The sequence below is a fragment of the Podarcis liolepis genome (assembly GCF_965112155.1).
Source record: "Podarcis liolepis genome assembly, chromosome: 7".
In the NCBI taxonomy this organism is placed as follows: Eukaryota; Metazoa; Chordata; class Lepidosauria; order Squamata; family Lacertidae; genus Podarcis; species Podarcis liolepis.
Window position 1 is genome coordinate 81,311,273 of NC_139561.1, and position 72,089 is coordinate 81,383,361.

Here is a 72,089-nt window from a genome sequence, read left to right on the forward strand (position 1 = left end):
TGTACTTGAAGAAAATAAACTTGTTCATAAACAGCATAGTCAAAGAGTATACACAGAGTGCTCATAGCAGCTATCTGACTCTTCACAGAGGCACAGTCTTAGTGATTTACTAGAATCCTGCAACCACTCTGTCTGCCTTAGCTTTATATAGCAATATCAACAGCATTATTCCACAGACTACTCCATACATAATCCATACAGCTCTCTGACTGAGGCCCATAGAGAGGCTGGCTACTTTTTATAGGGAGAATGAGTCATCACCTAAGATGAGTCATGAGTCACAGTGACTTAGCAGTTTGCTGTTAGCAGTTAACCAGTTAGCAGTCTTAGGCTTGAATAAGGCCTTGTAGGCCTTACTGCTTCTTCTGCTCTCAAGAACCTTTGTCTCATGACACAATCTAGATATTAATTCGAAATGTGGATTTTATGTTAAACTGTATAAGTGTATTGGGTAATCGGGCTGGAGGGAAAAGGGTTAGGAGGGTGGAAAAGTACAAGAAATTCTGTTTACTGGAAAGTGTTACTTGGTGCCATTGACAAACTGATAAGGTATTGCTGGAAAACTGGCTGTTTTGAGAACAAGGGAAAGGGAAGAATATGGCAATTTAAAAGCAGTCAACCTCAAGTTTGGATAGAAGGGTCTCTGAACAGGACCCAGGAGGCAAGTCCCATTTTGAATTGGTGGAGCTTTTCTTTGAATTGAAAAGACAGCTGATAAAAGAGATGAAGGAAAATTTAGAAAAGTTAACAGACAAGTTACTAGCCAAAATGGATAAAAACACTGAGGTGGTGACAGAACTGAGTATTAAGATAGAACCATTGACAAAGAAAACAGAAGGAGGGGATTTTTTTAATGCAAGGATTTGACATGAAGGAAGATCAGGAGATACCCATGGTAGAGGTGGATGGTATGGGTGACAGGCAAGAATCATTTGGGGATGCCTTGGTGGCAGACAGTACAAGCTCTGAGACTGAGAAAAACCTGTGTGGAAGGTGAGCAGGATCTTAAATCTGATCCAATTGCCTTCCGGTGAAATTTAAGTACCATATTTTTCCATGTATTGGACGCCCCCATGTATAGGACACCCCCTATTTTTGGGGACCCCAAATTAAGAACTTGGGTCTTGGGAAATTGACCTGACTTGTTGAATTTTTTGGGGGGGAGGATTGCCCAGATGCTAACAGCCCCATGTGTCTAACAGGCCTCCTATCAGCTGTTTCCTCGCCAGCAATCGCTGAGCTTTTGGGGGGGTCAGAGTTGAGCTTTAGGGGGGGGAGAGTGGTGAAGCTTTTTTTCCCAATTACTTTTAGCACTTTTTGCTTTTCCTGTGGAGCATCCATACAGTATTCTGCTTGCCTCCTCCCACTCTGCCCGCCATACAGGTGGGAGGGAGGCTGGGAGCGAGGCTTTTGCTGTGCGGTGTCTTCGCACGGCTCCATTTGTGCACAGGCAGCATAAAGTTACACAGGAGGAGTGCGGTGATTGAAGTAATATCCCCCTCTGTGCCTTTAACATCAGCGAAACATCGCACCTTGCACTCCTCCTGTGTAACGTTGTGCCACCCGCACATAAATGGAGCCGCGCAGAGACGCCACGAAGAAAAAACAGATCACACCCGCAGCCTCTGCCTGTAGGGTGGACAGAGTGGGAAGAGGCAAGCAGACTGAGAATGCCCCACGGGAAAGGCACTGCCTCTCCATTTGGCCGCGGCGATCAAAGATATCTCTCCCCTCCATGTCTTTCCTGTGGGGCATTATTTTCAAAATACAGTGCATGATTACCAAAATCAACAGCTTCTTGTTGGGGGACGAGGATTTCCACAGGGTTATCTTGCTGCAATCCTACAGGTAAGTAAGAAATGAAATGAAATGAAACTTCACTTATTTCAAATTGAAAGAGCTTTTGTTGACCCCCTTTTTTCATTTGTCTTTTCTTCTCATTTCTTCTCTTTTATGGTCTCCTGATCTGTGATACAATTTGGATGGGTGATTTATAAATTATTTGGGGGTTTTATATATCTGCATAAAGGGAGAGAGGAAAACAAGACACAAAAAAATTATATACTAATAATTTAGTAGAAGAAGAAGTTGCGGCAGCAGTGGTAGTAGGCTAGTAGTAGCGGGGGCACATTGGCCATGAGTTCTAGTGTTATGAGTGTCAGGAGCATCCTACGCACGAGTAGGCATCTGGCAGAGACACATTGTGATGGCCTGGGAATCTGATTCAGAGGCTGAACTGGAGGATTCCCAGCCTGCACAGGAGTCCCCGCCTCCAGGGCCGGCTGAGCTGGGGCAGGGCCTTGAATCTGAAGGGCCCGCACCTACGCCGGATCCTCAGGAGCAGACACCAGATGAATCCACTCTGGCTCCGGGGGTGATTGAGGACCCATTGCCTACAGGTGCTCCTCTCCCAGCCTGGTCAGGGGAAGGTGAGGCTGCCTCTGGGTCCAGTAACCCTCCAGCCTCTCCTGAGCTGCAGAGGCTCAGGGCAGAGAGGCGGAAGGAGTTCTATCATGAGGAGTGCTTGCCTTAAGGCCAGGAGAGGCGGGTCACCTGTGGGCCGGGACCGCCCCTGGCCTCAGAGGAGATAAAGGCCAGTCAGCCCAGTCCCTGGTTGCGGGAGCAACATCGTTGGAAACCTGTTTCTGCCAGCACCCAGACCTGTTCTTCCAGAGTTCCCAACCATGCCTGGCTTCTTGCTTTGGACCCTGCTTCACCCTTTGTGGACAGACTCCAGACCCTTGACCCAGGACCGAACTCTGACCATGCCTCATGGTAACCTCCCCCCGGGACCAGCACACACATGCCTGACTGGCATGTTCTCTCCCTCCTGGTCAGTCATTCGGGAACTTCAAAAGCTTTCTCCAGCCCGAACATCACAGTGACTGATAACAAGAGGCACCAGCACACTTTAGGATCAGCAGAGTGTGCGCAGTTCACGTGACGGACTCAGTAGCGCAACATTTTGGCTAAACTACTTTATTTACATATAATACACTTGGAACATTCTAACGCAGCTCCTTCCTCATCAGCATCAAACAGCAAAGAGAAAGAACAAAAAACTAATCCTACATCACGGAACACAATAATACAAACACGCTGTCTCCGTCACTTCCCACTATGTGGAATGAAAACAAACACTGTCATGTGATAAAAAACAATCCCATGACTGCAAGCATGAGAAAAGAATCCTAACAATGAGAGAGGAATAAAAAGTTTTCTTTATCCATTTTTCCACACTATCAATAAATTTGTATACCTCTTCATGCCCCTTACTTGCCTTCTTTTTAAACTGAAAAGCCCCAAATTTTGCCACCTCATTAGCGACTTGCTCTTGATCGATTACTCCTCCTTTTCTGAAACGTTTCAACTCTACAATAGCCTTTGAGGTGGGAAGATGGTACATCATATTCCTAATATTTGCATAATGGCATCATGATATTGGAAGATTCGTTCAAAGGTAGCCAAGATATCTACAAATAAGAATAAAAATTCACACCAATGCAGTGATAGACGTTTTAATGCTGTGAACCCCTCTGTCATAGGCTCAGGTTGAATAGATGTGAAAATAGGCCATCTCTCATTAAGACACTACAATGTCTACTGTGCCTCATTCCCAAAGGAAACACAAACCCGGCTTAAACACCTGGAACCCCTAAACTGTCACACTGCTCAGAGACTGGGGTGGTGTGCAACAATAATAATGATAATAATACAGCAGAGTGTACCTGTGCAAGAGACAATGGCATGATGATGGTTGAACTTTTTTATTTTTTGTCAGGAAACTGACATCAGAGCAACAGGCGAAGGAGAGGCTCTCCGATTCTGCAGGGGAAGGTACAAGCACTAGGGGGAGACGCAGCTTGATAGAGGGGGAAGGAAATCAGCGTAACACCAAGGATCCAGGAGAGCAAATGGGAGAAGAGGTGGAAGGGCTCCGGGATTCTTCCTTGGAAGCCTCCACTACCCACGCCCTCCCTGCGCAGGAGACTCCCGCGCAATGAGAGGCGGAGACGATTGGGAGTCAAACAACTCTTATGCTGGCAACGGTTTAAGAAACGCCCACAGACAGACTCTGTGAGCGACTGAGGCAGCCACGTTGAGATGGGCTGTGCAGTCAGGACGGTTTAACCCAGGCAGCCAAGCTCCAAAAGGGGACAGTTTATGCACGAGTAACTCCAAACCACTACATTTTTATTTTTGAATGTCAGAGAGAGGGCCCCCTGAGCGAAGAGGATGATGATGTTGGGGACAGAGAGTCCGAGTTTGCCTGAGACAGGGCTCTCCAGAGAGACAGAGGAAGAAGGAGTAGTTCTCTTTCCTTCTCAGCCATTTGAAGACAGTCCCCCGCAACCACCTTTCTCCTCAGCCGGAGGAGATGAATTCTCATGGAAGCAAGAGAGAGCTGGAGAGAGGCCAAGGCACTGATAAGTGGTCTCTAGTAACAACACAGAGGAGGGGTGAATCGTTAGAGGAAGAGGTAGTTCACCAGCCAGAATCCCCCCCATGCTCGTAGGTTAACGAGGGTCAAGGAAAGACGTCAATCAAAGAAACAAAAGGGGGGGGGTTATGGAAGACATCCTGTTGGCGCTGGAATTGGAGTCCAGTCCAGGAGTCTTGTAAGGAGTTGGTAGCCGTGTGAACTGCTCTGGGTGTAATTACAGTGTATAATAAATCTGCTTGAAAACTGACGAAGTCTTCTTGCTGCCTGATTAAGCCAAGGAGCCAACTAGATTGTGACAGCTGGGGACACTCATCTCTATTTCTCCTTTACATCTGCAGGTGAGGCGGTGAAAGTGCTGTTCTGGTGCCTTGCCTCATTAATGGACTGAATCAGAGCAAAGAAACTGAAACTCAATCCAGATAAGACTGAGGCACTGTGGCCTAGACCAGATGGGTGGAAGATTGCCTCTTGATGGGGTTGCACTTCCTTTGAAGGAACAGCTTCATAGCTTGAGTGTACTCCTGAATCCTTTGCTCTCACTTGAGGCTCAGCTGGCCTCAGTGACATGAAGTCCCTTCCATCAGCCTTGGCTGGTAGCCCAGCTACACCCCTATCTGGAGAGGGATAGCCTTACTACTGTTGTGTATGCTCTGTTAACCTCAAGGTTAGATTACTGAAATGCGTTATATGTAGGCCTGCCTCTGAAGACAGTTCGGAAGCTTCAGATAGTGCAGAATTCAGCAGGCAGGTTGCTCAACGGAGCAAGACGGTTTGAGCATATTACACTGATATAAGAATTAGAAATCCCAGGTCTTTATTTTATTATTCTAATAATGTTTCAATGTTTCACTTCAATTGCATTTATTTATTTATTTTTAAAAATAATTTTTATTGGGTTTTACATTTTTATCACAATCACATCATAACCAGTAATAACAAATTACATTCCCCGCTCTCTCCCCCTCCATGACTACCCTCATCTTCCCCTTCTGGGTTTTTTTACAAATGAACTTGTCCTGCTTGCTATACTATGCTTCGATATTATATTCTTTACATTAAATGTTGTTATATTCTTATCATTTTAACATCATCTTTATAACTTCTATATTAATTTTGTTAATTGTAAGTGTTTACTCAAAACCTACTAGTGAGTCCATTTCTTTACACTGATTCTGTAAACACAACATAAATGGTTCCGTCTTTTTGGCTAACCTGATCCTAAAACACCCACTCACCCCACCCACACATGAAAGAAAGTTCACCACAGCCAATCACAAACAACCATACCCTAGGCCACCCCAATCTCTCTCACTACCAAAGGAACACAAGCAAATAGCAAACAGAATCTGCACAAGCGACGCTGACACAAAACTCCACACATACATTATTAAAATAGAAACATTGCCACCCAACCCTGCACCCACCCCCCCATGGCCCCCTCCACCTCTACCCCCATTTTCTTCCTAATGTAACACTAATGTCTCAACAAATGAAACTGGTCTGTAGAAAATGTAACTTGAAAAAAGAGAGATTGTACATACTTTTGTAAAGCAAGAAATCTTTAATAAAAAATACATGGAAAATACATGGAAAAAAAGAATCCATTAGGCTTGATTTTCATGTGTTCTGCATTTGTAAGTCTCTCCCTCCTACACTGCATTCCATGTCTCCTTATCTAACCCTGAAAGTGGTACTAATGGCAGGATGTTTTAGCACAAGAGTTTTAGCACCAGAGTATATATCAGCTATCTTAGAAGTTTTCTGAGACCCAGGAAGAGGATTTTATGATGCTCTTCCCTCACTGAATCCTAGGTTGCCAGGGTAATGCTGGACATCCAAAACATAAAATGGTCAAATGGTCTGGGCACATCGGGGCCACTCTAAGGTCATTGGAGGGGTGAAGATATCAGTATGGAGCCATAAATATGTTATTTCTCCAGACATCTAACCTTTCCTGATGTATGCGAAGATGTTTTATGACCCTTTGTTGGCTGTTTGAGAACTACTATCTAAGCTTTTGTTCTGAGGTGCCTCGGGGCAGACCTTCTCAACTGGCACGTTGAGTTGAGTGAGCTCTGTCTTTTTGCTATAGCTATAATAAATGCTGGGTCCTTAAATCTGGATGCTAGACTTGAAAATTGTTACCTTGGTTCTGTGGTCTATTCAAAAGTTGGTTGTTCCTCACCTGGGTAATGAACAAGGTGGTGTAGAGGTGAATTCTTACTACAACACCAATCCTAGGCTGAATGCAATGGCTACCAATTAGTTTCCAGGCCCAAATAAAAGTGGTGGTTTTGACCTATAAAGCCTTAAACAGCTCAGGACCGGGACTTCCGGGGTGGCGCCATCGGTAATGGCGGATTCCCTCTGATCCGGAGGGACTGGCTCCACGGAAAACGGGTCTGTTCCGCTACGGCGAAGCAGGAACCCTTTAAAAAATCACAGGTGGATGAAGCCTGTGACCATGGGACTCGGCGGGCACCTTTTGCGCCCCCCCCAATTCGTAAAGGAACCCAATTACGGGCTCCAGAGTGAAGAGGGGCTAGTGGCGCGGTGCTGAGAGTCAACTGCTTCTTCCGTGGAGCGAAGCCGCACAGCCATTGCCGGAGAGCGCTACCTTTTTCCTGGGACAATTTGGCTACAAAAACAACTACCCGTGAGCAGATCAAATTTGGACAATTGGACTTTAAACAACGATCTGTGAGTAGAACGGAAAATTGGATTAAGAAATTCCTCTTAATTTGGCACTGAAGTGGGAAGGTCTAAACACGAAGTCAGCCTTCCGTTTCTTGTAGATAGATTAAAGCAAAGACATGGCAAACTAGAGTTTAGAAAATCGTTTCTAAAGAATCAACTTTCATCATCTAAAACTACTGAACCCCCTTCGGAAGCAGGAGAAGAGGGGGGATTTTTTCCGGACTGTTTAAACCTGCAGAAGATAGTGTAAAGAAAAGTAATTTTCCACCATCTTGAACCTGGGAGTGGGGTGTCAGGACAGATGTTTTTGGGAAGTTCATTGACTATAGACAAATGTTTTTGACAGACAGTTAAAAGAAGAGAAACATAGTGATTCCATTGTTCTCTTTCGCATTTTAAAGGAACAAATATTGACAAAATATCTGGAAAAGGAAACTTTGTTGTTAGATCTGCTGTTAAAAAAAAGAAAAAGAAAAGAGATTGATACAAATAGAAGTTCTTCCCCTAGAGGGAGCTTGTGAAACTGTTATTAAATTTGAACTGGGGAGCTTCGCAGCTGCAAACAGATTAAGATCGTGGGAACAGACTTCTGACCTTGCATAACAATGTATTCAGAGGCTCTGGTGCGTGCTTTCTGCAAGACAAGTTCTTTATTGGAACAGTTACATGAGAAGACGGATTTGATGACTGTTGCGATTAGAAATTTTGGACAGGTAGTGGGTATCTATATAGAGCCCACCCAGGAATCAACTCAGGAGTGTGCTCTGACAGATCAGATGAGGGAGGAGGTTGTTGCTGGACCTCGGGTGGCAGAGATGGAGGGAGCTGTGGCCCAGCAGGAACATGAGTTGTTGGATCTGACAAATCAACTTGGAAAAAGCCAGATTTGGAGAGATAGAGTTTTGTTTGGCTTGGAGATGGGGGGGCTGGATAGACCCCCTATGCAGAGATGTCTTGACTTTTCAAGTCTGGCAATGGGCCGTGAGGAGTTTGGGGTTGTGGGGGTCCTCAACTCTGGAGGGACCTTGAAACATGCTTTTAAATACCACATGGAGTTCAGTGTGGACTATGGAAAAGGGGCTGATCTGTCGAGAAGGGACAAAAATACTGTCAAGTTGGAGTTTCCACGAGTGAAAGGACCAGGAGACAAAGTAAAGTACAGGTATAAATATGAAGAAGATCTGCGGAAGGGACATGGAAGAGACTTAAGGGCCTTGGACATAAGATTACCAGGTTAATGAACTAGATGGATGGGATAGAAAGGACTGGCAAAACCCGGGACCAGGAGGAAGAGACGTTGGGGGAAGATTGGAAGAAAGAAAATTTATTATTTAGGATTGTTTTGTAAAATTAATGAGTATTAGAAAAATGTTGGAACGACACATGGATTTGTCTTTAGCAGAAATGTTAAAAAGAACTATGCAAGAATATGTTATGATTATGAGAAATCGGTTTTTTATAGTAAAATAAGGTTAAAATGGGCCTTAGAAAGCACTGCAAATAACAAGGCCAGTGGAAGTGATGGTATTCCAGCTGAACTGTTTAAAATTTTAAAAGATGATGCTGTTAAGGTGCTACACTCAATATGCCAGCAAGTTTGGAAAACTCAGCAGTGGCCAGAGGATTGGAGAAGATCAGTCTACATCCCAATCCCAAAGAAAGGCAGTGCCAAAGAATGCTCCAACTACCGCACAATTTCACTCATTTCACATGCTAGCAAGGTTATGCTTAAAATTCTACAAGGAAGGCTCAAGCAGTATGTGGACCGAGAACTCCCAGAAGTGCAAGCTGGATTTAGAAGAGGCAGAGGAACCAGAGACCAAATTGCAAACATGCGCTGGATCATGGAGAAAGCTAGAGAGTTCCAGAAAGACATCTACTTCTGCTTCATTGACTATGCAAAAGCCTTTGACTGTGTTGACCACAGCAAACTATGGCAAGTTCTTAAAGAAATGGGAGTGCCTGATCACCTCATCTGTCTCCTGCGAAATCTCTATGTGGGACAAGAAGCTACAGTTAGAACTGGATATGGAACAACTGATTGGTTCCAAATTGGGAAAGGAGTACGGCAAGGCTGTATATTGTCTCCCTGCTTATTTAACTTATATGCAGAATTCATCATGCGAAAGGCTGGGCTGGATGAATCCCAAGCCGGAATTAAGATTGCCGGAAGAAATATCAACAACCTCAGATATGCAGATGACACAACCTTGATGGCAGAAAGTGAAGAGGAATTAAAGAACCTTTTAATGAGGGTGAAAGAGGAGAGCGCAAAATATGGTCTGAAGCTCAACATCAAAAAAACGAAGATCATGGCCACTGGGCCCATCACCTCCTGGCAAATAGATGGGGAAGAAATGGAGGCAGTGAGAGATTTTACTTTCTTGGGCTCCATGATCAGTGCAGATGGTGACAGCAGTCACGAAATTAAAAGACGCCTGCTCCTTGGGAGAAAGGCAATGGCAAACCTAGACAACATCTTAAAAAGCAGAGACATCACCTTGCCAACAAAGGTCCGTATAGTAAAAGCCATGGTTTTCCCTGTAGTGATGTATGGAAGTGAGAGCTGGACCATCAAGAAGGCTGATCGCCGAAGAATTGATGCTTTTGAATTATGGTGCTGGAGGAGACTCTTGAGAGTCCCATGGACTGCAAGAAGATCAAACCTCTCCATTCTGAAGGAAATCAGCCCTGAGCGCTCACTGGAAGGACAGATCGTGAAGCTGAGGCTCCAATACTTTGGCCACCTCATGAGAAGAGAAGACTCCCTGGAAAAGACCCTGATGTTGGGAAAGATGGAGGGCACAAGGAGAAGGGGACGACAGAGAATGAGATGGTTGGATGGTGTTCTTGAAGCTACTAGCATGAGTTTGATCAAACTGCGGGAGGCAGTGGAGGACAGAAGTGCCTGGCGTGCTCTGGTCCATGGGGTCACGAAGAGTCGGACACGACTAAACGACTAAACAACAACAAGGTTAAAATAGATTAAGGTAATTTAATGACAGAATATTATGAAAAATGGGAAGGATTTGCTGTGATAATTAATAACTAGAATACAAAAAAGGTAGGTGTGAGGAGGTCGATGAAATAAGGTAATGACAGTTAAGGATTTGAGAATATTGGATCTGTTTTTAAATTTTTGTGGTTTACTTTTGTTTTTTGATTTTGATGTGTTATGTGTTTTGGTTTTGCTTTTTGCTTTTGATTTTTATCGATTTGTATTGTTTAATTGCTGTTTGTTTTTCCCTTGTTTTTTTTCTTCTTTGTCTTTTTGTTTTTTCTGTAATTTTAAAATGCTTAATAAATATCATTTAAAAATAAATAAATAAACGGCTCAGGGTCGTAATATCTCAAGGACTGCAACTTTCCATATGAACCCACCCAGATCCTGAGATCATCTTCAGAGGCCCTTCTTCACGTGTCTCATCCTCAAGAGGTCCAGAGGCTGGAAACACAGAAACGGGCCTTTTCTGTAGTAGTTCTCCATTTTATAATGAAATGATTTTAGAATCATTTTAGAATATTGTACTATTTTATTGTTGTTAGCCGCCCTGAGCCCGGCTTCAGCTGTGGAGGGCGGGATATAAATAAATTTTATTATTATTATTATTATTATTATTATTATTATTATTATTATTAGTGGTAGTAGTAGTAGTAGTAGAATGCTTCATTATACACCTTTATGCACCAGGTAAAAACATTCCTCTTTAACCAAGCCTTTGTTTGATTGGCATCCTATGCCCTTTTAAAATGTGTTGGGGGAGTTATTGGGTTTTTTTTACTTTGTTTGTGTATTTTGTGGTTTTATATTCTGTGAACCGCCCTGAGACCTCTGGATATAGGGTGGTATATAAATTTTAACAACAACAATTACTTAGAGACTTCAGGTACCAAGCAACTAACATGTCTAAATAAGAAGATGATGGTGATCGCACGGTGAGGGAGATGTGGGGAAGTCCGGTAGAAGATTGAAAAAAGCTTGGAAATGATATATCTTTTTTTTTCTTCTTTTCTTGTTGTTGTTCTTGTTTCTTTGTATATCTGACTGTGTATTTATATCTGGAAAAAATGCAATAAAAATATTTTTTAAAAAAATAAATAAATAAGAAGATGATGGTGATGAAGAAGAAGATGATGGTGATGGAGGAGGGACACTATCACTATCACAATCACTATCACAAGAAATCTTGTGATACAGTGAAACTGTAATTCGTTGAGGGACAATTTGTAGCACATCCCATGTCATCCTTGCCATGTATTTTAGACCCACCTGTGATGGAGAAGAATTAAATAACTACATCTGCAAAACTTCTCATCAGTTCTCTCCTTTCTGAAATCTAGATGATGTTTACTAATTTAGTTTTTGGCCAATTGGGTGATGGAGGAGGGACACTATCAGAATGGCACTCTCCCTGCCCCCTCTATCATGATTCCCAGCATCTGGGAGTCCCAATGTTTCTCATTTTTAAAAGAAAGTATCTAAGCTTCAAGAGTCAATTAGATAACAACATTATACCATTATCCTCCTCATGAGGAGGAAGTGAGGAAATCTACATTGTTCATTTTATTACTGTTTCGCAAAGGAAACTAATAAAGGACAGATACCTCTATCCCCTCTCATTGAATTTTATGCTGCTGATTCTCAGGGAAATCTGGAAAATTGGCCTGGGCTTCCAGAAACATAATGTGATTAGTTATTAGTAACTTTATTAACTAATAGTCAAAATAAAACTTAGTTTATTAACTAATAATTATCCATTTGTTCCTTCTAAAGACTCTGTCCTTCACCACCACCACTGCTAAATATTGTTAATTTGATAAATGCAGAAACACAACAAAATTTTATTTGCCACACTAGTTTATTATGTTTATTATGAAGGAAGGAAAAATTACCCCATAAACCATATCATGAGACATAGCTCCCAAGCCCCACATTTCTCTATGCCCTGCATCCCATTCAGCCTCCACCAAATGCCAGATAAAAGACACAGGATCCTGTGAATTCCAGAAACTCTGCAAAGCCACCATCAAAGAGACAATCTCCACCTCTACCGAGGCTGCAAGTGGTGGGTTCCAAAATGATGGAGACATTCTTCTCTCCTAACTACCCTTCATTGTTGAGCTTCTTTCCAGAAGGCAGAGTATCACCGCATCGTGCTTCTGTTATAGTGCCTGAAAGGTAGTCATAATACGGTGATGTCCTAGCCAACTCACAAAAAGTTGGAGTGGCACAGCCGTTATAAACCTTATCAGGAACCGAACTGTCATCTGGTAAAGAGAAAGAGGCATGGTCACATGTGTATTTTTATTGTTATTATGCAAGAGAGGCTTAATCCACATTCTGGGATGGAGAGAGAGAGAGAGAGAGAGAGGCTCAATATTGCATGCTGGATCACCGCTTCATAGGCTCAACTATATACTGCATAATACTGTAATATGTTCAGGGGGAAAACCCCTGTCCTTCCCCACAAAACTTGAAATCTTTTTTCTGGCAGGAAGTTGCAAACAGAATAAGAGAGCCACCAACCCACCCTGGCAAGCTGTGTTTCTAATCTCCCTCACATTTGTTGCCAGTGATACTTACCGTGAACAAGGACAAACTCAAAGCATCGAGTCTCATCACCATTACAGCTGAGATTTTCCCATTTCGGATAATCTTCTGGGCCAGAAGCATGACACATTAGCCCATTGTTTTCATATGATGGATCTGCCAAAAGCAATCCATACAGTAAACACATGGATCCAGCCATATATCTCCATAAAAAATCCTAGGCCTCAGTTCTATAATCCTACAAGAGGATTGCATTAATCAAGCAGACAATGCAGATCTGGTTATTACCTTGAATACTTAGACTGAGATGCCAGCTGTCGGATTGCAGGACTTCACCTGCCTGGATGGTGTGTTTTGGAATGGGGAGAGAGAAGCCAGACAGGCTTCAGGTGGTAGGCCACCCACTTGTGAGCCAGGCTCAGCCCTAGTAGGCATATGTTCCAACATTTCTTGAGAGGACATTGGGACACCTCCCGCCCCCGCCCTCCCACAAACACATGGATATGGCCGGGGAAACCCAGATGTTTGGCAGCCCTACATTATGCTGTTTACTTTGTTACTATGTTGTAAACTATGCTGTCACCTATTGCTGAAGGGTATACACATATATATCTAGATATAGATATATACATTTTTAAAATAGTAAATACAGCTGCTGCTGCTTCTTCTTCTTCTTCTTTGTATCCAATATACTTATATATGTTTTAAACTTTTATATACCACAATACAGTCTCAAAGTGGTTTGCCAATTAAAAATGTGCGTGTGCGTGTGCGTGTATGAAACTGTGAAACTACAAAAAACCCCAAACAATTTTACACATAGCTACAATGCAATGCAATAAAGCAATCAAATCTCAAAAGAAATAAAACTAAGTTATATTTAGATTCAGGGATCCTTTCCCTCTCTTCAGAGACCCTTTTGCCAAGACATCTCCCAACTCACTACACATTACACTGAATTTATGCCCTACATTTACACAAATAATAAAATACCTGCTACTCAGTCAGTAGCACAGATCCCATTCTGTTTCACAAATGCACACAAGCACATCATCTGCCCTGTCACTCCAGCATTTCTTACTCAAGTCACCATCCTCTATCGCTAGTCACTCCTTCCACACAACAAAAATGTACTTCAAAAACTGAAGAAAGAAAGAAATGGTTCACTTACTGCACCGTATATAATAATAATACAAATTGCCACCCATTAGTCACACATATATTCCTGACAACAATTTCGCTACTTCCCAGGTCACAGTCTCCCTTTCCAGACTCTCACCTGAGGAGGGGTGGAAGTGCACACTGTGGAGTTTATTGATTAGGGCATGACCTGCTAATTGGTTTACGATCCAACTTAGCTCTTTACAGCGGTCCGGCGCGCTTCCAATCAGCTGCGCATTCTGCTCCGTTCAGTCACGCCTAGCAGAGTAAACACAGCGGCAAAGCTGTCACTTAGCTTCAGACAAATACACAGAGTACCGGATTGTCCATTTACAGTTGTTTATTGCGCCATTTCTCAGAAAACTCCTGGACTTCTCGCAGCCATGACAAACTGCGTCCTTCTCCCTCAAAGACCGAGAGGAACAGAGAAAAACTCCTCCCAGCTTCCAAAGCTGACGTCAGAATGTTGAGGCATCATGGGAACAACTTAACCTCTTAAGTTCCGACTCTAACACCCCCTCTTGCATCACATTCTGACAAGACCTGTGGAACATCCACATAACTCTCAGATTCACACTGCGCGAAACTTACCCACGCACCTGTGGCCTGATACCTTTCAGGTGGAATACCCTTCGTTGTGCGACTTGACCGTCTGGGCACAAACTCAGATGTTTCCCCTGACACACCATCACCAGCAGGTGTGTCCTCAGCATCGCGGGATTCCCCCTCTGACTTAAAACGACTTCGAATCCTCTCCATCACACTCACCGGAGAACTAGGCTCACTCTTGGTCTCTCTTTTAACAACTTGTGGAGATGCCCCACCCTGCTCCAGACTTTGGTCAGTGACCTGATCGTCATCTGCAGACTCAGCCTCTCCTTCCTCCTCCTCAGAACCTTCCTGCTCTGAATCAGAAAGACATTCTGATAGAACATCACGCTTGACAGGAGTCTTTGACCTTTCATCCTGTTCGTAGAACTCAGCGTGTTTGCTGATCAGCAACTTACTCTGATCACCTGATGGGAACGCAAACCTCCATGCACGCGCTGCTGGCTCATACCCACAGAAGATCATTTTCCGGAACTTGGATCCATCTGGCCCTTGCAAAGCCTTAGGCACCGGCACAGATGCATTCGAACCAAACGTACGCAGAAAATGAATCTGGGGTTTCCTGCCATGCAACAAACCAAAGGGTGTGTCACCTATTAGTGAATTGTAGGTACGATTCCAGGTGAAGCCCACATACCTGATTGCCTCCAGCCAAAACTTTGGTGGCAACCCAGAATCTGCCAGCAACACCTTTGCAGCCTTGACCAGAGCCTCACATCTAAGCTCTGCCACCCCCCTCTGATTGGGTGAAGTCACTGTGTGACGTATCCCTTTCTTGCGAAAGAACTTCTGCAAAGCAGATCCTGTAAACTGAGCACCTCTGTCACTGGTGACTGCTTGCACTTTGGTGGAGAACCTTAGTTCCACCTCCTCAATCCAACCTTTGATCAGCTGTGCTGCATCTTCCTTGGATTTGAGACCATGAGTCCAGGTGTTCTGCGTAAAGCTATCCTGCATCGTCAGCAGAAACCTGGCCCCTCCCAGACTTGGTTCCTTTACGGGACCCAATAGATCTATGTGAACCAGTTCAAAGGGTTTGGTGTTTACCCTCTCCACTTTTGGGTAACTGCACCCTTTTACCTTTGCCTGTCTGCATGCTTCACAATTTATGGCACATCCACATTCTATAATGTTACAACCTCTGGCGACCTCAGGCAGCGCCTGTAGTTCTTCTAAAGAACCATGAGCTGTCCTAGTATGCCAAACATGGGCACATGACACATGAGTGGGAACTGTAGCACGCAGGGCTTGTGCTTTCTCAACCTTCCCTTCACCCTCCAGAGGCGTTTTAAGAATGAAGAGATCATTCTGCCCCTTTTTAACCTTGGCAAGTATCCTCTCTCCTTTGGAGATTGTGCAGACATCATCCTCGAAGCAAACCTTAAACCCCTTCTTTAACAAATAAGGCACAGACAAAAGACAGTGGTGTATCCCTGGGACGGTACAACACTCCAACTGCTCCTGCAAAACAGAAACATAAACATTTGCAACATTAGTTACATTTCGTTTCTGTCCATTTGCAAAAAGTACAGTTTTTCTGGCCGGAACTGCCCTGCAATTCCACATCTCGACAGCAGGGGTCTCTGGAATCAAATTGCAATTAGCTGCAGAGTCTATTTCAAAACAAAGCTCAAAGTCTTTCTCACAGCTGTCCTCAAACAATGCCAGACTGGCTGTGAGTTGATACGTCTCCTCATGGTGTTTGTCACGTCCACCTGACTCAGTCCCACGCCTGGCTGTTCTTCCAGGCTGGTTGCCATGGAAACCCGACTGGTTCCCATGGGAGTTGACCTTGACAACATCCTGCCTTGCCTCCTTGCTCCGGTGGGGGCAATTGCGACGCAGATGTTCCGTCGAATTACAAACGTAACAATGACGAACGGAAAAAGCCTGGACCATGCATTCTGCTGGCTTGGCTCCGCCCTTACACCCAGAGCTCCCGGTGCCAGCCCTGCCCTCTTTCTGGCGTCGTTCTTCTTCGTCCTGTAAGCGACCCGCCACGTAATTCAGCGTCAAATTCTGGGGATCCATCGATTCCAGAGTTAGACACAGATTGTCATAACTCTTGTCCAGAGAGCCAAGCAAAATGTACACTTTCAGCTCCTCTGAAAAGTTGACTTGTAACAGTCTCAGCTGGTTAAACACGGCCAGCATATCAGTTACATGCTTCCTGATGCTATCCCCAGGACGTAACTTCATCTCAAACAAGCGTCTGGTGGTGTGGATCTTTGCCCCAGCCATGGTTCTGTGGTGCACCCGTTCCAACGCTTGATAGGCCTCACATGCATTCTCCAGCCCCTCAACCAAAGGCAGCTGCGAGCCATCCAGGCTAAGCACGATTGCTCCCAGGGCCCTTTGATTTCTCCTCTGAGAATTACGGGCATCTGCTATCTCAGCTGTTGTAGCTCCAGCCCCTGGTGTGGGAAGTGGGGGTCCCTGGACAGCCTCCCACAGCCCCTTTGCCACCAGCCATGCCTTCAGCCTCCTGCTGTATTCTTGCCAATTCTTGCCGTCCAATTTTTCGAAAGGGACGGAATATGAATCGTGGCCTTCTGCCATGGTCTCCCGTTCTCCCAAGGCGCCCCCAAGCTGTACTCACTGATCACCAGCTCTTCCGGCTCCTGTCCGTGGAGAAAAGATTCCTTGATGCCCTCAGCACTGCTGCAACTCAGCACAGGCAAACCTTTGCGTCTTTCAGCCAGCTGCTTGCCTCAGAGTCAGACCTCCGCCTCCGGCAGCGCCACTGCCTCAGAACGCAGACTTCAAAGCATTCCGGCAGCCTCCAGCGACAGCTTTACAAGCGGTAAATAAGGCCTCCATAACCTGTGGGATTTATTGATTAGGGCGTGACCTGCTAATTGGTTTACGATCCAACTTAGCTCTTTACAGCGGTCCGGCGCACTTCCAATCAGCTGTGCATTCTGCTCCGTTCAGTCACGCCTAGCAGAGTAAACACAGCGGCAAAGCTGTCCCTTAGCTTCAGACAAATACACAGAGTACCGGATTGTCCATTTACAGTTGTTTATTGTGCCATTTCTCAGAAAACTCCTGGACTTCTCGCAGCCATGACAAACTGTGTCCTTCTCCCTCAAAGACCGAGAGGAACAGAGAAAAACTCCTCCCAGCTTCCAAAGCTGACGTCAGAATGTTGAGGCATCATGGGAACAACTTAACCTCTTAAGTTCCGACTCTAACACACACAACCCTCCTGGTACCCCTTCCTTCCACCAAGGAGGGTCCTGAGACAATTCAACCTGCACAAGAGGCCATTTTTAAACCTTGGCTGAGGGCACCCTCCTCACAGTCCCAATGCCCTTTGGCGCAGCAGTGCTGTTTTGTCATTCTCTGGCTGGAGAGCCATCAGCAGCAACTACAGGTCAATTGACTTCCTCGACAGTTCTCCCGTGCAGGAGAACTCCTAAGATCTAGTTGGGCTAGTAGAGAGCAAGGAAGAAATGTATTGTGTGTCCAGGCAGAGACCCCCCCTCTCCCCTGGGAGACAGGCCCAGAGCAATGAATCATACACGTCAACATTTATTATGATTAAAATGGCCACAACATTATTCACAGTTTCACATGTAGGAAACTTTGGATTAGGCATTGGGCGTGTATCCCTCTCAGCCCCCCAGCCAGGGAACTGAGGCACAGCAGAGTTACTCGGATCAGAGGGGGCATTGTAAAATGCATCTTTACATAGCCAGCCCCCACTTCTCCAAACAATTTTGGGAAGTTCACCAACAACCTACCAGTGTATGGCCAGTGACCCCCTTCACACAAGCCCTGAACCCTGAAAAAGCCATTGCAAGGAGGGGTGAGTCACCACTGCAGTCCCCCCCCCCTTTAGAATGACGACTAAAGTTGTGACAATTCCTACGGGGAAGGTGAAACCTGCAGAGCAGGGACAATTCCTTCCTGGCTCTTCAACAGCAACCATCATAAGACAATCCTGAAAGGAAAATGGTTAAACTAAAATAAAAGGAAAATATTAAAGAGAGGGTTGGGTGGGTGTAGCTCAGAAAACGACTGTGCGTCCCACGCTGGCTCCGCCCCACTTATAAAAGCCCAGAGTGGACCAAAATGAAATTTTCTCACTCGCGGTCCGCTCACTTGGCCTGGCGCTTAGTGACAACACAGACTGGCTGGTTTAAATAGGGGTTTGGCAGGAACCCCAATGGTCCGTGACTATTGGAAGGCAGGCCAGCTCAGGCCGACTGGCTTCTCTCTAGGGAGATCGGGAGTACTGCGTGCTGGTCCGCAAATGGCACCCACTGTCAGATGTTTTAGTGGTTATTCATCTCTCTATCGCTCCCCAATCCCCCAATAAATGAAGAATCACCCAGGGGTCATTTGAAGCTCTTTGTCAATAAGTGCTTCAGACAGGATACTTGCTTCCCCCGTGAGACACAGATGGTGATGTTGATTCTAATCATCTCCCATGTAAACTAGGAAGATGGCTATTGCATTGGAACAGCAGCATTTGTCTATGAGCAACCAATGGGGAAATGGGAAACCTCAATGATATTCATGCTCAGGGATACATAGAGATATATAATTCTACAAGAATGCAGCTACTTACCACGAATATATCTTTCGTTGCAAAAGTCATCTTGGCAGCAAACAATGACACTCCTTAAGTAACCTTCAAATGTAGAGAAGGTGTAATTCGTTGAGGGACAATTTGTAGCACATCCCTTTTTTAACATGGTGGGTATTGGAGACCCATCTGTGAGAGAAAATTGAAAAGACTAAATGTGCAAAAATTCAAATCACATCTCTCCTTACTGAAATCTAGATGATGTTTTTAAACATTTTTTTTGTCAAATGGGTGACTGAAGAAAAATTTTATTTTATGTCAAGCGCTGAATTTGCAAGCTAGTAATTCAAGTCATTTCATTAGTAATCAACCAATCAGTACAACCTAATTTTTTCTCCAAAACCGTGTAAATATTCTAGGATATTTCCTTAAAAAATTGCACATAAATGGGTCAAGGCAGACTTATTTTTGCTAAGGGCTCGAAACAGGCTAATCTACCATCCATCTCTACCTAATGATCAGTTAGTTGTTTCAGAGGCCCACTCAAGAATATGCCATATACTATATTTATAAGAGGCAGAAGAAGAATATATTTCTATGCTATACATTTTTGTGTTTTTATACTGTAAACCGCCCTGTGATCCTCGGATGAAGGGTGGTATAGAAATTTAATAAATAAATAAGATGGTAAGAAAAACTGTCAACCCTGGACAAAGAAAAGGCTAGTATGGAGGTGGTGAATGTTCACTTCACAGGCCAAGTTTGTAGGAGAAAATAAAATACAATGAAAGAATTAAAGGCAATAAGAAAAGTACAATTAAAAATCACACAGCTTTTAGCACATCAGTTGATAACTGCTGCAACAAACAAATGTCTTGGGGGGGGGATTGGGGACTGCGTCTGCAGAGCTCCCAAACTCAACATCCCTACTGCCTCTTTGCCTCAATTTGCAAACTATATCAGGTTGGTTAATTCACTTAACTCATGATGCTCCAGCAACTTTACGTTCCTGTTTATCATTATGGCCTGTCACTCAGGTACAAGTCACTATAGTGTTGAAAATCACCCACTGAAGACAACCAGAATGACTACAAAGCACTACCACCCACCCACAGCTCAGATAGCTTTTCCAGGAGGATCCAGTGGTTGATGCATGTAACCTTCTAAGAGGAAATGTATATATGTCTGTTCATATTGGCTTTGTTTTTTAAGAGAGATATTTGTGTGAAATGTCAGAGTGTGCCTGTCAGGGATTGAGGAAGTATGGTATTATAATATTGCAGACCTACTTGCTGCAGCATTGCATGAGCCCATGGTGCTCAGCATGTGTATCTGTGGGCACCGGAGGGCAGGGCAGACTGGGAGAGGGACGTGGAAGATGAAGGAGCCCACCACAGCACCCCAGTAGCCCCACGTACTGAGGGAGAAAAGAGCTCCCACAGCCATGCAAGGCACAGTGGCAGATGGAGTTCGTTCCTCCCTCGGCTGCAATATCAACACCTCTCCAACGCTTCTGCTCCCAAGGAATGGACCGGCTGCTGCTGCCACCCACACTCCAGCCCCAAAGGCCAGCCCGGTTGTGGGTTCCCTCAGTGAGGGAGCTATAGTGGCAGAACATGGTGGCACCCACTTGAAAAAATGTGCCCAGGGCAATGCCCCCCCCCCCACTACATCACTGCCTACTTGACAGCAGCTGCTTTGGAGACAGAGAGAAGATGACTTTGAATCTTGCTTCAAAGGGCTGGGTTCAGGTCATTTAATTCTGGTTGGTCAAGGAAACAGCAGACCCCGATAGGCTTATGTTTCTTATCAGTTGGTATTTAATTGTCAGTGAGGAATTAACATACAGGGCAGTTGGGAAAATCAGTTGAGGGAGGTGTGAGGCAAAGGCCAGAGAATATTCACAGAAAGCATGTTAACAGTAATCGGCTGCCCTGTCTAAAGTCCATAGCTGACAAATTACGCACTCTATTAAGTTACAGAGGAAGGGCCCTAACTCACTAGTAGATCATTTGCATTGGATGCCTAAGGTCCCAGATTCAATGACTAACATCTCCAGGTATGGATGGGGGAAATTACCAATAGACAGTAGACACCTCATGCCAATTGGTTTAGACAATATAAAGATGGACCAAGGGTTTGAGTCTGCAGGAGGTAGCTTCCGCTTCCTGTCTTCATGTGAGCAGGTATTATATCACCGAAACAATGTAATGTATAAACCCTCTTTCATTTCAATGAAGAACATATGTGAGGCTTGAATTAAATACATTACTATTTGCATAGATTAGTGCTATCGCACTCCCAGTTATGTCACTTTCTTGGCACTCTCTAAATGTTATAGAATGTGACTCTAAACAACAAAACTCTTGCACACATGCACAAAGAAAATACAGAGGTGTGTTACAGCACTATGTTGTATGCAAGCAAATAACAAGGTGTGTTGTCGTGGTGTGTGGCAGTGGAGGGGTTCCCAAGAAAGGCTCTAATACGTTTTGTGTTGGCCAACAGCAACACAACAACCCTGCAGCACAGCCAGTAGATCCTTAATCTCCAGTGGTTGCTGTCACCACACTCTCACTTACTCTTGCAGTCCCAGTTGGGAGAAAACTTGGAGTACACTAAAGCAATCACTTTTTCAAAGGTTTGAAGCCAGCACCACAACACTCCTCTGATTGCCCTTCATCTTTGTGGTTTGTCTCAAAGGGCAGTGGCATCCCATACCCTTTCTGGGTCTCTCCCAGGACTCAGAAGAGTGTGCTGGTCACCTACATCTCTAATCCTAAACTCACAGTAGGTTCTAGTCATGTGTGGATTCTAAAACCCCGACATTGGAAGACATGTACACTTAAGCAGTCAAATTAAGAAACCTACTAGGAATTAAGGTAACAGGGAAACATGAAGAAAGTCAAAGCAGAATACAAAATAAACCCAAGCACTGTGGTTCTAAACTAAACTAATCTTAACCAAAGCACATCACTTGTTATTCAGGTTTACTCACAAAGAATCATCAATTTTTAGAAGATTCCATCTTGGAACCACAGTGCTGGAAAGGCAACTGGATCCCCTCCTGTTGGAAGGGGAACAAACTGCAAGAAGCAGCTCAGTTTTTTAAAGACCCACTCCTCTCTTATGGGAACGGAGAGGCCTTGGCTATTTCTGATCAAGTTTCTCTGGTCCCTCAAATAGGCCCTTTAAGTATCCTCTTTGCTAAGAAGAGGCTTGACTCAGAATTGATGTGCAGCTCAGGCTCTTTCTTCACAGCATGTTTCCTGGCTGAATTTCTTGGGCCCCAGAAAGAGAAATCTTCCAGATGTACCCAAATCCCTTGAAAAAAGCAAGCCTATTATATGTCAACAGACTCTACAGGGTCTTCTGGGGAGAATCACAGGCCTGGTTCACGTATACACTCACCTCAATTCATCTCCAGTTCTTTGGTTGTCCAGCACTTAATGACTCACCTGAATGCATGACAGGTCATCCTTAGATACTTCAGGGACCAAATGGTGGACCCACACACCCAATTTTAATTAAACAGAAAAGACATACTCACCTAAAAAGCCCTCGAAATAATGTTTAAAGCAAAAGCCGTTGTCAATTTCGCAAAAAAGCTTGAAATGTTTGCCACAGAATAGATTTGCCACTTCTGTGAGGAGAAATGAGGAAACATTCAGTGGCACCACAAAGTTGCTCCATGAGAAACAGCATCTACATTCACGGTTAGAAATATGACCATGAGCTCAACCTTTGTTGGATATAATCCAACAAACGAAATAGGAGCAGCTTTCTTTCTTTTTTAATATAATATTTATTAAAGATTTTAAACAGTGTATAAAAAATCATCATACATAAAGACAGAAGAAAAATAAACCAAAAAAGAAAAAAGAAAACATTCAAAAAACAGCAAAGTTAACACACAAACGAAAACATAAAAAAAAATATTCACTTTCATAAACCAGATTTCCATAACCCTCTTTCTTCGACTCCCTCACATCTCCCTTTTCTGTGATCCCCTTTAAAAAATCTCATTCAGCAGTGCTTCACCTTCTTTCAAAGCTTATTTAAAATTGTGCATCTCAGTTTTTATGCCTCATATTTTGCCCTTTGTTATCATGTATTCAAATATTTAAGCCTTGACATAAAATTGTTCAGATTTCACCTTTGTTCTTATAATTCAGTTATTTTCATAATCATTTCCACTGGTTCACTAATGCCATGTTACCTTTATGTCCTGCATCATTCTAACATTCATACAAGTTACAATGCTTTTGTAAATAGTCCTTAAATTTTTTCCAGTCCTCTTCCACCATCTCTTCTCCCAGGTCTCGGATTCTACCAGTCATTTCTGCCAGTTCCATATAGTCTATCAGTTGCGTCTGCCATTCTTCCAGAGTGGGCAAATCTTGTGTCTTCCAATATTTTGCGATGAGTATTCTTGCTGCTGTTACTGCGTACATAAAAAAGGTCCTATCCTTCTTTAAAACCATTTGGCCAACAATGCCCAACAAAAAGGCCTCTGGTTTCTTAGGGAAGGTATATTTAAATACCTTTTTGAGTTCATTATATATCATTTCCCAGAAAGCCTTAATCTTGGGGCACGTCCACCAAAGATGAAAGAATGTTCCCTCATTTTCTTTACACTTCCAACACTTATTGTCTGACAGATGGTATATTTTTGCAAGCTTGACTGGGGTCATGTACCACCTGTATATCATTTTCATAATATTTTCTTTCAAGGCATTACATGCCGTAAACTTCACACCAGTGGTCCATAACTTCTCCAAGTCAGCAAACATAATAGAAATAGGAGCAGCTTTCATCAACTCAGGATCCACTTGTAATAGTGGATCATGTGGGATGAAAGCATCCAAAATGCTAAATAATGCTCACAAGGTCTGCAGAACTCTGTAATGTAATATGTTTGAGACAGTTATGTCAGGTGGTACAGCAGCGGCCCTTATTAACCATCTTCTGTATGAGAGCAGCAGAAGTGGTGTACTGCTATCAGCCTCAGTTTGTCTCTAACAGTATTTATGTTAGAAACAATCATCTATATAAGATGTATTAACAACATTTTCCTACATTGTGCATATTAATCTGAACGTGCAAGCACACAAAGTAAAAGTTATTTCTTATTTAAAGTGTCTTGTTCAGCTTATAGAGGAGGGAAGAGGAACTCATTAAAGGGTCAGATGACCCTTTATCATACAGCAATCTTATTGGTTTTCAGGATCCACAAGCAGTGGTGGGTTGGAAGATGCATGTACACATATACACACCTTCCCCCCATTTCTCACACACAAACATACCCACTCACTGTGACAGACAGAGAAATAGCTTTATGGTGATTCATGCATCCCCACACCAAAGCAATGGCATCTCCTTCCCCCATTGCAGCACATTCTACCTTACCCTTCCCTGTTGCCCAGATAATTGACTGTGTGATTCCCCCTTCATCCCTGCACCAGTCAAATGGGCATTAAGTTGTACAGTGCAATTTCAGAAGTCAGAGTATGAGGGCAATGGGGAGAAAGGTACACCAGAAAAGGCTTCCCCATCCACCTTCATCACAATCGAATGTGTGCTCATCTGCCCTGCCAAACACCTGCTTGGCCAACTGAGCGAAGCACAGTTACCGAAACAGGACAAGGGGTCAATCCGCAGGTATGTGACATAGACAACCGATTGCAGCTGACATGAGGTCCATAAGCCATGAAATGCTCACTTATGCTGGAAGTAATGGGGAGGTGGCCCAGTCTCATGAGAAGTGTAACAAGCCCAAACAGAGCAACCACATCAGCACAGGAAGCACTATAAAACCAAGCACTAACAGGCAGTGCCGTTGCTGGGAGGGAAGACTAGCCAAGTTCTTTGCCCTTGGTGAAGCCTCCAGAGGCTCCATTGCGGCTCTCAGACTCTGTGTGTATGTGTGTGCAAATGCATGTGGGGTGTGTGTGCAAAACTGGGTGTTTGACCTGGGTGAAATAAAGCCTAGTTTCGCCCCTGCTACCAGAGATTCCTTTCTATTTTGATTCCCAGATGCTCTTGGTCTTATCCAATCTTTTCAGCATATTTTTTTCCCCCTTCAATGATCCTATCTCAGTCTCTCTAGCTTAGTCCACCCCACATCCCCTCCCAGGTAGTGAAAAGAAGAATCCAGGATTTCAGCTTCTGACTCACCTGGGAGAAACAGGGCCAGGAGAAGGCAGGTACTGAGGAAAGCCTTCATAGCGCTGAAGATATCAAAAGCTTAGGAAGACTCAGAACAAGCCAGCAGGTGACTTGTGGAGGAAGAGGCTGATGTGGGGGAATTTGTAGTACAAAGCGGGGAGGCCTGGGAGTAGAGGTGGGAAGAACTGCTCCAGTGAGGGGCGGGAAATGATGAAATTAGAAATTGCATAGAATGTTTTCTTGGTACACAAATTTCAGTGCTGAAATTAATAAAATGTGTTTTTTAGAATGGCATGATCTTCTGCCAACTGCCTCTTCAATTCCATGTCATTAGCAGGGTTAAGAAACAACAATCGATCTCCTTTGTATGTAATTTTACCAAATGACCTTCCAGTCCTTCTCCACCCCAATTTCCCCACAATGTCTGAGGAAAGTCTCTAGAGTCAGCCAACTTGGCACGTTCAATTTTGTAATATACAATCATTTTATAGAATGTATCCTGCAAAACAAAACAGCTGAATTTTTTAACCCCACAAATTAAAAGCTGCTTGAGAATGTTTTAAACAAATTAGAAACTTGGAGCAGGGAAACAATAGCAGAACCGCCCCTTCCCCCGGCCGCTGCCACCAAGCCCTGCCCAAAGAGTTCATTCACATGAGTCTGGTTCCACCTCATAGGTCAGCTGGTAATGGCCTTACAAAGGGAACAGACCCTGCAGTCCTCACCACAGTCAAAGGTCCAGTCCTCACTGGAGCAGGAGTCTTTATAGCTGGAGTGCAAGGGCCTGGGCCCTGCCCTGTAGGCCAGATGGTGAAGGCCTTGCAAGGGTCAGCTCCTTCAGTCCTCACCACAGCCGATGGTAAGTGACCAGTCAGGTGACAGTCAAGTGAGATGCAGAAGGCTTTACACAGTCAACCATTTTGTTTCAGACATAACATGAAGAGAACAAACAATATGGTTTTGTAGTAAATTCCCTCCATTTTGGTCTGGAACTGAACCGGTGGTACACAGCTTGAATTGTTCCAAGAGTGGCTACTGCTTCAGGCATGCATTCAGCAGCATCATTTGCACATCACTTGAGTGTTTGACAACCGCAAGCTGAAGCACTGTTTATGTATTTTTGCTTGCGCGCTGCTGTATTTTCCAGCCATATTTGCCCATTATCATAGGCTTGAGTTCTATTCCTCACAGAAAGGAATAGTATCTTTCAGCAGGACTTCATTGCTGCCTCTCTGGATTGGCTGGGAGAAGTAGGCAGGAGCGTATTGGCAGAAGAGGAAGCAGACGGAAGAAGAAGTGCCATGGTATTTTATGTAGTATTACACAAAAATGTAAATTCTAATCTTCACACAATATATGCAAGCATTTTCTATATAATAATAATAATAATTTATTATTTATACCCAGCCACTCTAATCTTCACACAATATATGCAAACATTTTCCGATGTCCAGGTAAATTTCTGGCTCCACTCCTTTGGCTCCCAGGTTCTTGTTTGACCCCAAGCACAGATATGATGTACCACCTGCAATCCCGTCCCCTGGGCCCTTTGGAGAGGCATGCAGGGGCTGCTTTGGCCCCCATGCCAAATGTTCTCCAGTCCTGAAATAGATTACAAAAGGGCTCCATATCTTCTCTGTCTTTTGGCTTCCCTTTTTCAGCCAAAAGAGCAGACTTGTGATTTTAGACCGAATTGTCAAACCACATTTCTTCAACAAGTACATTATAAATCCACTCCTCTTCAGAAGGTAAATTGGCTGAGCAGCATTTTGAAGCAATTAAGATTTTGGCTGATGTTAGATTTCCCATGAACTTCAACTGACAGAGCTTAAATGAACCTGCTGAACGAGGCCCTGCTCTCACAATGGCCAAACAGATGCCTATGCAAAGCCTGAAAGCAAGACTTGACAGCAACACCACTTTCCCCACTTCTGATTGTTTGTATATTGTTTAATTCGATCAATGTTTAATTTTATCAATATTTAATTGTTGTTCATGCTTTTTATCTTTGATTTTTATGGTTAATATTTTTGTTTGTAAACCGTCTTGAGGCCCATCAGGGGGAAAGACAATAAAGAAACATATTGTTATGAGGTTTTTTTAGGGTGTGTGAGGGGGTTCTAAGATGTATTCCCTGGATCCAGTAAGTGTTAAAGGTTAGTCAACCCTTCTAATTTGTGGAAACCATCTTCGTGAAGAGCTGATGGGGTATTAAGGGGCTCTGTGCAAGACAGAAAATGGGTGGGGACCCCTCCATCAAGAAACAAAGCCAGAGGTGAGAGCAGAGTTTTGCGGTGATGCGAGCCAGATGTTAAAGCAGCAAGGTGGGAGAAGACAGAGAGATAAAGCAATTTTGATGTCTGTCACGGTGTCCCATTGTGTCAGAAGGGGAAAGCTGTCTGCAGACAAATGCCAGCTTCCTTGTCCTGAAGCGAAATGAGCGCTGCACCCCATAGTCACCTTTGACTAAACGTAACCATCCAGGGGTCCTTTCCCTCTTACCTTTTACCTGTGTCAGAGACAAAGGCATGATGATTATGGACTGCATGTTTTCCTAGGACTCCTAGGACTTTAAGGCACATGGTTGAAATCCATTGCTGGAACACCTGTCGCCCCCTCACAATAAGTTTAATACCACTGACAGTGAAATCTGGCAAAATTGCTTGAGGTTCCAGAAACCTAATCCAATTTTTGTGCTCAGCTTTGAAATCTTGCGTAACCTGTGGGGACTCATTTCCCCAGGGTGGTGAAACTGAGGCTGGCACAGATTAGGAGGGACATGTCCTTGGAGTTCTTGGGAGTGGAAAGAGATTCAATTTGCTTTCAGCACTGTGCTTCAAATTCTGGTATAGTGCAATTAGAATTCTAGCAGTTCACTGTGCTGAACCTGTTGTTCCTGGGTGCTCCCAAAGTGCTCCTTGTCGTGGCCTATACTTTCCTCCAACTAAGCCTCTTCATGCTTCCTTGTTTGGCCCACTGCTGTTCCTGACTCTTCAGCTATTACAGGGTTTTAAATAAAAATTACAGGGTTTTACAAGTTACACTCAACCAGCTCTTAAAACGGTAAAGTATGGAAGGCCTAGTGGGGGGCTGGCGGTGCTGGTGTCAACCTCTCTTAATGTATCAATTCAACAGTGTCCTTCGTTGACCACCCCTAATTTTTTAGTGTTGTCCCTTTCTGATAGTCTCCTGAGAAATACTTATTGCATCTGTGTGTATATACCTCCAGTAAAGTCTTGTGGGGAACTGAGATCATATTGGGATAAACTTGACCAACTACTCGAAAGTATAGACTCTCTGTCACCTAACCCTCGGTTTGTCTTGGGAGGTGACTTCAATGCCCGGATCGGCCTTGTTTCCCCACAAAATACAATATTATCTGGTCTAAACTTGGAGGACGAACCTGAAATCTGTCAGAGGGCAGCAATGGACACCACCTTCAATCGCGCTGGGAAACATCTTTGTGAACTTATAATAAAGCATAACCTTTTGTTATGCAATGGGCACGGTCAAGGGGATCAAGAGGGTTATTTTACTTTTATCTCCCCCAGAGGATTTACTAGCACCATAGATTATATCCTAACATCTAATAATGTGCCAGTTAACCGAGATACCTTCAGGATAATTCCCAGAGCTGAAAGTGACCACTTTCCACTTGAGTTATCTATGACATCATTCTTTTCTCCTGCCTTTCCTAAATTATTGAATGAAACAGAATATCTGATACTTGGAAATAGAAGGTTAAAATGGAATGCACAGGTCCAAGAAAAAATGATTCAGATCCTGGATTCCCATGAATCTGCTTTATTAAAGGGGGAGATGTTGTTAGAAACAGGAAACGTAATTGGACTTTATGAGAACATAATTAACCGAATGCGCCCACTGATGACCACAGCTAGAGTGATAAAAAACAAAAAGTTTAAGAGACAGACTTGGTTTGATAAGGAATGTCAGAATAGCAAAAAAATGCCTAGCTAGGGTACTTAGAAAACTGAAGTTAAAACAGGATAAGCACAATCTTGCTCTATAAGCTGAGGTAGCCCAGTTACGAAACAACTATAAATTATTACTTAAAAGCAAGAAACAAATATATTATTGTCAGGGGCTCAGGAGCAGAGGCACAGGGGAGAGAGGAAATGGAGAGTGAAGGGGAAGAATCTGAGGGCAGCGGAGGGGAGAATGACAGTGACCCAAGAGATTCCATGAGCCTCTCCAGCGAATCAGAAGATTCCCAGAAGGGGGCGCCGATGGTCAGGGCAAGGGGGGTCCCGGGGGGACGCACCAGAAGCAAGGGGCCAGCGGGGACTCCCAAAGCAGCAGCGGGAGATCAGGACCAGCTTCCCCACCAGAGCGTAGCGGGGGGGAAGAGCCCCATGTGTCAGGGCCAACGTCTCCTCCAGCAGGGAGAGAAGATGAGTCAGGGCTGACCACGCCTCTATCGGAGAGCGGGGGAACGGAGGGGAGGTCAGATCCAGCTAGCCTCCCCGAAGGGGGAAGCAGTGACAGGAGCAGTGTAACGGTCAGGAGGAAAGTGACCGGCTGGGCGCACGCGCCAAGTTCGAATGTACAGGCGCGCGGGACAGCAGAAAACCCGGATTGGGAACCAGGTCCTAAAGCCCGCCGGAAGCAGGGGGAAGACTCAGGGGACTCAGCGTCAGAAGAGTCTAGGAAGGGGAAGACCCCAGCGGACAGGCGGACCCAGAGGAGGAAAGAGCAAAGGAAGAGGTGGAGCAAGGCTAGAGTCTTAAACTGGTGTCTGGGGGGAGGAGACTCAGACGGAGCTTCGGCGGTCTAGAGTTTGAGACGTAGAGCTGCGCGCCGTGGCTGTGAAAGCGAAACTGAGCTTCAATAAAGACTGTTTTATATAACAACGAACTGGCGTTGGTCCTTTGTGAGCTGGGACCTAAGGCAGCTCTGACAATTATGAACAACAGTGGAAAGAATTGGGAGATGCAGCACTTCAAATGGACTCACGGAAATTTTGGCCTCTGGTTGCCCAAGGCACCAATGGCTGGGCTACTCATTAGAAGCATTTGTCCAAGGAAAGGAATGGGTGACATATTTTACAGAAATATATGGCCCCTGTCCTGACCTACCCCCACATGTTTACTATACTCAGTTATCAGAACTGCCAGAATGGCCAGACGTCACGCCCAATCAGATTAAGAGGCTAATCGCAAGCCAACTAGCTAATAAAGCTCCAGGAGAAGACATGATCCCAATGGAGATCTATAAGATAAGACCTGATTTCTGGTCACCCATTTTTGCAAAATTGTTTTCATAGATTAACAGCTCAGCTCATATATCTGAAGGGTGGCAGTTGAGTATAATTGCCCCAATATATAAAAAGGGCGATAAGAAAAACCCTGCCAATAAGAGACCCATTAGTTTGTTAGATGTAGCCTCCAAACTATGTCAGGCTCCTTCTTGGGAGACTAGAAGAATGGGCAGATACAAATAAGATGATATCTGAAGTCCAGGCAGGTTTCCAAAGAGGGAAATCCACATTGGACCAGTGCTTTGTGCTGAACTTTCTGCTATGTAAATACATCCATAATTTGAAGCAAAAATTATATGTTGCTTTCATCGATCTAAAGTCAACTTTTGATATGGTCCCAAGACACGCATTGTGGCAAAAATTGGAAAGACTCTTCAGCTTTCTAGAATGATTAAGACACTCATATCACCTGCCTCCTCTTGGTCCAGCTTCCTCCAGGAAAGAGCCTCGGAAGAATAGACATATTATGGGTATCAAAGTCAACAGTATCTGTTCTAAGAACACTGAAATGCAACTGAGAACTTTATCAGATCATAATCTAATATTTACTATTATGAAAGGCCAACCAAATACCACTTTTAGATGGAAGCTGAATGACAGCTTGTTAGAAAGCTGTCTTCAGTCCAGAGAGACCGGTAATAAGCAACCCCTCCATCCTGAGAAGAGCACACTAATCTTCTGGCATCCCATCACAGAAGAAAGAGACAGTCCGTAGTCTACTCACTACTTTATTAAGACTATACACACAGCTCTTACAAGCATGACTGCTTTCCTCAGCAGCAAACACAAGAGTCTATGACTCGACTCACACTTCAACTCAGAAGTTAAAGTAACTCTCCGGTTACAGGAGAACTAGCAGAGACTTCCTGTCTCACGCTCAGAGACATCACATGATGTCAGCAATGTAGCTGCTCTTCGCAGCTGGTGAGATATAAAAATCCCAACAACCTCTTCCCCCCTTTTCTTCCTAATGTAACACTAATGTCTCAACAAATGAAACGGATCTGTAGAAAATGTAACTTGAAAAAAGAGACATTGTACATACTTTTGTAAACCAAGAAATGTTTAATAAAAAATACATGAAAAAAAGAATGTATTAGGCTTGATTTTTGTGTGTTCTGCATTTGTGAGTCTCTCCCTCCTACATTGCATTCCATGTCTCCTTATCTACCCCTGAAAGTGGTACAAATGGCAGAATGTTTTAGCACAAGACTATATATCAGCGACCCTAGAAGTTTTCTGAGACCCAGGAAGAGGATTTTATGATGTTCTTCCCTCACTGAATGCTAAGTTGCCAGGGTAATGCTGGACATCCAAAACCTAAAATGGTCAAATGGTCTGGGAGCAGTGAGGCCACTCCAAGGTGATTGGAGGGGTGAAGATACCAGTATGGAGCCATAAATGTGTTATTTCTCCAGACCTCTAACCTTTCCTGATGTATGTGAAGATGTTTTATGACTCTTTGTTGGCTGTTTGAGAACTACTATATAAGCTTTTGTTCTGAGGTGCCTTGGGGCAGACCTTCTCAACTGGCACCTTGAGTTGAGTGAGCTCTGTCCTGTTGCAATAGCTATACTAAATGCTGGGTCCTTAAATCTGGATGCCAGACTTGAAAATAGTTCCCTTGGTTCTGTGGTCTATTCAAAAGGTGGTTGTTCCTCACCTGGGTAATGAACAAGGTGGTGTAGAGGTGAATAGCTATAATAAATGCTGGATCCTTAAATATTGATGCTGGACTTGAGAATTGTTTCCTTGGTTCTGTGGTTTATTCAAAAGGTGGTGGTTCCTCACCTGGGTAACGGACAAGGTAGTGTAGGGGTGCATCATTACCACAACACTGATCCTGGCCTGACTGCACTGGCTACCAATTAGTTTCTGGGCTCAATTCAAAGTGATGGTTTTGACCTCTAAAGCCTTAAAAAAGGACTGCAACTTTCCATATGAACCCACTCAGATCTTGAGATGATCTTCTGAGGCCCTTCTTCACTTGTCTCATCCTCAAGAGGTCTGGAGCCTGGCAATACAAAAAAGGGCCTTTTCTGCAGTAATTCTCCACTTGTGGAATGCTTGCAAGGGAGGTTTGCTTGTGGTCTTCATTATATGCCTTTAGGCACCAGGTAAAAATGTTCCTCTTTAACCAAGCCTTTGTTTGATTGGCATCCTATGCCCTTTTAAAATGTGTTGGGGGAGTTATTGGGTTGTTTTTGTGAACCGCCCTGAGACCTCTGGATATAGGGTGGTAAATAAATTTTAACAACAATTACTTAGAGACCTTCAAGTACCAAGCAACTAACATGTCTAAATAAGAAGGTGATGGTGATGAAGAAGACGAAGATGGTGACGGAGGAGGGACACTATCACAATCACTATCACAAGAAATCTTGTGATACAGTGAAACTGTAATTCGTTAAGGAACAATTTGTAGCACATCCCATGTCATACTTGCCATGTGTTTTAGACCCATCTGTGATAGAGAAGAAATAAATAACTACATCTGCAAAAATTCTCATCAGTTCTCTCCTTTCTGAAATCTAGATGATGTTTACTAACTTATTTTTTGGCCAAATGGGTGATGGAGGAGGGACACTATCAGAATGGCACTCTCCCTGCCCCCTCCATCATGATTCCCAGCATCTGGAAGTCCCAATTTAGATTCTCATTTTTAAAAGAAACAAAGAGAATTATCTAAGCTTCAAGAGGCAATTAGATAACAACATTATACCATTATCCTCCTCATGATGAGGAAGTGAGGAAATCTACAAATTGAGTCATTGTTCATGTTATTACTGTTTCGCAAAGGAAACTGTGAACAGATACCTCAATCCCCTTCCATTGAATTTTATGCTGCTGATTCTCAGGGAAATCTGTAAAATTGGCCTGGGCTTCCAGAAACATAATGCAATTAGTTATTAGTAATTTTATTAACTAATAATTATCCATTTGTTCCTTCTAAAGACTCTGTCCTTCACTGCCACCACTGCCAAATATTGTAAATTTGATAAATTCAGAAACACAGCACAATTTTATTTGCCACACCAGTTTATTTTGATTATGAAGGAAGGAAAAAATAACCCATAAACCATATCATGAGACATAGCTCCCAAGCCCCACATTTCTCTATGCCCTGCATCCCATTCAGCCTCCACCAAATGCCAGATAAAAGACACAGGAGTCCTCTGAAATCCAGAAACTCTGCAAAGCCACCATCAAAGAGGCAATCTCCACCTCTACCGATGCTGCAAGTGGTGGGATCCAAAATGATGAAGACATTCTTCTCTCCTAACTATCCTTCATTGTTGAGCTTCTTTCCAGAAGGCAGAGTATCACCGCATCGTGCTTTGGTTATAGTACCTGAAAGGTAGTCATTGTACGGTGATGTCCTAGCCAACTCACAAAAAGTTGGGGTGGCACAGCCGCTATAAAGCTTATCAGGAACCGAACTGTCATCTGGTAAAGAGAAAGAGGCATGGTCACATGTGTATTTTTTTGTTATTATGCAAGAAAGGCTTAATCCACATTCTGGGATGGGGAGACAGAGAGAGAGAGAGAGGCTCAATATTGCATTCTGGATCACCGCTCCATAGGCTCAACTATATACTGCATAATACTGTAATATGTTCAGGGGGGAAAACCCTGCCCTTCCCCACAAAACATGAAATCTTTTTTCTGGCAGGAAGTTGCAAACAGAATAAGAGAGCAACCAACCCACCCTGGCAAGCTGTGTTTCTAATCTCCCTCACATTTGTGGGCAGTGATACTTACTGTGAACAAGGACAAACTCAAAGCATCGAGTCTCATCACCACGACATCTAAGATATCTCAACTTTAGACAATCTTCTGGGCCAGAAGCATGATAGGACGGACACCTTAGCCCATTGAGAAGATATCCTGGCCCTGCCAAAAGCAATCCATACAATAAATACATGGATTCAGCTCATATATCTCCATAAAAAATTCCAAGGCCTTGGTTCTACAATGCTGCCAGAGGGTTGCATTAATCAAGCAGACAATGCAGATCTGGTTATTACCTTGGGTTGAGGAGAGAGAAGCCAGACAGGGTTCAGGTGGTAGGCCACCCACTTGTGAGCCAGGCTCAGCCCTGGTAGGCATATGTTCCAACATTTATTGAGAGGATATTGGGACATCTCCTGCCCCCACCCTCTCACAAACACATGGATATGGCCGGGAAAACCCAGACGTTTGGCAGCCCTACATTATGTTGTTTGTTACTTTGTTACTATGTTGTAAACTATGCTGTCACCTATTGCTGAAGGGTATACACATATATATCTAGATATAGATATATACATTTTTAAAATAGTAAATACAGCTTGTTATTATTATTATTATTATTATTATTATTATTATTATTATTATTATTTGTATTCAATACATTTATATATGTTTTATATACCACAATACAGTCTCAAAGTGGTTTGCCAATTAAAAATGTGTGTGTGTGTGTGTGTATGAAACTGTGAAACTACAATAAAATAAAAAGCAATTTTACACATAACTACAATGCAATGCAATAAAGCAATCAAATCTCAAAAGAAATAAAAATAAGATATATTTAGATTCAGGGATCCTTTCCCTCTCTTCAGAGACCCTTTTGCCAAGACATCTCCCAACTCACTACACATTACACTGAAATTATGGCCCTACATTCACACAAATAATAAAATACCTGCTACTCAGTCACTATCACTGATCCCATTCTGTTTCACAAATGCACACAATCTGCCCAGTCACTCCAGCATCTCTTACTCAAGTCACCATCCCCTATCACCTGTCACTCCTTCCACACAACAAAAATGTACTTCAAAAACCGAAGAAAGAAAGAAATGGTTCACTTACTGAACCGTATAAAACAATAATACAAATTGCCACCCATTAGTCACACATATATTCTTGACAACAATTTCGCTACTTCCCAGGTCACAGTCTCCCTTTCCAGACTCTAGTTGGGCTAGTAGGGAGCAAGGAAGAAATGTATTGTGTGTCCAGGCGGAGACCCCCCCTCTCCCCTAGGAGACAGGCCCAGAGCAATGAATCATACACGTCAACATTTATTATGATCAAAATGGCCACAACTTTATCCACAGTTTCACATGTAGGAAACTTTGGCTTAGGCATTGGGCATGTATCCCTCTCAGCCCCCCAGCCAGGGAACTGAGGCACAGCAGAGTTAATTGGATCAGAGGGGGCATTGTAAAATGCATCTTTACATAGCCAGCCCCCACTTCTCCACACAATTTTGGGAAGTTCACCGACAACCTACCAGTGTATGGCCAGTGATCCCCTTCACACAAGTCCTGAACCCTGAAAACGCCATCGCAAGGAGGGGTGAGTCACCACCCCCCACCCCTAGAATGATGACTAAAGGTTTCTGTCCAAGGCCTAAAACTGCCAATGTTGTGATAATTCCTACGGGGAAGGTGAAACCTGCGGAGCAGGGACAATTCCTTCCTGGCTCTTCAACAGCAACCATCATAAGACAATAGCAACACCCATAAACCTGGAAGGAAAATGGTTAAACTGCCACAGAAGGAAGAGATCTAAACACTGGTTAAGAAAGTGAAATATTTAGGGGTTAACATGACTGCTAAGAACATGAATTTATTTAAGGATAACTATGAAAAATGTTGGACCGAAGTGAAAAAGGACTTAGAAATATGGTCAAATTTGAAGTTATCACTGTTAGGCCGAATTGCTGCAATAAAAATGAACGTATTGCCAAGGGTGCTGTTTCTGTTTCAAACATTGCAAATTTTGGACAAAATGGACTGTTTCAAGAATTGGCAGAGAGACATCTCTAGATTTGTCTGGCAGGGCAAGAAGCCTCGAATAAAATTTAATATATTAACAGATGCTAAAGAAAGAGGTGGATTTGCCCTGCCAGACCTTAAACTTTATTATGAATCAGCCGCTTTTTGTTGGCTGAGAGAATGGATGCTTCTTGAAAACACTGATGTGTTGGATTTGGAAGGCTTTAACAATGTATTTGGTTGGCATGCATATTTGTGGTATGATAAGGTTAAAGCACACAAAGCGTTTAAAAACCATATTGTCAGAAAAGCACTGTTTAATGTCTGGATAAGATATAAGGACTTGCTAGAAAATAAAACTCCAAGATGGCTGTCACCAATGGAAGCAAAGGCTCAGAAAAAACTCAATATGGAGGCCAAATGGCCGAAGTATTGGGAAATTCTGGAACAAGAGGGAGACAGATTAAAACTGCAGAGTTTTGAAAAATTAAAAAACAGAGTGCGAGACTGGCTCCATTATTATCAAATAAGGGAGGCATATAATTTGGACAAAAAGCTAGGCTTCCAGGTGGAAAAATCAAAATTGGAAACAGAATTGTTAGACCCCAAAGTTAAGAATCTGTCAAGAATGTATAACTTGCTGTTGAAATGGAATACTCAGGATGAAACGGTGAAATCTGCCATGATTAAATGGGCACAAGATGTTGGACATAACATTATGATGGCTGACTGGGAACAGTTATGGACCACAGGTATGAAGTTTACGGCATGTAATGCCTTAAAAGAGAATTTAATGAAAATGATTTACAGGTGGTACATGACACCAGTCAAGCTTGCAAAAATTTACCATTTGCCCGATAATAAATGCTGGAAATGTAATGAGACTGAAGGTACATTTTTTCACCTTTGGTGGACATGCCCAAGGATTAAGAATTTCTGGGAGATGATTTATAATGAAATGAAAAAGGTATTTAAATATACCTTCCTGAAGAAACCAGAGGCCTTTCTCCTGGGCATGGTTGGCCAATTGGTGCCAAAGAAGGATAGAACTTTTTTTTATGTATGCCACAACAGCAGCAAGAATACTTACCGCAAAGCATTGGAAGACACAAGAACTACCCACCCGGGAAGAATGGCAGATGAAGCTGATGGACTACATGGAATTGGCGGAAATGACTGGCAGAATCCGAGACCAGGGAGAAGAGTGGGTGGAAGAAGATTGGAAAAAATGTAAAGTATATTTACAGAAATATTGCAAAATTAATGAATGTTAGAAGGATGCTGGAATGAAGTTATATGGCTTTAGCAGAAATGTTATAAAGAATTAAGCAAAAACAGATTGTTAATGAGCCAAAGTGGAAAATTTAAGGTTAGATTGTGTTAAGATAAATTATAGAACAAAAATTGAGAAAGATGGAAAGGACTTGCTGAAATAGCTAATTGAGCAAGAATACAAAAAAGGGAGGTGTGAGGAGGTCGATGAAACAAGTAAATGAAAGGTAAAGATATGGAAATATTGGATGTGTTTTTAAATGTTTTTGTTTTTCTTGTTGTTTTGCTGTATTGTTTTTTGTTTTTATTTTTATTTTTGATGTATTGTAAGGTATTGTTTTGTTCTGTTTAATTATTTATTGTTACTTTTTTCTTTTTTCTGTAACTATTAAAACTTTAATAAATATTATTTTTTTAAAAACAAAAACAAAAGGAAGAGATCTAAGAGAGGGTTGGGTGGGTGAAGCTCCGGAACGGACTGTGCGTCCCACGCTGGCTCCGCCCCACTTATAAAACCCCAGAGCAGACCGGAATTAAATTTTCTCACTGGCGGTCCGTTCACTTGGCCCGGCCCTAAGTGACACCACAGATTGGCTGGTTTAAATAGGGGTTTGGCAGGAAGCCTGACGGTCCGTGACTATTGGAAGGCAGGCCAGCTCAGGCCAACTGGCTTCTCTCTAGGGAGATCGGGAGTGCTGCGCACTGGTCCGCAAATGGCACCCACTGTCAGATGTTTTAGTGGTTATGCATCTCTCTATCGTTCCCCAATCCCCCAATGAATGAAGAATCACCCAGGGGTCATTTGAAGCTCTTTGTCAATAAGTGCTTCAGACAGGACACTTGCTTCCCCCTTGAGACACAGATGGTGATGCTGATTCTAATCATTTACCATGTAAACTAGGAAGATGGTTATTGCACTGGAACAGTATCATTTGTCTATGAGCAACCAATGGGGAAATGGGAAACCTCAATGCTATTCATGCTCAGGGATACATAGAGATATATAAATCTAAAAGAATGCAGCTACTTACAGTCAATCTGTCTTGCGTTGCAAAAGTCATCTTGGCAGCAGTCGATGTTACTCTTTAAGTAACCTTTAAATATGGAGAAGCTGTAATTCGTTGAGGGACAATTTGTAGCACATCCGATTTTAAAATTGGATACTACTGGAGACCCATCTGTAAGTGAGAATTGGAAAGACTAAATCTGCAAAAATTCAAATCACATCTCTCCTTACTGAAATCTAGATGATTTTTTTAACCTTTTTTTTTTTTTTTTGTCAAATGGGTGACTGGGTCATTTCATTAGGAATCAACCAATGAGTACAACATATTTTCTTCTCCAAAACCATGTAAATATTCTAGGATATTTCCTTTAAAAATTGCACATAAATGGGTCAAGGCAGACTTGTTTTTGCTAAGGGCTCCAAACAGGCTAATCTACCATCCATCTCTCCCTAATAATCAGTTAGTTGTTTCAGAGGCCCACTCAAGAATATGCCATATACTATATTTTTAAGAGGCAGAAAAAGAATATATTACTATGCTATGCATTTTTGTGTTTTTATACTGTAAACCGCCCTGTGATCCTCGGATGAAGGGTGGTATAGAAATTAAATAAATAAATAAGATGGTAAGAAAAACTGGCAACCCTGGAAAAAGAGAAGGCTAGTATGGAGGTGGTGAATGTTCACTTCACAGGCCAAGTTTGTAGGAGAAAATAAAATACAATGAAAGGATTAAAGGCAATAAGAAAAGTACAATTAAAAATCACACAGCATTTAGCACATCAGTTGATAACTGTTGCAACAAGAAAATGTCTTGGGGGGTGGGAATTGGGGACTGCAGAGCTCCCAAACTCAACATACCTACTGCTTCTTTGCCTCAATTTGCAAACTATATCAGGTTGGTTAATTCACTTAACTCATGATGCTCCAGCAACTTTACGTTCCTGTTTATCATTATGGCCTGTCACTCAAGTACAAGTCTCTATAGAGTTGAAAATCACCCACTGAAAACAGCCAGAATGATTACAAAGCACTACCACCCACCCACAGCTCAGATAGCTTTTCCAGAAGGATCTAGTGGTTGATGCATGTAACCTTCTAAGAGGAAATGTTCTGTTCATGTTGGCTTTTTTTTAAAGAGAGAGATTTGTGTGAAATGTCAGAGTGTGCCTGTCAGGGTTTGAGGAAGTATGGTATTATAATATTGCAGACCTACTTGCCATGACATTGCTTGAGCCCATGGTGCCCAGCGTGTGTATCTGTGAGCACCGGAGGGCAGGGCAGACTGGGAGAGGGATGCGGAAGATGAAGGAGCCCACCACAGCACCCCAGTAGCCCCACATACTGAGGGAGAAATGAGCTCCAACAGCCATACAAGGCACAGTGGCAGATGGAGTTCGTTCCTCCCTCGGCTGCAATATCACCACCTCTCCAACGCTTCTGCTCCCAAGTAATGGACCGGCTGCTGCTGCCACCCACACTCCAGCCCCAAAGGTGAGCCCGGTGGTGGGTTCCCTCAATGCGGGAGTTATAGTGGCAGTACATGGTGGCACCCACTTGAAAAAATGTGCCCAGGGCAATGTCCCCCCCCCCCACGCTACATCACTGCCTACTTGGCAGCAGCTGCTTTGGAGACAGAGAGAAGATGACTTTGAATCTTGCTTCAAAGGGCTGGGTTCAGGTCATTTAATTCTGGTTGGTCAAGGAAACAGCAGACCCCGATAGGCTTATGTTTCTTATCAGTTGGTATTTAACTGTCAGTGAGGAATTATCATACATGGCAGTTGGGAATATCAGTTGAGGAGGGAGGCGTGAGGCAAAGGCCAGAGAATATTCACAGAAAGCATGTTAACAGTAATCGGCTGCCCTGTCTAAAGTCCATAGCTGACAAATTACGCACTCTATTAAGTTACAGAGGAAGGGCCCTAACTCACTAGTAGATCATTTGCATTGGATGCCTAAGGTCCCAGATTCAATGACTAACATCTCCAGGTATGGAAGGGGGAAATTACCAATAGACAGTAGACACCTCATTCCTATTGGTTTAGACAATATAAAGATGGACCAAGGGTTTGAGTCTGCAGGAGGTAGCTTCCGCTTTCTGTCTTCGTGTGAGCAGGTATTATATCACCGAAACAATGCAATTACTATTTGCATAGATTAGTGCTATCACACTCCCAGTTATGCCACTTTCTTGGCACTCTCTAAATGTTATATAATGTGACTCTAAGCAACAAAACTCTTGCACACATGCACAAAGAAAATACAGAGGTGTGTTACAGCACTATGTTGCATGCAAGTAAATAACAATGTGTGTTGTCGTGGTGTGTGGCAGTGGAGGGGTTCCAAAGAAAGGCTCTAATACGTTTTGTGTTGGCCAACAGCAACACAACAGCCCTGCAGCACAGCCAGTAGATCCTTAATCTCCAGTAGTTGCTGTCACCACACTCTCACTTACTCTTGCAGTCCCAGTTGGGAGAAAACTTGGAGTACACTAAAGCAATCACTTTTTCAAAGGTTTGAAGCCAGCACCACAACACTCCTCTGATTGCCCTGCATCTTTGTGGTTTGTCTCAAAGTGTAGTGGCACCCCATACTCTTTCTGAGTCTCCAAGGACTCAGAAGAGTGTGCTGGTCACCTACATCTCTTATCCTAAACTCACAGTAGGTTCTAGTCATGTGTGGATTCTAAAACCCCGAAATTGAAAGACATGTACACTTCAGCAGTCAATTTAAGAAACCTACTAGGAATTAAGGTAAAAGGGAAACATGCAGAAAGTCAAGGCAGAATACAAAATAAACCCAAGCACTGTGGCTCTAAACTAAACCAATCTTAACCAAAGCACATCACTTGTTGTTCAGGTTTACTCACAAAGAATCATCAATTTTTAGAAGATTCCATCTTGGAACCACAGTGCTGGAAAGGCAACTGGATCCCCTGCTGTTGGAAGGGGAACAAACTGCAAGAAGCAGCCCAGTTTTTTAAAGACCCACTCCTCTCTTATGGGAATGAAGAAGCCTTGGCTATTTCTGATCAAGTTTCTCTGGTCCCTCAAATAGGCCCTTTAAGTATCCTCTTTGCTAAGAAGAGGCTTGACTCAGAATTGATGTGCAGCTCAGGCTCTTTCTTCACAGCATGTTTCCTGGCAGAATTTCTTGGGCCCAAGAAAGAGAAATCTTCCAGATGTACTCAAATCCCTTGAAGAAAGCAAGACCATTATACGTCAACACACTCCACAGGGTCTTCTGGGGAGAATCACAGGCCTGATTCATGTGTACACTCACCTCAATTCATCTCCAGTTCTTTGGTTGTCCAGCACTTAATTACTCACCTGAATGCATGACAGGTCATCCCTAGATACTCCAGGGACCAAATGGTGGACCCACACACCCAATTTTAATTAAACAGAAAAGACATACTCACTTAAAAAGCCATCAAAATGATGTTGAAAGCAAAAGCCGTCGTCAATGTTGCAAAAATCAAGGTCATCTTCGGCACAGAATAGATTTGCCACTTCTGTGAGGAGAGATGAAGAAACATTCAGTGGCACCACAAAGTTGCTCATTCCATGAGAAACGGCATCTACATTCACGGTTAGAAATATGACCATGAGCTAAACTTTTGCTGGATATAATCCAACAAACGAAATAGGAGCAGCTTTCATCAACTCAGGATCCACTTGCAATAGTGGGTCATGTGGGATGAAAGCAACCAAAATGCTAACTAATGCTCAAAAGGTCTGTAGAACTCTGTAATGTCATATGTTTGAGACAGTTATGTCAGGTGGTACAGCAGCGGCCCTTATTAACCATCTTCTGTATGAGAGCAGCCTCAGTTTGTCTCTAACAGTATTTATGTTAGAAACAAATCTATATAAAATGTATTATCAACATTTTCCTGCATTGTACATATTAATCTGAAAGTGCAAGCACACAAAATAAAAGTTATTTCTTATTTAAAGTGTCTTGTTCAGCTTTTAGAGGAGGGAAAAGGGAACTCCTTAAAGGGTCAAATGACCCTTTATCATACAGCAATCTTATTGGTTTTCAGGATCCACAAGCAGTGGTGGGTTGGAAGATGCATGTACACATATACACACCTTCCCCCCATTTCTCACACCCAAACATACCCACTCACAGTGATAGACTAAGAAATAGCTTTATGGTGATTCATGCATCCCCACACCAAAGCAATGGCATCTCCTTCCCCCATTGCAGCACATTCCACCTTACCTCTCCCTGTTGCCCAGATAATTGACTGGGTGGTTCCCCCTTCTTCCCTGCACCAGTCAGATGGGCATTAAGTTGTACAGTGCAATTTCAAAAGTCCCATCACACACTGCTGCACACAGCCCACATTATTGGTGCTGGGAAGTGTGCTACCACCAGCCCAGAGCATGAGCAGAGCATGAGGACAATGGGGAGAAAGGTGCACCAGGAAAGGCTTCCCCATCCACCTTCATCACAATCAAATGTGTGCTCATCTGCCCTGCTAAATACCTGCTTGGCCAACTGAGCGAAGCACAGTTACTGAAACAGGACAAGGGGTCAATCCGCAGGTATGTGACATAGACAACCGATTGCAGCTGACATGAGGTCCATAAGCCATGAATTGCTCACTTGTGCTGGAAGTAATGGGGAGGTGGCCCAGTCTCATGAGAAGTGTAACAAGCCCAAACAGAGCAACCACATCAGCACAGGAAGCACTATAAAATCAAGCACTAACAGGCAGTGCCGTTGCTGGGAGGGAAGACTAGCCAAGTTCTTTGCCCTTGGTGAAGCCTCCAGAGGCTCCATTGCGGCTCTCAGCCTCTGTGTGTATGTGTGTGCAAATGCATGTGGGGTGTGTGTGCAAAACTGGGGGTTTGACCTGGGTGAAATAAAGCCTAGTTTCGCCCCTGCTACCAGAGATTCCTTTCTATTTTGATTCCCAGATGCTCTTGGTCTTATCCAATCTTTTCAGCATATTTTTTCCCCCTTCAATGAACCTATCTCAGTCTCTCTAGCTTAGTCCACCCCACATCCCCTCCCAGGTAGTGAAAAGAAGAATCCAGGATTTCAGCTTCTGACTCACCTGGGAGAAACAGGGCCAGGAGAAGGCAGGTACTGAGGAAAGCCTTCATAGCGCTGAAGAGATCAAAAGCTTAGAAAGACTCAGAACAAGCCAGCAGGTGATTTGTGGAGGAAGAGGCTGATGTGGGGGAATTTATAGGCCAAAGCAGGGAGGCCTGGGAGTAGAGGTGGGAAGAACTGGTCCAGTGAGGGGCGGGAAATGATGAAATTAGAAATTGCATAGAGTGTTTTCTTGGAACACAAATTTCAGTGCTGAAATTAATAAAATGTGGGTTTTTTTAGAATGACATGATCTTCTGCCAACTGCCTCTTCAATTAAGAAACAACTCTTCAATTAAGAAACAATGATAGATCTCCTTTGGATGTAATATCACCAAATGACCTTCCAGTCCTTCTCCACCCCAATTTCCCCACAAAGTATGAGGAAAGTCTCTAGAGTCAGCCAACTTGGCACGTTCAGTTTTGTAATATACAATCCTTTTACAGAATGTATCCTGCAAAACAAAACAGCTGAATTTTTAAACCCCACAAATTAAAAGCTGCTTGAGAATGTTTTAAACAATTAGAAACTTGGAGCAGGGAAACAATAGCAGAACCGCCCCCTCCCCCGGCCGCCGCCGCCAAGCCCTGCCCAAAGAGTTCATTCACATGAGTCTGGTCCCACCTCATAGGTCAGCTGGCAATGGCCTTACAAAGGGAACAGACCCTGCAGTCCTCTCCACAGTCAAATGTCCAGTCCTCACTGCAGCAGGAGTTTTTATAGCTGGAGTGCAAGGGCCTGGGCCCTGCCCTGTAGGCCAGATGGTGAAGGCCTTGCGAGGGGCAGGCCCTTCAGTCCTCACCACAGCTGATGGTAAGTGACCAGTCAAGTGACAGTCAAGTGAGATGCAGAAGGCTTTACACAGTCAACCATTTTGTTTCAGACATAACATGAAGAGAACAACCAATATGGTTTTGTAGTAAATTCGCTGCATTTTGGCCTGGAACTGAACCAGTGGTACACAGCTTGAATTGTTCCAAGAAAGGCTAGTGCTTCAGGCATGCATTCAGCGGCATCATTTGCACATCAGTTGAGTGTTTGACAACCGCAAGCTGAAGCACTGTTTCTGTATTTTCGCTTGTGCGCTGCTGTATTTTCCAGCCATATTTGCCCATTATCATAGGCTTGAGTTCTATTCCTCACAGAAAGCAATAGTATCTTTCAGTGGGACTTCATTGCTGCCTCTCTGGATTGGCTGGGAGAAGTAGGCAGGAGCATATTGGCAGAAGAGGAAGCAGACGGAGGAAGAAGTGCCATGGTATTTTATGTAGTATTACACAAAAATGTAAATTCTAATCTTCACACAATATATGCAAACATTTTCCGATGTCCAGGTAAATTTCTGGCTCCACTCCTTTGGCTCCCAGGTTCTTGTTTGATCCCAAGCACAGATATGATGTACCACCTGCAATCCCGTCCCCTGGGCCCTTTGGAGAGGCATGCAGGGGCTGATTTGGCCCCCATGCCAAATGTTCTTCAACCCTGAAATAGATTACAAAAGGGCTCCATATCTTCTCTCTTTTGGCTTCCTTTTTTCAACCAAAAGAGCAGACTTCTGATTTTAGACCAAATTGTCAAACCACATTTCTTCAAGAAGTACATTATAAATCCACTCCTCTTCAGAAGGTACACCGGGTGAGCAGCATTTTGAAGCAATTAAGATTTTGGCTGATGTTAGATTTCCCATGAACTTCAACTGACAGAGCTTAAATGAACCTGCTGAACGAGGCCCTGCTCTCACAATGGCCAAACAGATTCCTATGCAGAGCCTAAAAGCAGGACTTGACAACAACACTACTTTCCCAACTTCTGATTGTTTTGTATATTGTTTATTCTATCAATGTTTAATTTTATCAATATTTAATTGTTGTCCATGCTTTTCTTCTTTGTTTTTTATGGTTAATATTTTTGTCTGTAAACCATCTTGAGACCCATCAGGGGACAAGACAATAAATAAATATATTGTTATGAGATTTTTTGGGGGGGGGGGGTGGGAGGAAGGGTGTTCTAAGATGTATGCCAGAGCCATCTATTCCCTGGATCCAGTAAGTGTTAAAGGTTAATCAGCCCTCCTAATTCGTGGAATAGTCAAACCATGTTCCTGGTGAGCTGATGGGGTATTAAGGAGCTCTGTGCAAGACAGAAAATGTGTGGAGCTCCCTCCCTCAAGAAACAAAGCCAGAGGTGAGAGCAGAGTTTTGCGGTGATGCAAGCAAGATGTTAAAGCAGCAAGGTAAGAGAAGACAGAGAGATAAAGCAATTTTGATGTCTTTCACAGTGTCCCATTGTGCCAGAAGGGGAAAGCTGTCTGCAGACAAATGCCAGCTTCCTTGTCCTGAAGTGAAATGAGTGCTGCATCCCATAGTCACCTTTGACTAAACTTAACCATCCGGGGGTCCTTTCCCTCTTACCTTTTACCTGTGTCAGAGACAAAGGCATGATGATTATGGACTGCATGTTTTCCTAGGACTCCTAGGATTTAAGGCACATAGTTGAAATCCGTTGCTGGAACACCTGTCTCCCCCTCACAATAAATTTCATACCACTAACTCTTAGTGAAATATGGCAAAATTGCTTGAGGTTCCAGAAACCTAATCCAATTTTTGTGCTCAGCTTTGAATTCTTGTGTAACCTGTGGGGACTCATTTCCCCAGGGTGGTGAAACTGAGGCTGGCACAGATTAGGAGGGACGTGTCCTTGGAGTTCTTGGGAGGGGAAAGAAATTTAATTTGCTTTCAGCACTGTGCTTTAAATTCTGGTATAGTGCAGTTAGAATTCTAGCAGTTCACTGTGCTGAACCTGTTGTCCCTGGGTGCTGGCAAAGTGCTCCTTGTCGTGGCCTATACTTTCCTCCAACTAAGCCTTTTCGTGCTTCCCTGTTTGGCCCACTGCTCTTCCTGACTCGTCAGCTTTCCAGAATGTTTAAGATACTCCTGATCACCTGCCTCCTCTTGGTCCAGCTTCCTCCAGGAAAGAGCCTTGGAAGAATAGACATGTTATGGGTATCAAAGTCCACAGTATCTGGTTTTAAGAACACTGAAATACAACTGAGAACTTTATCAGATCAAAATTTGATATTTAGTATTATTAAAGGCCAACAAAATACCACTTTTAGATGGAAGCTGAATGACAGCTTGTTAGAAAGACTGGGATAATGCAAAGGGGATTTTAATGTTTGACTGACTTCTTTGAGTTAAATATAGAGAAACGTACAGATTTAAATACAGTATGGGATGCTAGGAATATGATTATTAGAGGCTCCTTCATGCAGCAAAGTGCGTGTCAAAAAAGGTGAAAGATCAAAAGACATATTAAAAGAAATAGCAAACTGTGAAAAGTCTTTAATTGACAAGCATGATGGTAATAAAATATTACAAACTATTAAACTATCATTGTTATTAAGCCAAGAGATGGAACAAGGGGGTTCTAAGATGTATGCCAGACCCATATATTCCCTGGATCCAGTAAGTGTTAAAAGTTAGTCAATTGCGTGTTGAGTCCCACAATGCCACCCACCAAAAATTCACACTTCACACATCAATTTTTGTTTAAGGTTTTTGGCATAATTTTGGCCACAACTTTATTCAAATTACAAAAAATGTGAGTGGTTGCTTAGGCATTGGTTATGACTATTTGTCCTTGCCCTCAAGGACAGAGCTGGCCCTTCCGGACACCAGCGGAAGCCAGCGTGGGAAACAAGTATTGGGTGAGGAAATGAAGCTGGGCAACAGTCCCTCACTTCTCACCCTCATGTTCCTGTGGGGCTTGCACGGCCCAAGTCTGACGCCGGGGACAAGGATGAAAAGAATGGCAAGCCCCTGGATTCCTTTAACGGAATTCCCTTTTCGCATCATTTGGAGGGATAGGCACTTACCCCTCCAAGCACCAATTTAACCAATGCCTAACCGCCAACCTTACAAGTTGTGACGATTTGCTATGCAGTAGGCAAAAACCAAATGGCATCAGCCAAATGGCAAAATTCCTACCAGGCCCCCGCTCCAAGGCGGATGACCCCATGACAGGCATAGCAAGGTCAAGCGAGCAAGAAAAACCACCCTAATAAAAGGGAGGGGGGCGGGTGATCCAGTGCAAAACGGCCAAGAGAACGCCCAGCGTCTGGCCCCTATACTTAAAGCCTCTGACCCCTCCTCCAAAATTGGCAACAATCAAAAATCCCCAGCAACCCAATTTTAACCCTTAAGGCTTGGGTTCCTTGCCAAATCTGCCTAGTCACTTCAGGGTGGCTTGTTCCCCCAACCGCAACACGTGCTCTCTGTTAGGGAGAACATGCTTTGGCAGAATAGTCAAACCATGTTCCTGGTGAGCTGATGGGGTATTAAGGGGCTCTGGGATGACACCCTGGGATGCCCTGGGATGACACCCATAATTGGCCAAAAATGGACTCATTCCTGTGGATACATGTTCAGCGTTATTGTACGCAAATTCTGCTAACGCTAGTTTCTCTACCCAATCATTCTGCCTCTCGCTCACGTAGCAGCGTAAGTATTGCTGGAGTACGCTGTTTGCCCTTTCCGCTTGCCCATTGGTTTCTGGGTGTCTCGCGGTCGAGAAGCTGACCTCAACTTGCAGTAGGCTCATGAGCTTCCTCCAGAACCGGGAAGTAAATTGTTTTCCACGGTCTGAGAGAACCCTCAAGGGGGCGCCATGCAGCCTGAAAATGTGTTCTACAAACAACCATGCCGTTTCTTCCGGCGTCACTGCATGTGAGCAGGCGATGAAATGGAACATTTTGGTTAGCAAGTCGACTACTACCATCACTGCTGTTTTCCCCCTCGATTTGGGCAAATCCATCATGAAATCAATTGACACCACCTCCCAGGGTTTGTTGGGTGTGGGTAAGGGTTCCAGCAAACCCGCTGGTACAGTGCGTTCCCCTTTGGCCCTCTGGCAGCGGTCACACCTTCTTACATATTCGCGTACATCTTCCCTCACCTGTGGCCACCAAAAATGTCGAGTCACCAGCATCATGGTTTTGTGTTGCCCAAAGTGCCCCGCTGTGGGGGTGTCATGTAGTTGCTTGAGTACCCTTCTTCTTAGAGCCTCCCCTGGTACATACATCGCCCCCCTGTAGTACAACACCCCTTCCTTCTCTTTGAACCCTTCTGGTGCTCCCCTCCACTCTTTGAGTTCCCTGATTTTTGTTCGTGCGAATTCATCGTCCCTAGTGAGTCCTGCCAGTTCTCTCGTGCCCACTAGAGTACCCCCACACACCCATCGGTCCTCAGGTGTGACATGTCGGGTCTCCGGCGGCCCCTCTCCTTCGAAGTACTCTGGTTTCCGCGAGAGAGCGTCTGCTCTCACGTTTTGCTCGACTGGCACATACTGTATTTCGAAGGAAAACTTGGAAAACTCCTGCGCCCAGCGAATCTGTCTCTGGTTGAGCACCCGCGCTGTCCGCCAATATTCCAAGTTCTTGTGATCTTCTCCTGCAGAATCAGAGACCCTCTCCTTCTCCCGTGCCTCTGATGTCAGTTCCCTGACAGTAATATTAAGCTTCCTTCTGTTGACTGCAGAGAAAGCCCAGTCGTACATTTACTGCTTCATTGGTGCTTTGAAATTTCTAGTATGCTATCTGGGAAAACTGGTTTTGGTAATGTTTTAGGCAGAGAGATGAGACTGTTCATAATATACTTTTCTATTTTGAATGCCTTGTGCCAAAATATTAAACATGGAAAGTAATATTAAGCTTCTTTCTGTTGACTGCAGAGAAAGCCCAGTTGTACATCTACTTCTCATTAGTGCTTTGAAATTTCTAGTATGCTTTCTGGGAAAACTTGGTTGCGTGGCGAGTTCCCGCCTCCCCCCATGGAAATAAAGACACAGGACACAAGAATTTGAGTTAATGGGTCATATTAGGCCACAACTTTATTGATTACAGGAATTGAGCGGTATTGGCTTAGGCATTGGTCCTAACAACTAACCGGCTTGTAGGCCAGTAAGGGTTAACCACCAGTGGGAGGAGTCCTGCTGAGGCACGTCAACTAGGACCTCCCCCGGAGTCACCGCGCGGGGGCGTGACGTGGGCCCACACCTCCATAGGCTTAGGACAAGGCCACACCCCACAGAATCCTTTACCGGACTACATTTTGTTTGGGGAAAGGTGATGGCGATCCTTCCCCCCTTCATCTGCATAACAATAAACAGTACCCCCACCAATGCCTAACCGTCAATACCGAGGAGTTGTGACGGTTTGCTACGAGGTAGGTGAAAACCAAATGGCTGGTGCCAATCTGCCAATTGGGAAAAATTCCTACCAGGCCCCTTGACGGCGACCGACCAAAGTTCATAGCAACGTCAAAGAACCTAGCCTAAAGGGTGGGCAGGGAGGGAAAACCAGGTCAGCTGCGGCGAGGAAAAGAGGGGGAGCCTCGGCCGTGCCAGACCTAAGTAGGCAAGGCCACACCCCCGGAGCCAGCCGATTGGCTGGCATGGGGTATGATGCAGCCAAGGATTCCCTGCTATCGCGTGGGCTGGAGCCAGCCCCTGCGAGTGTGGGGAAGGGGCGTGAAGCCCACAACCCCACCTCCTCCTTATCTCGGAAATTGCTTTCTGGTAATGTTTTAGGCAGAGAGATGAGACTGTTCATAATATACTTTTCTATTTGCTTTTGAGGTGGAAACTTGGTTGTGATACATTCAGTGCAAAAGATGGATCTAGGAGAGCGCGACCAGTGCAGTTCCATCAGGTGCGGAGCTTCTGGGGTGCTGCAGCAGATGCTGCAACTATGACATGCAACAAAAGGTGAGAGATTGGGGGGGCAGATTTTGCAGCACAAGGTGCCACTGAAATTTGAGGTCCCAGGGCTAACCACTGTCAAGTTACAAGGCCTACATAATGATAACTCCTTTCTCCTTCAAAATTCGATTTCCCATTTGTCTGTTTCTGTTTCCAATCTCATTTTCTGCATGTACCCCTTCATCAAAATACAGTGCATGGTTACCAAAATCAACAGCTCCTTGTTGGGGGATGAGGTTTTCCACAGTGTTATCTTGCTGCAATCCTACAGGTAAGTAAGAAATGAAATGAAATGAAACTTCACTTATTTCAAATTGAAAGAGCGTTTGTTGACCCCGTTTTTGCATTTGTACTTTATTCACAGTTCTTCTCTTTTCTTGTCTCCTGATCTGTGATACAATTTGAATGGGTGATTTATAAATTATTTGGGTTTTTTTATATCTGCAGAAAGGGAGAGAGGAAAACATGATAAAAAATTATATACTAATAATTTAGTAGTAGAAGTAGTTGCGGCAGCAGTGGTAGTAGGCTAGTAGTAGCAGGGGTGCATTGGCCATACGTTCTAGTGTTATGAGTGTCAGGAGCATCCTACACACGAGTAGGCATCTGGCAGAGACACATGCCCGACTGGCATTTTCTCTCTCTCCTGGTCAGTTGTTCCGGAGCTTCAAAAGCTTTCTCCAGCCCGAACATCGCAGTGACTGATACCAAGAGGCACCAGCACACTTTAGAATCAGCAGAGTGTGTGCAGTTCGCGTGATGGACTCAGTAGCGCAGCATTTTGGCTAAACTACTTTATTTACATATAATACACTTGGAGCATTCTAACTCAGCTCCTTCCTCATCATCAAACAGCAAAGACAAAGAACAAAAAACAATAATCCTACATCACGGAACACAGTAATACAAACATGCTGTCTCCGTCACTTCCCAAACTGTGGAATGAAAACATACACCGTCATGTGATAAAAAACAATCCCATGACTGCAAGCATGGGAAAAGAATCCTAACAATGAGAGAGGAATAAAAAGTTTTCTTTATCCATTTTTTCACACTATCAATAAATTTGTATACCAGTTCATGCCGCTTAAGGTACCCCTGCCCGAAGGCCAGTCGTGACTGACTCTAGGGTTGCACGCTCATCTCTCTCAAGAGGCCGGGAGCCGGCGCTGTGTGAAGACACTTCCGGGTCATGTGGCCAGCGTGATGAAGCTCCATCTGGCGAGCCAGCACCAGCTCCTCACATGGAAACGCCGTTTACCTTCCCACTATAAAGCAGTCCCTATTTATCTACTTGCACTTAGGAGTGCCTTTGAACTGCTAGGTTGACAGGAGCTGCGACCAAACGACGGGAGCTCACCCCACTGCGGGGATTCGAACCGCCGACCTTATGATCGGCAAATCCTAGGCACCGAGGTTTTACCCACAGCGCCACCCGCGTCCCTTTCATGCCCCTTACTTGCCTTCTTTTTAAACTGAAAAGCCCCAAATTTTGCAACCTCATTAGTAACTTGCTCTTGATCGATTACTTTTCCTTTTCTGAAACTTTTCAACTCTACAATAGCCTTTGAGTTGGGAAGATGGTACATCATATTCCTAATATTTGCATAATGGCATCATGATATTGGAAGATTCGTTCAAAGGTAGCCAAGATATCTACAAATAAGAATAAAAATTCACACCAATGCAGTGATAGACGTTTTAATGCTGTGAACCCCTCTGTCATAGGCTCAGGTTGAATAGATGTGAAAATAGACCATCTCTCATTAAGACACTACAATGTCTACTGTGCCTCATTCCCAAAGGAAACACAAACCCGGCTTAAACACCTGGAACCTCTAAACTGTCACACTGCTCAGAGACTGGGGTGGTGTGCAACAATAAAATGATAATAATACAGCAGAGTGTACCTGTGCAAGAGACAATGGCATGATGATGGTTGAACTTTTTTATTTTTATCTTTGAATGTCAGAGACAGGGCCCCCCGAGTGAAGAGGATGATGATGTTGGGGACAGAGAGTCTGAGTTTGCCTGAGACAGGGCTCTCCAGAGAGACAGAGGAAGAAGGAGTAGTTCTCTTTCCTTCTCAGCCATTTGAAGACAGTCCCCCGCAACCACCTTTCTCCTCAGCCGGAGGAGAGGAATTCTCATGGAAGCAAGAGAGGGCTGGAGAGAGGCCGAGGCACTGATAAGTGGTCTCTAGTAACAACACAGAGGAGGGGTGAATTGTTAGAGGAAGAGGTAGTTCACCAGCCAGAATCCCCCTGTGCTCATAGGTTAACGAGGGTCAAGGAAAGATGTCAATCAAAGAAACAAAAGGGGGGGGGTTCTGGAAGACATCCTGTTGGCACTGGAATCGGAGTCCAGCTGCCTCAATGTCTTGTAAGGAGGCGGTAGCTGTGGGAGCTGCTCTAGATGTAATTACTGTGTACAGTGGTACCTCAGGTTACATACTTTTCAGGTTATATACGCTTCAGGTTACATACGCTTCAGGTTATAGACTCCGCTAACCCAGAAATAGTGCTTCAGGTTAAGAACTTTGCTTCAGGATGAGAACAGAAATCATGCTCTTGCGACGTGGCGGCAGCAGGAGGCCCCATTAGCTAAAGTGATGCTTCAGGTTAAGAACAGTTTCAGGTTAAGTACGGACCTCCGGAACGAATTAAGTACTTAACCTGAGGTACTGCTCTATAATAAATCTGCTTGAAAACTGACAAAGTCTGCTTGCTGCCTGATTAAGCCAAGGAGCCAACTAGATTGTGACAGCTGGGGACACTCATCTCTATTTCTCCTTTACATCTGCAGGTGAGGCGGTGAAATAGCTGTTCTGGTGCCTTGCCTCAATAATGGACTGAATCAGAGCCAAGAAACTGAAACTCAATCCAGATAAGACTGAGGCACTGTGGCCTAGACCAGATGGGTGGAAGATTGCCTCTTGATGGGGTTGCACTTCCTTTGAAGGAACAGCTTCGGAGCATGGGGGTATTCCTGGATCCTTTTTTTAAAAAAAGAAAAAAGATATTTTATTAAAGTTTTTTAAAATATAACAGGAAAAGTGAAAAAGAAAAAGAAAAACATACAAAATAAAAACACTTAAAAAAACTTTAAATTTCATAACATATCTTCCTTACGCTTATTTCCCCAGACCTCCTCGTACCTCCCTTTTTTGTATTCCAGTTCAATTTGTTAGTTCAGTAAATCCTTACCATCAAGCTTTTACCCATTAAACCTCTTTTTTTCATATCTCTTAAAGCATTACAGCAGGAAACCACTTATTTTCTATCCAACATCCTTCTAACATTCATTAATTTTACAATATTTCTGTAAATAGTCTTTGAATTTCTTCCAGTCTTCTTTCACCGACTCTTCCCTGGTCTCAGATTCTGCCAGTCATTTCCGCCATTTCCATGTAATCAATCACCTTCATCTGCCATTCTTCCAGCGTGGGTAATTCTTGTGTCTTCCAATATTTTGCAATGAGTATTCTTGCTGCTGTTGTAGCATACATAAAAAAGTTCTATCTTTCTTTGGCACCAATTGGCCGACTATGCCCAGGAGAAAGGCCTCTGGTTTCTTCAGAAAGGTATATTTAAATACCTTTTTCAATTCATTATATATCATTTCCCAGAAAGCCTTAATCCTAGGGCACGTCCACCAAAAGGTGAAAGAATGTACCTTCAGTTTCCTTACATTTCCAACATTTATTATCAGGCAAATGATAGATTTTTGCAAGCTTAACTGGGGTCATGTACCACCTATATATCATTTTCATAATATTTTCTCTTAAGGCATTACATGCCGTAAACTTCATACCTGTGGTCCATAACTGTTCCCAGTCAGCAAACATAATATTATGTCCAACATCCTGTGCCCATTTAATCATAACAGATTTCACCGTTTCATCCTGAGTATTCCATTTCAACAGCAAGTTATACATTCTTGACAAATTCTTAGTTTTGGGTTCTAACAGTTCTGTTTCTAATTTTGACTTTTTCACCTGGAAGCCAATTTTCTTATCCAAATTATATACCTCCATTATCTGATAGTAATGAAGCCAATCTCTCACTTTGTTTTTTAATTTTTCAAAACTCTGCAATTTCAATTTGTCTCCTTCTTGTTCCAAAATTTCACAGTATGTCGGCCATTTGGCCTCCATATTGAGCCTTTTCAAAGCTTTTGCTTCCATTGGTGACAGCCACCTTGGGGTTTTATTTTCCAACAAGTCTTTATATCTTATCCAGACATTAAACAATGCTTTCCTGACAATATGGTTTTTAAATGCTTTATGTGCTTTGACCTTATCATACCATAAATATGCATGCCATCCAAATACATTGTTAAAACCTTCTAAATCCAAAATGTCTGTGTTTTCAAGAAGTAGCCATTCTTTCAACCAGCAAAAGGCTGCTGATTCATAGTAAAGTTTAAGGTCTGGCAGGGCAAATCCACCCCTTTCCTTTGCATCTGTTAGTATCTTAAATTTTATTCTGGGCTTCTTGCCCTGCCAGACAAATCTAGAAATATCTCTCTGCCACTTCTTAAAACAGTCCATCTTGTCCACGATTTGCAATGTCTGAAATAAAAACAACATTCTCGGCAGTACATTCATCTTTATCACAGCAATGCGGCCCAACAGTGAAAGTTTCAAATTTGACCAAATTTCTAAATCTTTTTTCACTTCCGTCCAACATTTTTCATAGTTATCTTTAAATAAGTTCCCATTTTTTGGCTGTCATATTAATCCCCAAGTATTTCACTTTCTTTACCACAGTCAATCCTGTCTCATTCTGAAACCTGTCTCTTTCAATCGGTGTTAAGTTTTTCTCAAAGACCTTGGTTTTTAACTTGTTCAATTTAAAGCCTGCCACTTGACCAAATTCTTGAATTAATTCTAAGACCCTTTTGGTGCTAGATTCTGGCTCATGTAGCGTCAATACTAAGTCATCTGCAAATGCTCTCAGTTTGTATTGTTTGGCTCCGACCTGTATACCTTTAACCAACCGGTCCCTTCTAATCATGTTTAGCAGGACCTCCAGGACCGATATAAAGCAGTGGGGAAATTGGGCACCCCTGTCGTGTCCCTTTTTCTATCTTAAATTCTTCCGTAACCACATTATTTACAATTAATTTAGCCTTTTCTTCAGAGTATATTGCACCTATACCATTTTCAAAGCCTTGGCCTACCCCCATTCCAGGGGGTATTCCTGGATCCTTTGCTGTCACTTGAGGCTTAGCTGGCCTCATTGGCATGGAGTCCCTTCCATCAGCCTTGGCTGGTGGCCCAGCTACACCGCTATCTGGAGAGGGATAGCCTTACTACTGTTGTGTATGCTCTGTTAACCTCAAGGTTAGATTACTGAAATGCGTTATATGTAGGCCTGCCTCTGAAGACAGTTTGGAAGCTTCAGATAGTGCAGAATTCAGCAGCCAGGCTGCTCAATGGAGCAAGACGGTTTGAGCATATTACACTGATATAAGAATTAGAAACCCTAGGTCTTTATCTTATTATTCTAATAATGTTTCAGTGTTTCACTTCAATTGCATTTATTTATTTATTTATTTTAAAAAAATTATTGGGTTTTACATTTTTATCACAATCACATCATAACCGGTAATAACAAATTACATTCCCCGCTCTCTCCCCCTCCATCACTACCCTCATCTTCCCCTTCTGGGTTTTTTTTTACAAATGAACTGGTCCTGCTTGCTATACTATGCTTCAATATTATATTCTTTACATTAAATGTTGTTAAAATAATAATAATAATTTATTATTTATACCCCACCCATCTGGCTGAGTTTCCCCAGCCACTCTGTACGGCTATATTCTTATCATTTTAACCTCATCTTTATAACTTCTATATTAATTTTGTTAATTGTAAGTGTTTACTCAAAACCTACTAGTGGGTCCATTTCTTTACACTGATTCTGTAAATACAGCATAAATGGTTTCCAGTCTTTTTAAAAACCTCTATTGCCCTTGTCTCCAAGTCTTTCAGTCAGCTTCGCCATTTCAGCATATTCCACCAGTTTTTCTTGCCATTGTTCTTTAGTTGGTATTTCATCACTTTTCCATCTTTGGGCTAGTTGTAGCACATCAATCCTGCTAGCAGCCCATTTCCAGGGTCAGAGCGGCAGTATTTTAACTCTCTTAGCTCTCTCCTGCAGGCATATTCAGTCCACCACTCCCCCCCCCCTTCTCCTGCCTCCAGGATTTAGTTCTTTACCAGTGGAAATTTAGTCCTTTACAAAAGGCTTTCCAAGACTTTAGCTTGCAGTCTCCTTGCTTCAGTTAATCTACAAAAGAGGGAGGCGGACTTCCTGTATTGAACCACCCCATTTCGATGCCAAATTAAACGTTTAAAAATCCAATTCTTCCCAATTCAGCTCTACTCACGGGTAATTACTTTAGAGTCAAATTGTCCACAGGAAAAAGTCAGTGCTCTCCGACAACAGCTATGCAACTTCGCTCCGTGGAAGAAGCAGACGATTCGAAGCACCGCGCCACTCACCCCACATTGCTCCGGATCCCCAAAACCGGGTTTCCCCGCGAGTAGGGGAGGCGCAAAAGGTGCCCGCCGAATCCCACATTCACAGGCTTCTTCTGCCTGTGATTTTTACCGGTCTCCGCCTTTGCCGTGGCGTACAGACCCAAATTCCCATGGGGCAAATTCCTCCCGATCAGAGGAATTCCACCATTGCCAGAGGCACCAACCCAGAAGTAACATTTTAACCTCATCTTTATAACTTCTATATTAATTTTGTTAATTGTAAGTGTTTACTCAAAACCTAATAATAATAATAATAATAATAATAATAATAATAATAATAATAATAATAAATTTATTTATATCCCGCCCTCCCCAGCCGAAGCCAGGCTCAGGGCGGCTAACAACACTAAAATAGTGCAACATTATAAAAACATTATAAAATTAATTAAAATAAAAATTGATGGCAACCATAAACTAAAGTTTTGTAAAGATTGCCAAAGGAGGGAGTCAGGCTGCGCCCTGACCAAAGGCCTGGTGGAACAGCTCTGTCTTGCAGGCCCTGCGGAAAGATGTCAAGTCCTGCAGGGCCCTTGTCTCTTGTGACAGAGTGTTCTACCAGGTTGGAGCCGCAGCCGAAAAAGCCCTGGCTCTAGTTGAGGCCAGCTTAACCTCTCTGGGGCCTGGGACCTTCAAGATGTTTTTATTTGAAGACTGTAAGTTCCTCTGTAGGGCATACCAGGAGAGGCGGTCCTGTAGGTACGAGGGTCCCAGGCCATATAGGGCTTTGAAGGTTAAAACCAGCACCTTAAACCTGATCCTGGACTCCACCAGGAGCTAGTGCAGCTGGTATAGCACCAGATGAATGTGATCTCGCAGCGAAGACCCCGTAAGGAGTCTCACTGTGGCATTCTGCACCCGCTGGAGTTTCTGGGTCAGTCTCAAGGGCAGCCCCACATAGAGCGAGTTACAATAATCCAGTCTGGAGGTGACCGTCGCATGGATCACAGTGGCTAGGTCAGGGCGAGAGAGGTAAGGAGCCAACTGCTTAGCTTGGCGGAGATGAAAAAATGCCGCCTTTGTTATAGCTGCAATCTGTGCCTCCATGGAGAGGGAGGTATCAAAGATTACACCCAAACTCTTAACGGACGGTGCTGGCACTAATTGCGCCCCTGCAAGAGATGGGAGTTACCCCCTCAATCCCATATCATCCCATCCCAGCCAGAGGACCTCTGTCTTCGAAGGATTTAACTTCAACCGGCTCCCATGTAACCATCCAGCCACAGCTTCCAAGCATCTGATCAGTGTGTCTGGGGCCGAGTCAGGATGGCCATCCATCAACAGATAGAGTTGGGTGTCATCAGCATACTAGTGAGTCCATTTCTTTACACTGATTCTGTAAATACAGCATAAATGGTTCCCAGTCTTTTTAAAAACCTCTATTGCCCTTGTCTCCAAGTCTTTCAGTCAGCTTCGCCATTTCAGCATATTCCACCAGTTTTTCTTGCCATTGTTCTTTAGTTGGTATTTCATCGCTTTCCCATCTTTGGGCTAGTTGTAGCATACATAAAAAGTTTTTTCTTCTCTTTTGGCATATCTTGACCTGAAATGCCTAATAAAAAGGCTTCTGGTCTTTTTACAAAGGTTATCTTAAACATTCTTTTCATTTCATTATAAATCATTATATATCATACACAGCCCAACAAGACAACGACAAGAATTCACCAACAACATACGAATCAGTATGGCTAACCTGATCCTAAAACACCTACCCACCCCACCCACACATGAAAAGAAAGTTCACCACAGCAAATCACAAACAAACAACCATACCCTTGGCCACCCCAATGCCCATTCCGAACTCAGGAGGAGGGGGGGTTGCGGTCTCACGACCCCGCCCACTCTCACTCCCGCGAGGCTGGCGCCAGCCTCGCGGGATCAGGAAAATCCCTTAGTTTGCATCCCCCCGCAGCGCCAGCCAATCAGCTGGTGGCAGGGGCGGGGCCTCCCAGAGGCCACTTAAGGTCGGGGCAGCCCTGGGGCTCGCCCCTTTTCCCTTAGCAGCCGACGCGGTTTGGTCGCGAGCCGGGACTTCCGCCTTGTTTTTTTTTCTTCCGCCGTTCGGTGATCGGAATAGACGGCCAGCTTTTCACCGCGGAGGATCGCGTCGGGCAGCATCTCTCCACGGATCCCTGATCGTTGCACCCGCCCATCCGCTTGGCTTCAGCCCCTGCCGGAACAGGATAGCGTGAGCTGCTTCAGCGCTCACGGAAGGTGAAAGCCGGCAAACGAGCAAGCCGTGGACGGATCAGCTGTTGGGCGGGCGGATCAGCTGTTGGGCGGGCGGATCAGCTGTTTGGCGGCACAGCTTCGGTTTTGGGGGTGGGAGCGCGCGGCCCGGGTCTCGGAGCGATCGCGCAAGCTACAGGGCTCCGTCCTAAAGGGCTCGAGCGCTAGCCCGAGCGCGCACCGGTCAGCAGCGGTTGTGCGCCCTCGCCGTTTGCCTGCTTGGATTGCTTTTGTCCCTCTCCGCTCCTTTACTCTTCGCGTTGCATCCTTAGTACACTGTGCCGCTTTGCGTAGACTCCCCTCAGCGGCATTTCCTTGCACGGAGGCGTCCTGGTTGCCTTAACGACGACCTTGCCGGCCGCCATTTTGTTGGTACCACGTGGCATCCACGGCATCCATCTTAAGTGAGGCATTATAAGCAAAAGGGGGCTCAGCTTGCAGCCTCCCTCGTATAACTTTACCATCGCAACAGCTGCTTTGCCTGGCAATTCCCCCTGAGGAGTCTCTGTACAATTTAATCGGGACTGGTGACGGCTTCTCTCTCTCTTATAAGGGCAGTCAAGAGGCTGAATTCAATAAAATAAAAATAAATAAACAAATAAATAAATAAAATTAAAATTCACTCTTTGCCTAGCCCAACTGCCGCTTGCTTAAATTTTATAATTATTTCGATCGGTTTGCCTGCTGCGCAATAACTCATTACCCAGCCTCTGCTGATTCATCTATCCTTTGCGTGGAGCGTGGGGGCAGTTGTTGGTCTTTATTTGTGATTGGTGGTTTCTCTGCTTGCCTGCCTTAACCTCAACATTTACTAGTAGTTAGCTTGCATTAGTTACATGGGGTATCTAAAGGGTATTTGAGGGTTTACTAGGCTATTCTCAGCTTCTTAGGCGATTATATTTGGTGCAAATAGATAAATATAGAGTATTTTACTGGGGCGGCAGGAATTAGCTGGCCCCTGAGACCACGATCCCCTCTGTTTTCCTTGCCTTTCCAGGCCTGCCCTGCCTGGAGGCTCACCTGGCGTTGCCATAGGAACGCGTGAGTGTGTCACTGAAGGTTTCCAAGCGCTGCTGGGTAGCTCGTAGGTTACCATAGAAACCCTATTGTCTTGCCAGCCAGCAGGACAATTTAAGGCTAACGACCGGTAGTTAGAGCTATTGTTTTCCTGGCAGCTTAATCTGGCAGTGTCTTTTGCAAGCTTCTAGCCAGCCATAGCAGGCTAGATTGATAGGGATTTAATCCCACTCACTTAAATATATAAATAGCTAATCACACATTAGAAATAAATAAATAAATAAAAATAAATAAACAGATAATAAATAAATAAATATAAATAAATAAATAAATAAATAAAAATATAAAATAAACAATAAATAAATAAATAAATAAATACATATAGATAAATTATAAATAAAATAGACATTCGATTGGACATTTACTCATGGAGAGCAACAGCAACCCCCAACAACCTCAGCTTGGCAACGCCTTAAGGCCAATAGGCCCTGGTAACCCGCAGGTTGTGGCTCAGCTCGTTTCCGCGCTGCAAGCATTCTACGCGCAGTGCACAGCGCCTATCACTCCCTCCCCGAACATCGTTGAGTTGCCACAGGATTGCATACCGGACACCCCTCCCAGCCAGCAGGGTCGGGATGGTCCTTCCACTAGTGCAGCTAACGCGGATGGTCCATTCACGAGTGCAGCTAACGCGGCTGAGCAGGCCCCCAGCAGGCCACGGACGCGCTTACAAGCTGCCAAGACTCAAAAATCTAAGTCAGGTCCACTAAAAGGCAAGGCGCCAGCTAAAAAACCTAGGTCAAGCACGCAAAGGGCCGGTCCAGCGGTGGCCTCTACATCGGCCCCGCGCCGGGAGGTGATTGATGTTCCCAGTGTTTTCCAGGATAACCCTAGACAACCAAGCACCTCAGAAGAGTCATCTTCTGAGGAGGAGCTGCCCCCCCAGCAGGTGGCCGCTGCCTGCGACCCGGCCCCCCGTGACGATGCGCCTCGGGGCGGAAAGAGGAAGGCGAAGAAGAAGCATCGGTCGAAGAAAAGCAAGAAGAGGGACACTTCGGACTCCGAGGACGAAACAGGTACCTCTTCATCAGATGGGGATAGTGACGCCCCAATGGAAACTTATTGGGGGGAGGGCGAGGAAGTGGGAGCTCCCCAGTGGGTGCATGAACGAAGGGCCAACTCACACAGGAAGGCATTTAATGGCACACTTGACTGGAAGGATGGGGCTCTGGTCCCAGACGTTAAAGTCTCAACCAACGCTGCCACTGACTTTATTCTGGGGAACCACCTCTCTAAGAGGAAAAGGAATAAGATATTGAATGGTAATTACGTTGATATGTTTTCCTTGCTGCCACCGGCCCAGGTAAAGGGAAAAGGGGAGAAAATTAAGTACTATGGGAAGAGGAGGTACAGGGTACCCCGGGTAGAGCGATCTTTTGAGAATTGGCTTAATGGCTATCAGGTGTTTATGGCTGTGGTGTCAAGTTGTTATCCTAAGAGGGGCGCGCACCTCGTGTCCTACCTGGCTCACGTCAGGAGGGCACGGGAGCAGGCAGGTGATGGGGCCGCTTTGGCGTATGATGAAGACTTTCGGAGGAATGCCTCGCTATTGTCTTCAACGCGCTGGGACCAAAAGGACAACAACTGCTGGTTCGAACACGTGGGGCCCAATATTGAGAAGAAAAGCGCTCAACAGCCAAAAGCTGGTAAGGTGGAGACCCAACGCCGTAGACAGTGCTGGGACTTCAACAGGGGTACCTGTCAACGCGTTACCTGTAAGTACCTGCACGAATGCGAGAGGTGCTTAGGGAGCCACTCTGCAGTCAACTGCTTCAAAGGGAGGCAGCAGCCCTTTCGGGGGGGCAGGGGTCACCTCTCCCGGGGAAACAGGGGTGGCTCCGCCGGAACTGCACCCCCCGCTCAAGGGCCAGCCGGTGCTCGGTATTAACGTCTCCCTAGGCCTCGCGTGCTCTCCGATAAAACTGGAGCCCATGAGAGCACTCTTGAAGTTCTATCCAAATAGACGTGCAGCTCAACTACTTGAGGAAGGGTTTTCTGAAGGTTTTAGAATTCCGATTGCTTTTACACCCAATTCCACCTGCCCCCCTAATCAGAAATCAGTGTTAGAAAGGCCCGACATTGCGCTTAAAAAGATACAGAAGGAAATTACAGCCGGCAGGGTAGCCGGTCCATTCGCAACTCCGCCTATTGAGGGGCTTCACATCTCCCCGCTGGGTATTGTCCCTAAGAAGGCCCCCGGTGAATTTCGAATGATACACAACCTGTCCTATCCTAAAGGAACTTCGGTTAATGATGCCATTCCCCAAGAGATGTGTACGGTGAAGTACTCTTCATTCGACCAAGCCGTGCAGTTGGTAAGGAGCTTTGGCAGGGGTGCCTTTTTGGCAAAATGCGACATCGAGTCAGCATTCCGTTTACTCCCGGTTCATCCGGAAGACCACCGCTGGTTGGGTTTCAAATTCCAGGGAGCATATTTCATTGACAAAGCTATGCCCATGGGTTGTTCTATTGCTTGCGCTGCGTTCGAGACCTTTAGCACGTTCTTGGAATGGGCCCTAAAGTTTAGAACTGGTTCACTAGGGGTGGGTCATTATCTGGATGATTTTATTTTGGTGGCAAGTGACCCTGGGGAATGCAGGTCTCTCCTCATGGCTTTCGAGTCCTTAGCCGGGGAGCTGGGGGTCCCCCTGGCTAGTGAAAAAACTGAGGGTCCAGTCACGACCATGACCTACCTAGGGATTGAACTTGATACTGTAGCCCAAACCTCGCGCTTACCGGCTGACAAATTGGTTGCCCTGAGGGAGCTTATTGGCCAAATGCTGCCTTTAAAGAAGGTCACCTTGAGGCAAATTCAATCCCTTCTGGGGCACCTCAACTTTGCCTGTCGTGTAGTTTCCCCTGGCCGTCCTTTCTGTGGACGCTTAGCTAAGCTGTCCACGGGCTTACGGTCACCCCATCATAGGGTACGCCTTTCCAAGGCAGTAAAAGCAGACCTCCTCGTCTGGTTGCAATTCTTGGATGGTTTCAACGGTGTATCGCTCTGGCAAGACACCTTGGCGCTTCGGTCAGATTTCCAGGTACATTCAGACGCGGCTGGGTCTTTGGGTTTTGGGGTCTACTTCAGGGGCCAGTGGTGTGCACAGCGTTGGCCTCCCTCCTGGCAAGGCAAACCAATTCTACGAGACTTGACATTCCTTGAATTCTTCCCCATTGTGGCGGCAATCCACTTGTGGGAGGATCAGTTCAGAGACCATAGGGTTTGTTTCTGGACGGACAACCTAGCGGTCGTTTCAGTTTTGAATAAACAGTCATCACATTCGCCTAGGGTAGCCTCCCTCTTACGGTACTTTGTCCTTTCCTGCCTGCGGCTGAACCTTCACGCGTCAGCCAAGTTTGTCCCCGGTATTGATAATAACATTGCGGATGCTCTATCTCGTTTCCAGATGGAACGCTTTCGCTCATTGGCGCCGGATGCGCAGCAGCAGCCGCAACCATTCCCGGAGCACCTCTGGAGTATTGGCAACGAGAAGCATTAAAGGGAGTATTGTCTGCGCTAGCGCCTTCCACCCTGAGATCGTATAATAAGGCATGGCTAGACTTTACATCCTTCCGCGTTAAAAAGGGGCGGTTCAAGCCAGGCAGGCCACCGTCCAAGTCGGAAGTGATTGAGTATTTGGTTCATCTTAGAGATCTCGGTCGGGCTCCCAAAACTCTCAACATCCACTCAGCAGCGATATCCTTCTTTTCTAAAACCTTGTTTTCCGCTGATCCCTGTTCGCATTTTGTGGTTCGGAAGATGCTGGAAGGCTGGCGTAGGTCCAGGCCCCACGGTCAGGACAGGAGAAGACCCATAACTCTAGACATACTCACCCGAATTCGCAGGAAGCTGAGGGACCTGTGCTGGTCAAGATTTGAAGCTAGATTATTCTCAGCAGCGTTTTCTTTCGCTTTCTTTGGCGCCCTGCGCATAGGCGAGGTGGTCTGTGAGAACAGCGCAGACGCTAAGGGGCTATTGCTGGAGGACGTGACCGTGGCCAGTACACATGTGTTAATAAAAATCCGTAGCTCAAAGACGGACCAGCTCGGTAAGGGAGCTTTGGTCCGCCTTCAAGCGTCTCAGAAGACAGGCCCTTGCCCTGTTAAGGATGCCAGGAAGTACATGTGTGTAAGACCAAATTCTAGTGGCCCTTTTTTCATACACTCAGACGGTTCCCCCTTATCAAAACAACAGTTCACGAGGGTTATGCGTAAAGCACTTGCCGCCATCGGGCTTCCTCAGGAGGAGTACGCCGCGCACTCCTTTCGCATTGGGGCGGCGACCACTGCCGCCCATATGGGTTTACCGGCGGAGAGAATTATGGATATGGGGCACTGGAAATCTAATGCATACCGGGGTTATATCCGGAAGCCCTTTTAAAATTACCCCCAACCCCCCCCTGACACTCTTCCTGAGCCGGTTCTTCAATTTCTCATTTCAGGTTTTGGTGCGGTTCGTCTGTGGGTGATCGGCCACAGCATCGTATATTGGGCTAAACGGCGTGCTGAACATAGGGGCTGGGATGCTGAGCTACGATTACCCAGTAGGGTGCAAGTGTCATGGATCACTAGGAGGGGTATGCGTTGGGAGGAGTTTCTCCCAGCTGTATCCAAGAAAATCGCTGCTGAGGGTCCTCCCACGGCCTTGGTCATTCAACTGGGCGAGAACGATCTGCCTTATAGAAAAGGGGTTAATTTGATGTGGAACATTATCAATGATCTAGACTTGTTGAGGGCATCTCATGGTAACATCGCAATAATTTGGTCCTCTTTGCTGGAAAGGCGATGTTGGCGGGACGCGGAGAAACCTGTTGCCGTGAATAAGGCAAGGAGGCTTGTGGAGCGCGCGGTAGCGCGTAAGGTGGCCGAGTTGGGAGGACGGGTCATCCAGCACCCACGCATACGTTTTGACAAGGAAATGCTTTACCGCTGGGATGGCGTGCATCTATCTGATGCTGGCAATGATATTTGGTTGGCGGATATTTTTCAAGGCATTAGGGATTGGTTACAGGCTTGAGGGTATTGGCGGCGAGCCGGCTTACGGCTCGGGTGGCGGTAGGCATTGGCCGGGGTATTTTAATGTAGTGTCATGCAAATGAGGTTGGGGAGGAGGAACGCCATCACCTCCCCCAATGCTTGAAGGGTAGTTCGTTAAAGGACTCCGAGGGGCGACGCCTCGTCCGAAACCTATGGAGGCTAGGGCCTAAAGCGCGCCCCCGAGCGGTGACCCCTCGGGGAGCGCCTAGGGATACGCATCTCGGGTGGCTCCCCCTGCTGGTGTTTAACCCTTCCCGGTCAGACCGGATAGTCGGTTAGGGGCCAATGCCTAAAGCCAATACCCTTCTTACCTGTAATCAATAAAGTTGTGGCCATTTACGCCCATTAACCTAAATTCTGTGTCCAGTGTCTTTATTTATTTCACCATGGGGGGGGAGGGATTAGCCACGCAATGCCCATTCCGAACTCAGGAGGAGGGGGGGTTGCGGGCTCACGACCCCGCCCACTCTCACTCCCGCGAGGCTGGCGCCAGCCTCGCGGGATCAGGAAAATCCCTTAGTTTGCATCCCCCCGCAGCGCCAGCCAATCAGCTGGCGGCAGGGGCGGGGCCTCCCAGAGGCCACTTAAGGTCGGGGCAGCCCTGGGGCTCGCCCCTTTTCCCTTAGCAGCCGACGCGGTTTCCCACCCACCCTCCCTTTAGGTTTTGCCACTGACCTTGCTATGGGCTTCGGCTAGTCGCCGCAAGGGGACTGGTAGGAGTTTTTCCATTTGGCGAATTGGCTGGTTTTCGGTGCCACTTGGTTTTTTTGCCTACCTCGTAGCAAATCGTCACAACTCCCTTGGGTTTGGCGGTAGGCATTGGCCGGGGTATTTTAATGTAGTGTCATGCAAATGAGGTTGGGGGGGAGGAACGCCATCACCTCCCCCAATGCTTGAAGGGTAGTTCGTTAAAGGACTCCGAGGGGCGACGCCTCGTCCGAAACCTATGGAGGCTAGGGCCTAAAGCGCGCCCCCGAGCGGTGACCCCTCGGGGAGCGCCTAGGGATACGCATCTCGGGTGGCTCCCCCTGCTGGTGTTTAACCCTTCCCGGTCAGACCGGATAGTCGGTTAGGGGCCAATGCCTAAAGCCAATACCCTTCTTACCTGTAATCAATAAAGTTGTGGCCATTTACGCCCATTAACCTAAATTCTGTGTCCAGTGTCTTTATTTATTTCACCATGGGGGGGGAGGGATTAGCCACGCAATCTCTCTCACTACCAAAGGAACACAAGCAAATAGCAAAGAGAATCTGCACAAGCAACACTGACACAAAACTCCACACATACATTAAGTAAAATTGCCACCCAAACCCGCACACACCTCATGTCCCCCTCCACCTCTACCCCCCTTTTCTTCCTAATGTAACACTAATGTCTCAACAAATGAAACTGATCTGTAGAAAATGTAACTTGAAAAAAGAGACATTGTACATACTTTTGTAAAGCAAGAAATCTTTAATAAAAAATACATGGAAAAAAATGTATTGGGCTTGATTTTCATGTGTTCTGCATTTGTAAGTCTCTCCCTCCTACATTGCATTCCATGTCTCCTTATCTAACCCTGAAAGTGGTACAAATGGCAGGATGTTTTAGCTCAAGAGTTTTAGCACAAGAGTATATATCAGCTATCTTAGAAGTTTTCTGAGACCCAGGAAGAGGATTTTTATGATGCTCTTCCCTCACTGAATGCTAGGTTGCCAGGGTAATGCTGGACATCCAAAACCTAAAATGGTCAAATGGTCAGGGCACATCGGGGCCACTCTAAGGTCATTGGAAGGGTGAAGATATCAGTATGGAGCAATAAATGTGTTATTTCTCCAGACATCTAACCTTTCCTGATGTATGCGAAGATGTTTTTGAGGAGATTTCACCCCTCCCATACCCAAGAATCTCCTGATCATCTCCTGATGGTCTCTGCTGACTCTCCACAGAGGGGGAGGCGTGTCCTGCCTATCTACTTATTCTGCCCAGCAACATATCTGTGTGTGAGAGAGAGAGTCAGTCAGTCAGTGTATCGGAGAGAGTGAGAGTGTTGGAGATTCTAGAGATAAGGTTGCTGCTAAGAGCAGCTGCAGACTCTCAGTGTAGCATTGATTTATGCTTAGAATATTCAGCTCTGTATATAGTTTTGTATCATAGTTGTAGTTATAGAATAAAAGGAAGATATTCTACAGAGCTGCTCTCCGAGTGGTTTATACTCTGCAAGACTCTGCAAAACTCTGCTGCGCAACGAGTGTAGTATTGAGACAGTGTATCCGGTGCTCTCAGCTCTAAGCTGTGAGTCCACAGCACTGTGACCTGTTCCTGTGAGAAAGGAGGTCTCTGGCGGTGCTACCCAGCTCGCCTAGCCCAGTCGGGGTTGAGGTGCATGAGTCCAGTTGGTGCACTGGCTCTAGGGCGATGCTGACAGTTTTATGACTCTTTGGTGGCTGTTTGAGAACTACTATCTAAGCTTTTGTCTGAGGTGCCTCGGGGCAGACCTTCTCACCTGGCACTTTGAGTTGAGTGAGCTCTGTCCTGTTGCAATAGCTATAATAAAGGCTGGGACCTTAAATCTGGATGCTAGACTTGAAATTGTTACCTTGAAAATAGTTCCCTTGGTTCTGTGGTCAATTCAAAAGTTGGTTGTTCCTCACCTGGGTAACGAACAAGGTGGTGTAGAGGTGAATTCTTACCACAACACCAATCCTAGTCCAAATGCAATGGCTACCAATTAGTTTCCAGGCCCAATTCAAAGTTGTGGTTTTGACCTATAAAGCCTTAAACAGCTCAGGACCGCAATATCTCAAGGACCACCTCTTTCCATATAAACCCACCCAGATCTTGAGATCATCTTCTGAGGCCCTTCTTCACGTGTCTCATCCTTAAGAGGTCCAGAGGCTGGAAACACAAAAACGGGGCTTTTCTGTAGTAGTTCTCCATTTGTAGAATGCTTGCCTGCGGTCTTCATTATACATCTTTAGGTGCCAGGCAAAATTGTTCCTCTTTAACCAAGCCTTTGTTTGATTGGCATCCTATGCCCTTTTAAAATGTTTTGGGGGAGTTATTGGGTTGTTTTTGTTTTGTTTGTGTATTTTGTGGTTTTATATTCTGTGAACCGCCCTGAGACCTCTGGATATAGGGTGGTATATAAATTTTAACAACAATTACTAACATGTCTAAATAAGAAGATGATGGTGATGAAGAAGAAGAAGATGGTGACAGAGGAGGGACATTATCACAATCACTATCACAAGAAATCTTGTAATTCAGTGAAACTGTAATTCGTTAAGGGACAATTTGTAGCACATCCCATGTCATACTTGCCATGTGTTTTAGACCCATCTGTGATAGAGAATAAATAAATAACTACATCTGCAAAAATTCTCATCAGTCCTCTCCTTTCTGAAATCTAGATGATGTTTACTAACTTATTTTTTGGCCAAATGGGTGATGGAGGAGGGGAACTATCAGAATGGCACTCTCCCTGCCCCCTCCATCATGATTCCCAGCATCTGGAAGTCCCAATTTAGATTCTCATTTTTAAAAGAAACAAAGGGAAGTATCTAAGCTTCAAGAGTCAATTAGACAACAACATTATACCATTATCCTCCTCATGAGGAGGAAGTGAGGAAATCTACAAATTGAGTCATTGTTCATTTCATTACTGTTTCACAAAGGAAACTGTGAACAGATACCTCTATCCCCTTTCATTGAATTTTATGCTGCTGATTCTGGAAAATTGGCCTGGGCTTCCAGAAACATAATGCAATTAGTTATTAGTAATTTTATTAACTAATAATTATCCATTTGTTCCTTCTAAAGACTCTGTTCTTCACCGCCACCACTGCCAAATATTGTTAATTTGATAAACGCAGAAACACAACACAGTTTTATTTGCCACACCAGTTTATTTTGATTATGAACAAAGGGGGGAGGGGGGAAATAACCCATAAACCATATTATCATGAGACAGATCCCCCAAGCTCCACATTTCTACTTTAGCTTCTCTATCCCCTGCATCCATTCAGCCTCCACCAAGTGCCACATAGAAGACTCAGGAGTCCTGTGAATTCCAGAAACTCTGCAAACCCCCCCTCAGACAAGCAACTTCCACCTCCACCGATGCTGCAAATGGTGGGATCCAAAATGATGAAGACATTCTTCTCTCCCATCTCCCCTTCAGTGTTGAGCCACTTTCCAGAAGGCATCATGCTTTGATTATCATGCCTGAAAGGTAGTCGTTATACAGTGATGTCCTAGCCAACTCACAAAAAGACTTTTGTCCAATCCATTGGAACTGCTTTTAGTTCATAAAATCATATGAAGAGCCGTTAGACCCACCTACTCCAGTATTATCTTCACACAGTGTCCAAACAGATGTCTATGGGAAGCTTCTCCGTGGCACAACTGTGGTTCCTGTCTGTGGGATGCTCTCTCCAGCGAGGTCCACTTACATTATCCCCCCCCCCCCCCCCGGAATTTTTAATAAAGTTTTCACAATACAATAAAATGATACCTAGAACAAATGAAAAGGAAGGAAGGAAGGAAGGAAGGAAGGAAGGAAGGAAGGAAGGAAGGAAGGAAGGCAACAAAAGAAAAGAGGGAAAGGCAAAGGAATGAAGAAATGAGAGGAGATGCTTTCCCAGGCAAGGTCTGTCAAGCACCTTCATTAACATTTTTTTTTCAGCAACAGGAAAGACTTATCTTTTGCCCAGACCTTTTGCTGCAGATGACAATTTTGCTATTGGTGCTCTTATGGGAGTTGTTTTGGTTTTCATGGTATACTTACACTTTTTATAGTAATGGTTGTGAAATGCAAATCACTTGCTCCAGATCCAGGCGCTTTTGGAAGAAACTGTTTTTCTAGATACAGTGGTACCTCAGGTTAAGTACTTAATTCGTTCCGGAGGTCCGTACTGATCCTGAAACTGTTCTTAACCTGAAGCACCACTTTAGCTAATGGGGCCTCCCGCTGCTGCCATGCCGCCAGAGCCTGATTTTTGTTCTCATCCTGAAGCAAAGTTCTTAACCTGAAGCACTATTTCTGGGTTGGCGGAGTCTGTAACCTGAAGTGTATGTAACCTGAGGTACCACTGTACATTTCAATCAGGATTTAGGCCTGGTTTTGGCATAGAAACTGCTTTGGTTGCCTTGTATGATGACCTCTGGAAACAAGGGAAACATGTCCCTGTTAATTCTCCTGCTGGCTGTCCAAACAAGGGGTGGGTGGCAATGTTTTGCGGTTGTTCCAGTCCTACTTGGATGGTCATTTCCAGAGGGTGTTGCTTGGGGAGTGTTTTTCAGACCCATGGAGCCTTCAATGTGGGGTTCTGCAGTGCTTAATCCTATCCCTTATGCTTTTCAATATCTACCTGAAACCACTAGGTGGGATTATCTGGAAATTTGGAGCATGTCAACAATATGCTGGTGACGCTCAATTCTATTTCTCCTTTGCTTCTGCAGGTGAGGCAATGGAAGTCCTGGACTGGTGCCTTCCCTCAATAATGGACTGAATCAGAGCCAAAAAAAACTGAAGCCAAGTAAGAATCTAGGTAGGAATGAGGCACTATGGGCTAGACCGGAAGGGTGGGAGATTGCCTGCTCTTTTTTTATAATGTTTTTTATTCATTTTCCAATACAAAATTATACAATCCATACATCTTAATTACATCCCATTTCTCTTTTTTGACTTCCCTCAACTTGCCTGAAAATCCTTCATAATTTTACTTCTTCCACATTTCTAACTTATACTTATTATTATATATTAAACTGTAATGGGTATGAGTTACTTGTGCGTAAACTGGTGCCTTTCTGGGCTAATTTGCCTTATTAAACCTTTCTGACTGCATAGCCCTTTCTCATCGTGGCTGCCTCAGTCGCTGGCAGAATCCGTCAGTGGGCGTTTCTTGAACCTCTTCCAACATAAAAGTTGTTTGACACCCAGTCTCCTCCTCCTCTCACTGCGCGGGAGTCTTCTGCGCAGGGAGGGCGTGGGTAGCGGAGGACCTGTGCTCTCCTCACTGATCTCCAGTGAAGGGTCCTGGAGCCCTCTCTCCGATTCCCTCATCTGCCCCCCTTTATCCCAGGTGTTGCCGCTGATTTGCTTCTCCCTCTACTGAGCTGTTTCTCCCCCTGCTGCTGGGTCCTTCGCCAGCATCATCTGGGAGCCTCCCCTTCGCCTCTCGGTCCGATGTCAGTTCCCTGACATAAACCCTATTTTTTGGTAGTTGTTCTAACATTTTTCCTCACAGAGCTTCATTAAAACTTACAAACGTTATCTGATTATCACTTAATTTTTGCATATACTCAATAAATTTTTCCCAATCTTCTGTAAATCTCTGATCTCGTCGATTTCGGATCCTTCCCGTCATTCTATCAAGTTCTGCATAGTCCGTCATTTTCATTCTCCATTCTTCTATCGTAGGTAGCTCCTCTTGTTTCCATTTCTGGGCCATCAGTATTCTTGTTGCTGTCACTGCATATAAAAATATCTTCTTTTCTTACTTGTTTATCTCGTTACCTGTAATGCCTAGTAAAAATGCTTCTGGTTTCTTAACAAATTTCAACATTTTCTTCAATTCATTATATATCATTTCCCAAAAGCTTTTAACCTTCTTACATTCCCACCACATATGATAAAATGTACCTTCCTTTTCTTTACATTTCCAACATTTGTTATTTGTCTTATACATCCTTGCTAATTTCACCGGTGTTACATACTATTGATACATCATTTTCATCACATTTTCTTTTATAATTGTACATGCAGTAAATCTTAAACCTTCTTTCCATAATTTCTCCCAATCGTGGAAGATAAAGAGATTGAAGATCCGAAAGGAATAAGAAAAGGATTTGTGGACT

At 44.4% G+C, this 72,089-nt stretch overlaps 1 protein-coding gene across 9 annotated transcripts; it reads right to left on the reverse strand.

Annotated features, from left to right (window-relative positions):
* Positions 1-11,981: 11,981 nt before the first annotated feature.
* On the reverse strand, positions 11,982-41,934 carry LOC310712528 (phospholipase A2 inhibitor gamma subunit B-like). 9 transcript variants are annotated; one of them, XR_014528899.1, is made up of 5 exons: positions 40,102-40,242; positions 39,350-39,470; positions 38,514-38,660; positions 34,205-34,336; positions 33,464-33,889 (listed from the first exon to the last, which is right to left on the reverse strand). XR_014528899.1 is itself a non-coding variant. In XM_083515681.1 (4 exons), exons 1-4 carry the CDS (start codon positions 39,859-39,861, stop codon positions 12,246-12,248), a joined length of 591 nt encoding a protein of 196 aa, XP_083371807.1. In that variant the 5' UTR covers positions 39,862-39,994; the 3' UTR covers positions 11,982-12,245. The 9 variants fall into 9 exon arrangements, 2 of the variants coding, with proteins under 2 accessions (XP_083371807.1, XP_083371806.1); XR_014528895.1 differs by lacking the exons at positions 33,464-33,889; positions 34,205-34,336; positions 38,514-38,660; positions 39,350-39,470 and adding exons at positions 11,982-12,409; positions 12,726-12,848; positions 19,039-19,185; XR_014528896.1 differs by lacking the exons at positions 33,464-33,889; positions 34,205-34,336; positions 38,514-38,660; positions 39,350-39,470; positions 40,102-40,242 and adding exons at positions 11,982-12,409; positions 12,726-12,848; positions 19,039-19,185; positions 20,680-20,807.
* Positions 41,935-72,089: the final 30,155 nt, after the last annotated feature.

Bases quoted from the DNA above. Each gene is read 5' to 3' on its own strand.
- LOC310712528 (XM_083515681.1), bottom strand. From the start codon at position 39,861: ATGGCTGTTGGAGCTCATTTCTCCCTCAGTATGTGGGGCTACTGGGGT. The intron at 12,849-19,038 runs GTAAGTAGCTGC...TGCTTTTGGCAG, and splicing joins CAACGAAAGATATATTCGTG to ATCCATCATATGAAAACAAT. The intron at 12,410-12,725 runs GTAAGTATCACT...TCTCTTTACCAG, and splicing joins TGAGTTTGTCCTTGTTCACG to ATGACAGTTCGGTTCCTGAT.